The sequence below is a fragment of the Melitaea cinxia genome, chromosome 8 (genome assembly GCF_905220565.1).
Source record: "Melitaea cinxia chromosome 8, ilMelCinx1.1, whole genome shotgun sequence".
NCBI classification, from domain to species: domain Eukaryota; kingdom Metazoa; phylum Arthropoda; class Insecta; order Lepidoptera; family Nymphalidae; genus Melitaea; species Melitaea cinxia.
This window is the reverse complement of record NC_059401.1, coordinates 17,009,918-17,082,006: the sequence shown is the minus strand read 5'-3', so window position 1 is coordinate 17,082,006 and position 72,089 is coordinate 17,009,918. Positions and strand designations below refer to the sequence as shown.

Genomic DNA, 72,089 nt, shown 5'->3' with positions numbered 1-72,089 from the left:
CGCCATCTATCGGAATCCAATACGATTACCATAGACGACGACGATTTCACCATCGATCACGGATGGATCACGGGAGGACTGCTGGTTGCCGTAAACTATCCGAGTGGCATCTAAAAAACTTAACAAACCGCGATAAAATCCAGTAAAAAAAAAAGTTGTTTTATTGTAATGAGTGAAATTCGCGTAAACATTAGAAGACAATATCATAAGTGTTACTTTATTAGTTGAAGTGAAATAGCTCCTAATAATTAATGGAGTAAGACATGAATCACTTTTCTACTAGAATAATTTATAACTCCCGCCAGTGAAGAGCAAGAACACGATCTAATAATATTACATTCTTTGATCAATTTCATTTTAAATGTTTTAAAATAGAAAGTAATTATCACGTCTCATTCGAATTACCAAAAGTTTAATTATTATACATATTGAAGAATACTAAAATATCTATTTACAGTTATATATAAATAAATAAAGAAATAAATTAAATAAATAAATTTATACAAAGATTACTACACAGAATTTTTGGAAAATAATATTTTACCGAAATTTCCAAATGTTTCTACATTCAAGTTACAATTTTAACATATAGATAGATAAAACGCAACAAATTAACTTCCAGTACCGCAAATATAACACAAAGGAAAAGATAAATATATTTTATAGGAATCGAGTCCCACTTTCAATGTCTTCCGATAGTCCATTATTTTCGGCTGCGGGGAAATTGGCGCGCTAATGTATCCATTGTCTGCTACTAGACTGTTCCATCGAGGATAAGCGCGCGTTTCGCTTGGAAGATAAAACGGGGTTTCGACGATTGAAACTTTCGGCTGTGAAATTATTTTTAAATTTTTTATTGTCTTAGTTATAACGGTAGGTATAAGGTACACATCGACACGCCGACGATATTGTCATCTTTGCGGAGACGCTGGATGAGTTAGGCCAAATGCTGGCCGGCCTAAACGAGTCCTCCCGACGTGTCGGTCTCTGTATGAACTTGGATAAGACGAAAGTTATGTTTAACAACCAAGTCATACCGATACCGGTATCGGTCGATGGTACCCTTCTCGAAGTTGTTCAGGATTATATTTACCTAGGCCATACTATCCAACTAGGCCGCAACAACTTCGAGAAGGAGGCCGATAGGAGGATTCGGTTGGGCTGGGCGGCGTTTGGCAGACTCCGTCGAGTCTTCACTTCGAAGATTCCGCAATGCTTGAAGACAAAAGTTTTCGAGCAATGCGTCCTGCCTGTGTTAACATACGGAGCCGAGACGTGGACACTGACCAAGGGACTGGTCCACAAGTTTAAAGTCGCTCAACGTGCAATGGAACGGGCTATGCTTGGGGTCTCTCTCAAAGACAGGATTAGAAATGAGACTATCCGCGAGAGAACGAAGGTAACCGACATAGCCCACAGAATTAGCAAGTTGAAGTGGCAGTGGGCTGGTCATCTGTGTCGCAGGACCGATGGCCGTTGGAGTAGACGGGTCCTAGAGTGGAGACCGCGTCTTGGCAAACGCAGTGTGGGACGTCCTCCGGCCCGTTGGACCGACGATCTACGTAAGATTGCCGGTGTAGGCTGGATGAGGATTGCGGAAGACCGGGATGTGTGGCGCGAACTTGGGGAGGCCTATGTCCAGCAGTGGACTGCGGAAGGCTGAAGTGAAGGTACACATCAATTTTGTCCATTTTGTTTTGTTGATGTGATATCATTTAAACTAAAATAGAAAACAAAAATGTCTTTATTTCATAAAGCTATCAAGGAATTTGGAATGTCATATTAATAATTATAAAACGGATTAGTCTTAAAAAAATAATCGTATATGAACCTACCGCTAATTTACACATTTTATTCTGTAGAGAAGAATCTACTAGAAATTGAAGCGCTTCAGCCTGTAATATCCCTCTGCTGGGCATAGGCCTCTTTCCCCATCTACGAGAGAGGTTAGTGCTTAATTCACCACGCCAAATCCAATGCGAGTTGGCGGATATATATATATATATTCCCTATTAAGAGTAACGATCGCTATCAGGTGTACATGATAGCAACCGGGACCGACGGCTTAACGTTCTCACCGAGGCGCGTTCGGAAGACCCACAAGGACTAATAACCAGACCCGAAATAAATATTTTTATGAACACAAATATCCACTCCGAGCGGTAATCGAACCCGCGACCGTCAGTGATTAGGCGCTGCCGACATGGCACACGCACCATTACACCAGAGCGGTCCCCTTTAATAAAACTATCAATTATTATAAATTTAATCAGGTCTTGCATAAAACGCAATGCCACAAAATTCAGACATCTTCATCAAACTAATCCCACTATTATAAATGCAAAAATTCGTGAGGATGGATGGATGGATGCTAGCTACTCTTTCACGCAAAAAATACTGAACTGATTGTAAATAAATTTGGTACGAAGATACCTGGCAGCCTAGAATAATACTTAGGCTATCTTTTGGAGTGTACTCGATTTTCATTTAAGGTCCCCGGTATGAAAAAAAAAATGAGTAGTAAAATCTTCTGAACGAATTACCTGGTTACTTTTTTGTGCATTACGAAGTTTTCTAATAACGCCATTTTAGATAGATAGACGGTGCTATTTGATTCGTATGTTTACCATTTGATATGTTATCAATCTTTTTTTAGACTAATAAGCCTTTTTTATGCCTATTTGGACAGTTGATCTGAAGGAGTAAACTCCAGTCGTGCCTCGGATCTGACACACATACGCACACACTTTTTTTAAGCACAATATCGAAAATTACGTGGACGGAACCACGTGTGTAGCTAACCATTAATAAAATTGTGTACAGAATAATTCATAGTAAAGTTATATGTACATATATACATTATACTCATTACAAAGACCCAGGGCTGTTTCGTTATGTTACACCCGAAGTACGCAGCTACATTTGTATCGACGCCAGGTAATTTTAAATCAAATTAGTGATTCATTTACGCTCTGGGCTCTGGAACACTCGTAGCGAGCGTACACTCTTTGAATAATTAAGAACAAACTTCGTTATTAGAAAGTGGGATTTTGCGTGATCGCTAACTTTTTGATTGACGTTGATTTATTGTGGAAAAGTATGAATTTCTCGAACGTATTATTTAGAAGGGGTGGGTATTTGAAAAAAAAAAATCTTTGGCTAAATTAAACATTTTTTCTCGACCTGTGGTTGAAAACGATAAAATACATCTAATTAATAAAAAAAAAAAAAAATTAGTACCAAAACTTTAAGGCAACAATACTTTCCATCCGTTCATATTATTTAGATCATTGTATATATTTTGATAGCGTACATTATAACACATTTATTTTCACAAGGTTTTCCCTGTTATAAACATAATCCACAATACTCCAACAAAATAATAAATGAATTAGAAGATTTTTAAGATTCTAATTCAGTTCACAAGTTAAATATTTTATTTAATAATTGTTTAATTAAGAATTCTATATAAAAACTACATTTAAAATTAAACTTAATTACTTTTATAACCCTGTCAATCAAATCATCGTTTAGTAATCAATATTTTAACATAAAAAATTCATATCAGCAAGATATTTCACATAATATGCAACTCAGCTTAAAAGGCTCGATAGCTTCAAATTAGCCCTGAGCTCGCAAGAGTTATGAGGCGTCCATAAATTCCAACTTTTCCTTAAAAGAATGGCAACTTTTCCCCACCCTTATCAAGCTCAGGGAACCATTTAATTCGGCCGTCAGTTTTATGAAAAATTTATTTTCTACGTAGACTCAACGTCAACCGCGCTCGCGTAACTCGAGTTTAACAGTTATAAACGAGGGCTATATCCGAATGAGTTATACATAAATATGTAAACGTTTACGTCCCTACTATGACTATCAGTCTGCGTTGGTTAGAGTTCTTACTCGTAGAAGGTATTTTGTATATCGATACACATATTTATCTTGGTTTATGTGGTTGTGCGTAATTGTCTGTGTGTGAGTGTATGAGTAAGTAAGTGTGTGTGTATGTGTTTGCGGACTCTAAGTTTACTTATTTTTAACAGACTTCAAAAAAGGAGGAGGTTACTCAATTCGACCGTATGTATATATATATATATATTACATATGTTCGGAGATAACTTCGTCGTTTATGAACCTTTTTATAATTCTTTTTTTGTTAGAAAGGAAATATCCCTGGTGTAGTACCATGATAAGGAAACCAGGATCTGATGATGGGATCCCAGAGAAATCGAGGGAAAACCCTCGAAAATCCGCATAACATTTTTACTGGGTGTACCGATTTTGATAATTTTTAATTTAATCGAAAACCGATGTTTATCATGTAGTCACATTTAAATTTCATCGAGATCTGATTACAACTTTTGGAGTAATCTTTGATGATGCGTATTTACTTGACTAATTTTTCGTCTACCTACGTTGTATTACTTGTCGATCTAATTGAAGTCGGTTTTTTTTTTCGTTTGCCTGCAAACACAATTTTGACCCTACACATGTTATGTTTCAGAGAGTTGGAAGGAGGATCGTTATAGACATTTAATTATTAACTATTTAAAGATTACAAAACAAGACGTTTTTATAAACTTAATGGTTATATTGTATTCTAATAAATAACACTGTAATATTTTACTGCCTATGATCAAAATATATGCTTTCGATCACGAAACGTTCATTACTTAATAGATCGCGTTTCAATATATTATTCTAGACTTAAAACTTTCAATTAAATTATCAGATGTATATTCAGAGCATTAATAATAATTAATACAGAAATAATATAGAATAGGGTGTGTGTTTACAATATCTTACATAATATAATGATAATAATAAATATAATAATAATACACACACGGTCATCTGTTCCTAAAGTAAGCAACTTAATGCTTGTGTTATAGGTAAAAACCGACTGGTATAGCAACATATATATTTTTTCGATAAACACACTTATAAATGATAGATATATAAATAAATATATATATTACACCCAGACTCGACGTGAGAATCGAACCCACAACCCCCTGATAGTCAGCAGGGTCACTACAAACTACGCAAACGGGTTAGTCAAATAAAATAAAACAATGACCAGCAAAATTTAATACTTCGAATGGAGCGATATATAATTGAGTCTATATATATATATATAAAGGCTCACCCGCGTCAAAATGAAACATCCCACTTTATCCTCTTTCAAAGATAGGTACATACATTTCTACAAGTTCACACGCTTTGTTATTTAGTTGTAAGTAAAGACCTCTGCTCGACTGGTTAAACAACTATTTACGAGTAAGTAGATTAGGACGATAACATACTATGTATGTATATAAATGTCATAATTATTTATGTCAAGTTAGGTCTTCAATAAAAGGTTTTTTTTTTAAATCTAATGAGGTCACCGAACAAGCGTACGGCTCACCTGATGGTAAGCGATTACCGTAGCTTATAGACGTCTGTAACACCAGAAGCATAGAAAACGCGTTGCCGACCCAATCCCCAATCCCCCCCAGGAGCTCTGGTCACCTTACTCACCAATATGAACACAACACTGCCTGAAAACAGTATTATTTAGCTGTGGTCTTCTGTAAGGTCGAGGTCCCTACTACCCAGTCGGACTGCTCCATATTTTGAGCAGGAAATTCCTGCTGTGCTCTACCACAGTTCAAAGTTTTTGTTTTAGAAATACGTTGTATTAAAACGCATAACTTTTTACTGGGTTTGCTGATTTCAATGGCTCTTATTTTAATTGAAAGGTGATGATTGTCATGATTGAATGAGACCACTCATTTAAAATGCATTGAGATGACACAAGTACTTTTTAGGTAATCTCTAATAAGGCGGTACTACTAGTCCATGTAATGGATGTCGGTTTTTTTTTTTCGTTTGCAATCGAAAAAAAATTTTTTTTGCTTTAATCAAACACACTGATTTTTTGCTTTAATTATTGCTTTAATTGTGTTCCACTATATTAATATGACTTATAAATAAATAAAAATAAAATAAAAATAAAAAAGCCTTTTATTGCTTCCAGAAAATACTAGTTTGCAAGTTAAATTAGTTTGTTAGTATCGAGTTTTTTTTATTTATTTATTTAATAGTTAGTAATTACAGCTTAATATAAAAATATTAATATACGTCTACGTCGCGTATATATAATTAATTACGTCACCAAGGCTGTTCAACCTTTTTATTAACCAGCTGATAGAGGGGCTTAGCGGAGCCGGTGTCGGATGTTCGGTTGATGGTGTTTCTATGAACAACATCAGCTATGCGGATGACATGGTTCTGCTTAGTCCTTCGGTCAGTGGCCTCCGGAAGCTACTCAAAATCTGTGAGGAGTATGCAGAGAAAAATGGGCTCAAATACAACGCCAAAAATGCGAGTTCCTTGTATTCAGGGGAAAAAACAAACCCACGAACTTTCAGCCCGTTATAAGATTGTGTGGATCTCCCCTGAAACAGGTGGCTGAGTTCAAGTATCTCGGCCACATAGTTAACGAGCGCCTCGTGGACGACGGCGATTTAGAGAGGGAGCGAAGGGCGCTGTCGGTCCGGGGCAATATGTTGGCCCGCAGATTTGCTCGTTGTAACGAAGGGGTAAAGTTAACGCTGTTTAGAGCATACTGCCAAACCTTTTACACGTGCAGTCTGTGGGCGGACTATACGCAGAGGGCCTTCAGAGCTCTTCGCGTGCAGTGCAACAATGTGCTGAGAGTGGTACTGGGGAGGCCACGTCACTGCAGTGCATCTGCTATGTTTGCGGAGGCTCGTGTGGACGACTTCTACGCGATCCTCCGGAAACGTGTATCGTCTACGATGAGTCGACTGGTGAATAGCACTAATACCCTTCTCAGCACATTGGCGTACAAACTCGACAGCCCACTCTGGAGGAGCTGGAATGGTGCACACACACATACAAACAAGCGTGTGTGTACTTAGCCTCTTTTTAAGTTATTATTATTATTATTTAATTTTCATTTTGATTTAAGCTTTGATTGTAGTTGTGATTTTAGTTTTGATATTTGATTATGATTTTAATTTTGAATTTATATTGAATACGGTGATAATTTAAGACAATTTATTATATTGACATATTTTTATTTTTATTTAAATTAAATTGAGTAATTCATTATTTTAAGCTTTTAATTGATTGAATTTTACTTTTTAATTTAGTTGAAATTGTTATTTAAATTTGGTATTGATTGAATTTCGATTTTAGTTTTAATTTACATTGAATTTTAATATTAATTTTTGTTTGGTTTTTGATTTTAATTGCAGTTTAGATAGAATTTTAGTATTGATTCTGTTTTTAATGTTAAATATTGTAATTTTGGTTGAATTTTAGCAGTTGTTTTAGTTTTTAATTTTAAATATTGTATAATATTGATTGAATTTTGGTATTGAATTCGGTGATAATTTAAATTTCGGTATTAATTGAATTTTAGTTAATTGATGATGATTTTAATTTTAGTGTTGTTTAATTGAATTTTTGTTTTAGTATAATTTGTTTTGTCACAATTATTGAAACTAACATAGTTAAGGAAAAAAAAATGTAACTAACAAAAATATGGACTACGTCTGAAATAAATTATTATTATTATTATTATTATTATTATTATTAATATGACTTACAGCAATAAAATAATGACTATCAACCCACAATAGACTGTCATTTAACACGGGAAAAGCCGCGGGTCATAAATATAGTAGTCTATAACTTCATATTAATTTCCGTTTGACATAATTACTTTTGAATATCATAATATTATACTACAGTTTCACCTGGACGTCAGATACGTCACAGCGCCTCGTGAAAACGTTCTGTGAACAAGAGATAACCGGCTATCAGAATTTAAATGACGTAGGTATTTATTTCGAAAGTTTGACGTGATTCGTTTTGAGTTTATGACACATGCGAATGTGTCGCGTGTCTCAATATATCTATTATTATGGTAACATTATTGGCATACTCGTTACTGGCGAAATTAGTCCAAAAATTCACTAATATTTCCATAATAATTGGCCATAATGATTGCTAATTATACTTACATACCCTGTTCCCGCTGTCAAAACAGCCATTCCTAGGAGCACTGGCTACCGTACTTTCCACTAACAGTTAAGTGTCTTAACTTTAATTTCAATGAAATTTAGATACATATACTGTAAGATAAGTCTCGAGAGATGTTTTGATAATGCGTAAAAAAATCGTAGTAAAAGCCAATCCTTAGAGCAGAAGCCGTCCATCTCAATCAATCTCCAACTCCATTATTGGTTTGTAGGGGCGTCTCTCTTTGACCTTAGGATTTTTCCACGTTAACATAGTATATATCTAAATATGTATATATCTATGAAATAGTTATAAGATATACAAATTCTTATTTCTTAATAATGTCTGGAGGAGATTGCTATTTTGTGTATATTATACCCATCAGTAAAAGCATATGGTACAGTCCAAAGATAAAAAAGAACTCCATGTACAGAAACTTCCCTACAATGCACATTGTCTAAAGAAACAATTCCTCCTGTGTCCAAACCTCGATTTGACAGCCTACATGACATTACTGTTATTAGCGTAAATACTGCGAATTCTTTTGTATGGGCCTTACTTAAATAATAGTTTCTTAAGTCTTTCTGGCGTAATGATATAATTCCCGGAAAATGTGAGAATTACAAGGGAATTTATTATAACTTCATTATGCTACAACACATAATTACTTACATGTTATATTTAACGTACTAGCAAAAAAAGCGGAGTGGCTATCTAGGCAAATACTAATATAATAAGCAGATATTCTTTCTCGAAGGAAATATTTATTAGCAACACGAAAATAAGCTTTACATTTGTGTGAACAATAGTACAACTAGTACACCGAAAGATATAAGAGGATACATAGGTATAATAACTTTGTAACGTTAGGACGTCAGTCCTCCCGTGACCACTGTTGCTGTAAAGCAGGGGTTCCCAAACTTATTTTGTCTACTGCCCACTAAGAGAATAAATTATTTTATAATGCCCCCTTTGAGCAATATTTTAATGAATATTTGTTGATGGTCACAAGTTGTAGTCGAGAGTCCTTATATATCAAATGACAAATCGCCCCCCAAGTCTCTACACAACGCCACCATTTTTTTCTAGGTCTCTTACCCCCTTTACTAATGCAGTACAAGGGGTCATTATTGCCCACTTTGGGAAACACTGCTGTAAAGTATCCGAAACGTCGGACATTTAAAAAACTTAATAAACCGCGATAAAAACTGAAAAAGTGTTTTCATTATAAAGATATAAAAACCATTGAGATTTATTAACTTAGGAAAACGAAAAAGAATATACAAAAGATTTCTTTTCGTAAGTCAAGAAAGCCGAGTTGGAAATGTCTACATACAAGTGATCAAAAGCATTATATTGCAACCATATAGACATAGTGAATGTTAGCTTAAGTGGCAAAAACAAGGGAATGTTGACTCAAGTGGTTCGAGTAATGGAGTTTTTGGGTCCCTTGCGAATTCTATTCTTATGGTATTTTTTAGTGAGTAACATAAATCAGTCGATGTCGTGGAAAACATAATTTGTGTCTTTCTGTTGGGCAGAGCATGCTTTCTGCTTGGTCGATCCATTAGTTTTAAATTAAATAATTTAAATGTTTAAAAAAAAAACGAAATCACACAGGAATTGTTCAAGATTTTCCTAATATTTAACCGACGAAAAAACGGAGGAAGCTCTCAGGTCGACGCGTATGTTTCTTTTATGAATAACGCATAACTTTTTACAGAGTAGTCTTATTTAGTATTTTTTTTTTCTTCTTTGTATTGGATAGGATATATCTTGTACTTGGTTCCATATAAATTTGAAAAAAATATTCCTACCCTAGGCGTGAGAAAATAGGGATAATTTTTTGTTTACTCACAGATTTTAATGCTGAGTTGTGTAGTTTTTCTCTCATTATTAGATTCTCCTAAATATCTTTTCTCATTTGAGCAGCATTTTTTGAGGCCTGCACATGGTGTTATGTTAAGATTGTTTTTTTAAATATTTACAGGTATTACTATTATATTATTCGAACGAAGTTCCTTACGGCAGGCTTGACATTTAGCTGGGCGACCGAACTAAAAAAAATGTGATACTAAAACCGTAAGAAAAGTATATAACGGAAGTGACGTAATATCAGTCACACGACTGTATAATATGACGTTTGTAAAACTAAAATATTACTAGAAATTTTATTTTTAAATTATTAGTGTAATTTTATACTGTCGACAAAAATAAATAGACACAATATGTTTATTTTTATTTCACTTAATAGTTTGAATAATTATTATTTTCTTTGATTTATTTTATATACTGTATTTGTTATTTTCTAAAATACTAAATTTCCTAAATACTTTTATGTACTTAATTAAAAACCAATCCACAAAATTAAAAAAAAATCAAGAACTAGAAAATATATATAGTAATAATTCAATTTTTTTTTTTTCAAATTGTGTTGCTTCTATACTATCCGAAGGAACTTCTTTCCTACCTGTCCCATGACACCACATAATTTTATTATTAATATTTATATACAATTTGATTTGGTTATTTCTTTAAATTTAATGTAAATTAATGATCTTTGTTCATTGATTGTTTGGCACCGACTCAAACTTACTTGGTATATTATAATTACATTCGTTTAAGAACTTAGTTTTTAAGGTTAAAAAAAAGGTTTAATATTTTATGCTTTTCTGTTTTTTCGGAAGTTTAATTTTTTTATTGAATAGTAGTTTATATAATAGTAGTTTTTTATTGAGTAGTCAAGGTGAAATCTTATACTTTATCTTGAAAAAAATACTGTTTGAGCCAAGTAAAGAATCGTAGTCAATCGCTCTTCGTTAGGTATAAGATATTAGTAAGTAACATTAAAAAAAATCTACCAAAAGTACTTTAAAAATTGACCAGTTTTTTGACCCTCTAACGCTTGGAGATCTTTTATATTACAAAGAGAAAATACCATCTCAGACCACTAAGAATTGATGTTATTTTTTTGGAACGCTAAATTAGTCTTATTGTTCCTAAGATTCAGAGCGCCTAATTCGCGCTGAGATGTCATTTAGCCGACACGCTCCGTCACGTCGTAACTTGTAAAGAAGATCGTGTACCACAGACTAATGTCGGGACTTGAGGCTAAGCGATTCGCATTTGATTTTAAGCACAGACGTTTACTTAAACAAAGCAATTTTATTATAACGGACAGGTGAATTTTAATGTGACATTCTTTAAATGGGAAAAGATTCTGAATTCTTGTGTTAAAAAGAAATTTGAAATAAACTAAAAATAATTGTGAAAAATACCTTAAGTTTCCATTTTCTAATAAAAATGTAACTTTAATTATGAAATTATATTTATTTATTTGTTTTTTTTTTTTTTTGATGAGGTTTTTTAATTTCTACCTGCTTAAAGTTGCAATTTTCAAAATTTCCTTTTGCCTTCCAAGTTAATTCAACAACTAGTAAAAGGTCAACTTGGAGATTTAAAAATCGAACTTTATTCAAATAGAAAAAGGACCTTCGAATCTTTATTATAAATAAAATTATTAATTATGGTTAAAAGTAAAGCTTCCAAGTTATGTAGATTCAGCAGAGAAGAATCGGCAAGAAACTCCGCAGTTATTCTTTAAAAGAAACAAACGGAGTTTCAATATAAAATCGGTAATATCTTGCAAGAAATACAGCGTCACTAAATCGACACTTCAGTTCCAAACTCTAGACTTTCTCCTTCAAAGAAACGTATATCTAACAAGGATATTAACATGCAATTTTAATACAGTAATAACACAGGTATAAGCAGGTATGAAACTCCATAGTTGAGTTATAAAAGGTTATTTTGTTTCACAACATTATTGTGTGCCCCGAGCCTAACATCACAGTGATGTGAGCGTCAAACTTCTGTAGATAAACTCGTATAATTCACGAAATATCTTGGCAGGTAATTATGCAAATTGATCAAATTACAGACCATTTTTTGTCTACGGGAAGATTTGATGTTCTATTAGAAGTATAGAAAAGAATGAAGTACACAATACTCAGTACGTATTGTAAATTATATTATTAAGGACTAGACATTATGATGAAAATAGACAATATGTACGATTTTATTTTTGTGTTACCCACACATTAGGAATTCTAAACATTTTTGAATATCATATCAAAATTGACTTAATTGGCTAGAGCGCCGACACGGTCAGTCGGAGACGCGGGTTCGATCCGCGCTGGAGCGGTCAATTTTTGATATGATATTCGAAAATAGACAAATTTTATTTAAGAAGAAAGTGCTCCTTCGTCTTCGTTAGTGTCTACACATTTTCGTTTTCATCACTTCTCCCAAAGAACGCGTATTGGGTTTTGGAACAAAAAGGTTTCCAGAGCCTTAGCACAAAGTACGGACTTCAACGGTACCCAGCCTTATCCGAATGTTTTGAAGAGATATCTATTTACTTGTCAGTAGTGACCCTTATACCTGGCTATTTTCTTGTCAGTAGTGACCCTTAATTATTGTAAACTGTATTGTGAATAGCACCATTAATAAAAGCAGCAAGTATTGCCTCTTAGCTAAGAAACATAGTAATATTTCGCCAAAGCACCTAATAAACGATACAGGCACACAAACACACACACACACTTGCACGCACACGCGCACGCACACACATACACACGCACACACACGCGCACGTAAACACGCTCGCACACTAATAGCACAGGTGTTCTTACAAAACGGTTAGGTACTTTTAAATAAGGTTCTAAAAACATAGGCAAAACAACTGCATTTGTTTACTTGAAAAATGTTACAAAGTAGTTTCTTTTACGAGATTTGTTACGTAATTACGGAGGCTTCTATTCGCGGATGCAAACACACGGCTTACAATTTGAAGAGCACTTAAGACTCAAAGCGTGTCAAAGCTGCATTGGTCTGTATCATTATATACACATAATACGTGTGTGTGTAAGTAGCACATCCCAAGTGCCTTTATTTTGATAGATATTTAAAACTTTAGTAGTGGAGTACTTTGTGAGCTATTTTATTAATAACTAGTTGTGCCCGCGACTTCGCCCGCGTGGAATTTAAAAAAATATATCGTTCAGTTTGCAGAGTTACAAAATAAAACCAAAAATCTAAAATAAAAGCCTAACTTACACCTTATTTCATCAGCTATCTGCCAGTGAAATTCCCGTCAAAATCGGTCCAGCCGTTTCAGAGATTAGCCGGAACCAAAAAACAAACAGACAGAAAGACGGATAGACCAATAGACAGATATAAGTTATAAAAAAAAATTTGGTATATGTACCGTGTATACATAGGTACATATGAATTTAGTAAAAAGCGCTTATTTTAATATTACAAATAGACACTCTCAATTATAAATTCTTTATTTAGACCAAATACTTTACAATATCTTAACCCGCAAAACTGCGCGACAGTTTATCGGCGGAAAAAAAATTACATCGTGTTAAAAAGTTACATCGCCTATTTTAATGTGTTCGCGTTTGCTTAACATAATAAATTAATATGAATATAATTTATATAATATATTATTTTCTCTAATAATTAAAATTTAAAAAATAAACTATTTAAAAGATATACAGCTCAAAGGGTAATTTTATTCATTCAATATACTTACATATATACACACGTAAAAAATACCTCGTACACAATTCAATTGTACAAAACATTACTAAACATAGCGTACCTATAGGAACACAGCGCGTTTTCACCGTGCCCTCAATTCCGAGCCTAGTGCAGGTTTTTGTTTTTAGGCTGGAGAGCTGTTGTCTGAAACCTGAATTCCGTCGTTCTCACAATAGCCGATGACAAATGAGGACGGTACAGGATAGGGGCACTATCGAGGTTTCGGGGATTTTCGACGATATTGTACTGTGAAATGTAGATTTATTTTTTGGTTTTATATGAATAATTTTGATAGTTTTTATTTATAAGTCTATTAACCTTTCAAACTGTAAATATGATAATCACGTAATAAAATAATAGAATGTGTGCTTAAGACCGCACGGCAGAAGTGAAAACTTATAAAAAATAACTATTAAATTAATAACGACAATTATTACGTATTAATTGAATATACTAAACCCAGCGACACAACTATCTTCTTGCTCTTGTACACTCGGCGGTCCCGATTTCACCCGAGCGAGCCTTTCACCTCAGAACGTGACGGATCAGCCTAACTTACTACCTACGAAAAATGTGTGTGCGGAGCACCAAAAAAAGTTTTCATTTTAAAAATTGTTTGCAACTACAATCATTTTTATTTTTTTATTTAATATCCTTATTTCTTTAAAAATAAGTAGTTTCTATCAGTTATAATAAGTCTCCGATGTCAGGTGGTTATAACAACAATCGGAACTAAAAACTACGTTTTCGCAACAAGGTCAAGGAGAGATCTACAAGTGTAAGCACCAGGAAACGAAACTTAACCGCTACCAAACAAACTCACGACCGTCAACGCTAATGAAATTTTCATCTCTTCTACACGAGGACTTGCAAAATTATTCCAATTCACTAGCCGGTAGTCTTCTTACGGCTATTTTCAATATTCATTCATCACTGATTCTGTCTGCTAGCGATAGATTTATGATACAACTAGCTGTACCCTGCGCGCGTTGCAACGCTTTTTTTTATCGTACCAACTCAGAAACCTTAGTGGGTTCATGCACAACACTTTACTGAAGACCATGACATGATGAAATGCATATTTTACTATTCTACAAAGGTTTCTGAGTTGGTACGACCAAAAAAATAAATAAAGCGTAGCAACGCGCGCAGGGTACAGCTATAGTAGCTATATAAAATCGCTACGAAGTCGATTCGTAGACTTAAATAATATTTCAAAATTATATGTCTTACATGTTATATAGACTGCTTTCTGCTCCATGGGCTGTGAGTTCGATTACCACCCCGAGTCTGGGTTATATATATATATATATATATATATATATATATATATATATATATATATATATATATATATATATATATATGTTATACTTATTTATATGCGTATTATTTTTATGTATGTTTACCGAAAAAAAAGTAGCTATACCAGTCGGCTGTTACCTATAACACAAGCATTAAGTTGCTTACTTTCGGAACTGATGACCGTTTCTGTGTATGTTGTAAATGTTTATTTATTTATATATAAAAGTGGGTACTCAAAACATTATTTTTGTAGAATTTTCGTAGGTATTGATTATCTGTTTGATGAACGCGAATCTCAAAAACAACTGAAATTGATCATAACTTAGTCTATGATTGTTTTATACGCTAAACCTTATACGATTATAAACACAGCAATAACTGTTTATGTCAAGTAAAAAAAGACCAGTTATATATAAAATACGCCCTTGAGAAATAAAAAAAAACACAAAAATCATGGAGCAAAAACAATTAACAATTTAAAAAAATTCTAAGTTATAAAATTAAGTGCATTACAAAATTGTAGGTATATATCTATACTAAGAATTCAAAAAAGTCACTTCAAAATCCTCTCAGCTGAAGAATACTAGACTAATTAAACAATCATTCAGTTTCATTCACCTCATTCATTCATTATTTGTAATTAGCTCCGCCTCGCAGACACGGGGACATTAATCATCTCGATGGAGCCCTCGATGAATTGAAAATAAAATAACACTCGACTAAGTGAAGCTGATGGAATTATGAAAAATTACAATCTTGTTGCAAGTTTTATTATATTACGATAAGTGTATTGGCAAATTATTTATTTACTCTGTCTAGAACTCTAAACAGAACACGCACAAAGAAGTGCGCGCGCTTACGTGTATACTCACACATCTAACATTCAGCTACCTGGTGACCCTCAAGGCTCTCAGAGCGTCATCGGCTATTAGCCAACAGGCTTGTTCAGGGACGGGTACCGTCTTCCATCCTCACTTCTAAGGATAAGCTTCCCCGAAATGGCAGAAACTGCTAAGGAATGTTTAACTTCTCAAAACCTTATTAAAATATGATTTTTTTTTTTATTCCTCCGACGTATAACTTTATATTAAGATAAGTTTTACGATGACCTTCTTGTGGTATCCATATAGCCCTTTATATTGAAATTTAAACAGTGTGAATATAAACATTAAAATCACAGAAAACGCACTACACACTTGCAATAAAAAATAACAAGTCTAATTCTCAAGATAATCTGAGTACGTTGAAAAAAAAATTAAGCCCCACACTCGATACTGAAGTCAAACAATTTTTTTTTCAGCTACAGCTACAAACGTCTATGCGTTTGTAGCTGTTATAGATAGATAGATACTCTTTATTGTACACAACAACGATCAACACAATAACATATTACAAATAAAAAAAAACAGTGTACAAAGGCGGTCTTATCGCTAGAGTAGCGATCTCTTCCAGACAACCTTTGGGTATATAGGACACAGCGTAGTGAAAAAGCGATAGGGAAGTGTACACAGAGAAGTGACAATTAGTGTCACCTAGAACAATATCAACTATCGAGTACAAATACACATACATATACAGCACAATACATACATAGATACATACATACAAACATATATATATACACATATATATACACACATATATATTGTATACACATACATACATACACATACATACATACACATATACATACGCATAAAAATACTATACCTACATATAAACGAAATACATATAATATGGATAAAAGCATAGAATACAAAATACAAGTGAAGCAATACTCCTACATTTTGTTATGCAGAGATAAAAAAAACAATTATGACGTACAAGTGACAAATAGTGCGCCTTGAGGTTTTTAAAGCAAGACAGGGATTGGGCTTGTTTTATAGGGAGAGGTAGAGCGTTCCAAAGTTGAACAGCTTTAACTGAAAAAGAATTGGAGTAAAAAGAAGTAGTGTGAGCTGGAGTTTCGAGCATCAAAGTAGACTCAGATCTAAGGGTGCGTTCGTGCGTATTACAAAGATACTTGAAACGCTCCTTAAGGTACAGAGGTGTATCAGAATGAAAAAGTATACAATATAGTAGCGAGAGTATGTGAGTATTCCTGCGAAAGCGAATCGGAAGCCACTTGAGACAATTGCGAAATTCGGAAACGTGGTCATATTTGCGAAGACCAAATATGAACCGTATGCAAAGATTTTGAAGGCGCTCAAGCTTATTTAATTGCTCCTCTTTAAGATCGAGATAGCAAGTGTCAGCGTAGTCAAGAATTGGTAGAAGGAGTGACTGTGCTAACGTAATTTTGGTAGGCAGAAGAAGGAAATATTGCAGTCGTCGCAGTGATCCGATAGCTGCAAATAGTTTACGGCTCATCTCACTCAGCTGAGGTGCCCAAGAAAGATGTCTATCGAAAAACAAAAGCGAACGCAGGATTCTCGTCCTACTGGAATTCGTTGTGAGTTTATATTATGATTGATGGTAACCTGATGGTAAACGATTACCGTAACTTATAGGCCTGCAACACCAAAAGCACCGCAGGCACGTTGCCAACCTTACCTATAAACTCTCCCAGGTGCATTGGTCGCCTTACTTAATACATGAACTTCGGGAACACAAGACTGCTTTCAAGCAGTCTCATTGTACGCTTACGCGCATCTATCTCTCTGCCACTCGATTATCCTATGCGTCCGAGGAGATGTTTTGTTATGACGTTGTCGCGACTATCGTCCGTAAACCAACTTTGCAGACAACCAATTTTTAGCTGTCACCTACTGTAAGGTTAAGAAGCTTCTGTCGTGCTGTGCATTTATATTTATTGTAATTAAAATAAATGAAACAAATATTTATGATACATTTGCAACAAATATTGTCATAAGCTCCCCAACGGATTCTCTATTCGGGTTAGTTCGTTATCGTTTGTAATGTATAATAAATTTTATTTGCTTACGTACTAAGGCACTTATAATTCTGTTTGACTTCCTTGTTAAAGTTATTTTTATTTCTTAATATATATGTTTCGTAAATTTATATTAATATTTACGTTACCCTCGGTTAGAGATCCTGAAACAACAGACACGGTCGAATTAATAACGAAATGTTTGTTTTCGATATTTAAATACAATACGAAAGACCCATCTTTGATTAATATTTTTCAATCTAGGGTCAGCGGTTTACCGTCATATCATTGTCGCTAAGCCTATTTCACTAATGATTGGTAATGTTTATGCGGTTAAACCATTGATAGGGTTCATAACCAAGTAATTATTAATAAGCTACATGTTTTGGATTTACTCGCTGCGAATATAATTATCTGACGCATACGTTGGATATTTTCTATGTATGATAGTGATTGTATTGTTTTAGTACCATTTACGATAGTAGTTTATTTTTGGGCACAATTATAACGACCCCCCACTTTACTTCTGTGTGTAGAATTTAATTCTGGTCCGGGAACACACAATACACAAGCACAAGCGCCCAGACCACGTAAAACATCTGTATGGCCAATACAAATAAAATATGCCATGCGCGGGATCGAACCCGATACCGCCAGCGATCGTTGCTGTAACTGAGGTAGGGCACAGCAGGAATTTCCTGCTGAAAATATGGAGCAGCCCGACTGGGGTAGTACCTCGACCTTACAGAAGATCACAGCAAAATAATACTGTTTTCAAGCAGTATTGTGTTCCTGTTGGTGAGTAAGGTGACCAGAGCTCCTGGGATTGGGGATTGGGTCGGCAACGCGCTTGCGATGCTTCTGATGTTGCAGGCGTCTATAAGCTACGGTAATCGCTTACCATCAGGTGAGCCGTACGCTTGTTTGCAGACCTAATGACAATGAGTCAATTGAGTCGTATCGTAACGATTTATGTCCTACAAGGGACACGATTCCGAATGAATTTCGATTATATTGCAACTTTAAAACTAGTTATCGATTAGTAACGTTACAATGGTTTTTGAATAGGTTTGGAATATATTCAGTCATGTCATGTTTGCATTATAATTTTCTCACGCTGTCAACATAAAGCTCCAGTGGATATGCTTGTTGACAGCTATGTTGACAGCGGGGATGGGGTTAGCAACGCGCTTGTGATGACCGTTTATCATGAGACAAAACATACGCTTGTTCGCCTACTGTAATGGTATAAAAAATATATTTTCTTAATATTTTTCCGTTTGAACACTACGTGCAATTGATCGATCAGTGTAAACACGGTTGAAGTAAAACCGTTGGCGTAAAAAAATAATTAAAAATAAGCAACCGAGTGAAGAAAACAATTAGGTACGCAATTACAAAAATATCGCAAGTTTAAAAAAATTTATCATGATGGTAGACCGATTTTACTCCAACGTAAACCTGGTACTTTTTATGGTTCTCACCTTTAAATTCGGATGATATTTTAACATTTTTTTTAAAATATGATATAATAATAAGATGTGTCTGTCCGTTTGTTACGGCTAATCTCTGAAACGACGGGAGCGATTTTGACGGGACTTTCACTGGCAGATAGCTAATGTAATAAGAAATAACTTAGGCTACTTTTATTTTACATTTTTTTTTTAATTTAATACTCTGCGAACTTTAGAATAACTATTGCGTTAAATTCCACGCGGACGAAGTCGCGTGCACAGCTAGTATACAAATATTAATAATTATAATTAATAAAATAATACATCCATATTACAAAAATAATTAAACCTACATACAACCATCAGGAAAAGGCCATAAATCTATTTCACTTTTATTTAATTTTATATTATACTAATTAATTTGCAATCAAAAGCTTAAAATTTAATTTATTCAATAATACCTGGATACAAATTTGGGTCCGAATTCGACACTTTACGAGTGAAATTTATAAATGAAAATGTGTTTTTGATAAGCTGAATGCTAATAAATAAGAATGCTAATAATAACGTACACAAACCATTGTCAAAACAGATAATCTCATTGATTGTCTTTGTAAAAGATGCAATATTAGGAAACTTTTAAGAATAGTAAACGTGTCGTCCCGTAATTAATTATCACTAGTTAGCTAATAATTAACTAACTTAGTACAAAAACATGAACAATAGATGGCGCTGAAGTCTTGCATTTAGTTTCCATCAAAATGTATTCCATTGCGGTTCAATGTTTTATCGATAGATGGCGATGTTTCAGGATTTTTCAAAAAACCCTAAAATCAATATACAACTAAGAACTGATATAAAAACAGATATAATAATTCATTCATCAATAGCCAACGCTCTTTTCTATTCATGGCTATGGTTTCGGTTTCCACTCTGATTTAAAGCACGAACATAATATTGCCTACTTTAGGAAGAGTCGGACGCGTATATGTGAAATTATAATTATATCAAAACATAGTTATTTATTTACTAGCTGACCCGCAAACGATGTTTTGCCATATATTTTATTAACATTCTCAATCCCCCCGCCCCCCTTATAATTTAGGGGAATGAAAAATAGATGTTGGTCGATCCTAAGACCTATCCGATATGCACACAATTGGTCAAGCTGTTTTAGAGGAGTTTAACTACAAACACCGCGACACGAGAATTTTATAGGTATATTAGATACCTATTACAGTTTTAAGATCACAAAAATTGTGTTTGCTTTTTCTGGACCTACTTGATATTAACAACTACTTTTTGTTTGTGGCATTTTTAGTAATAAAAGTATATTGCAGAAAAAACATCAATAGAACGTTAAATAGTAGATAGGTAATAATTAAAAGTTCTAACTTGCATGTTAGTATTTTACTTACATTGCTGTAGTATTATATTTTAATTAGTAGCTCTAGTATTAAATATTATTAATAAAATAATTCATATCTGTGGCGGATTTACCAGTAAGCTAAGTAGGCCGGAGCCTTGGGCAGCACATATTTGTAGACGGCAAGTTTGGTCTTAATATTATTTTTGAAACATTAATATAATTATTGTACCAGAATATGAATGAGCATGCCAAGAACCTTTGTTTGGATAACTTAAAAAGAGGTCAGGCGTAATATATTTTCCCTCGATTGGATTATTTTATGGCATTATGTAATTGTCGGCACAATAAAAGCTAGCGCTTGGCCATTTTTCGGGTGCCTGTGACCACAACGTATTATCGCTGAGGTCACTAGAGGGCGGCAAAAATTTAATATCCTACAGGCGGATTTGTAAATTCATCACTGATGTATGAATCAGTGATGAATTATTAATATATTTATGATGCCTAAATACAATTTTTATCTGATTTTATTTATGCTATCTGGATTCCAGATAGATCTATCATGTATGATAGATTTTTGGAATCCCTGTTTCAAACATACAATAGTTTAAATAACTTCCCATACAAATCATCGTTTTATAATTGAAATTTTCAGCAGGGACGTGAAGCAAAAACTTTGTACTCCTTTTTACGAAAATTGCGCGGACAGAGGAGTATGAAATTTCGCATTTATACTTAATATAGAGGAGTGCAAAATGCTGATTTTTTTTATAATGCATACAAAAACATTGAATCAATTTAAAAAAAGATTACACACACTCCCATGTATTTGACACACACCCTCTTGTCTTATTATTATAGAAGTATATAGTCTTTTACCACAAAACCTTAATAATGTTCAAACTTATAATTTATTTTAATTATGGTCGAATTTCGACCACTGAACGACAACTAGTATTAATAAATATTTCTGTGTTTATAAAATTCTATAATTTAAAATTAAAATTTCTATAATTAATAATTAAAAATCCATGATATATCGTACGCAAAGTAAAAAAAAAAAAGAATAAAATAAAACAATATTTATATAAAAATCACAGTCGTTTATTATTAATAAATACTGGTAATTAAGTTAGACATAGAGAATTACCAAAAAATGTTTTTTTTAGCGTAATGAAAGGTACTTTTAAATATCTAATTAAAAACTAGAATGTAAATTGAGTAGATATGTACGCCCGCCGACACTGTGCTCTCTGTCAAAATTACATTTGAACAATAAAATCATAGACACATTAATTATTCTAAAGACCCATTGATCACTCCACCGCCATATGAGATCATCATTACCATATTATGCTTATAGTAATAGCAACCATCCTAGTAAATCCTTCTAAACCTAAGACCTAGCTTCAGGTCTCTACTTGAAATTTAGAACATAGAAGCGATTCTACATTATACTAAAATTAGGCATTATTACACCACAATCCCTTCATTTATTTTAAAATAAAATATCAATCTTTTTTATACATATTTTTATATTACTAATAATTAAAAAAATATCGCAATTATTTTTTTTTTTTAGTTTTTTTTTTTTCATTTAAATACACGTCAACTGGACATTGTCGATATCACCGAATAATATAAAAAATTCGTTATTTTTTAATACATATAATTAACTAATACATAAATAGACAACACTACACAAAACGGAACGAAATTTTGACAGAAATCAAGTGACCAAACGCAGAATAATCACAAGCGTACGGTTACGAGTAAAAAAGCCTACATTGTGATGTCATAAATACAAATTAAAAATAATGTAATATCATTAACTTAAAATTAAGTCATGGGCCCGATCTAGAAAAATCTTAAACCTAAATTTACGTACAAACACTAAAAATCGACTGAGTCGAACCGCGTCCTATAAAGCTATATAATTCGAAAACTATTTTAAGTCTACATTTAACAACTAGACATTTGCGCCGGTGCGTAGTTTATCAGCGACCGAAGCTGACAGAATCTTTCGAAGGTTCGAGAACAATCTCGAAGCGTGTACGGACCGCGAGTGCCGCTGCAACCAATAGCTTGTATACCGCTTACATGTAGCTTGTACGCCGCTTGCATACCGATTGCATGCCTCTTGCATACCGATTGCATGCCTCTTGCATACCGCTTGCATGCAGATTACTAGCCGTTTGCAACGCGCATCTAACACTCGTATATTAATAATACATACTAAGTATGGAAATTTCACGTGTACCAAAATTGTGTACAAATTGTACGCATAACCGAATGTCATCTACAACTCGCAGTCCGTAAACGTCTTCACAACTCCGACAAACAGAACACGTCGGGCCGTCGCTAACTGTGGGTAAATGTAATGATATATAAAGATATAACGGATATATGTTTAACTAGTAACCGTATATCCGACAAGTTTTACGACCGAAAAACCGGATATTCGGATCCAGATTTTTTTAAGCTGTTTCCAAAACGATAAGTTACTGAAATTTAATTTACCGAAATTTATTAATTGACATTAATGATAATGATAAATTTAACACATTACAACTAATAATGCCCATCATGTGTATTTTTGACGATCCATAAATCCGGTACAAAAAACGATGAGCGTTATTCTTTATAACACCCGGATATCCGTTACACCTCTAAAATATCACCACCGATAAAATACGAAGCGCGTTTTGTGCAACTACTGCATCATTTTCAATTTAAACCTTAAAACTAAATAGGAGATTACTCTGATAAAAACGAAGAAAGCGCTCAAGGCACCGACATCCACCCAAAAATTGGCCTGATCCATTGTCATTTCCTTCAAAAAGAGACTAGGCGTCCTAAAATGGCAATACGCTTCTGAACAATGTAGCTTCTCTCTTCCATATCCATAAACTGACAGCATCGCACCTTCGAACCCATATCTCACATAGCTGAGGTATGTTAACCATTGCAAATAGTTTGGTATTGCGTTGAAGTTTACGAAGAAACCAGAGAACAGTACCACTGGGATGGTGGTCACCGGTCCAAGGTAGACCCCTGTCTCTATCTTCATGGCGGCTCCGATTAGTAGACCAAGGGATTGGGCGACAAGGGCCGTGAGGATATTGATGGTTGTAAACATCAGTACCCTGTCAGTCTGCATTGGTTGACCGGTCATGAAATACACTATTATCACGTACACACCGCTGAAGACGATCTGTGGACATTTAAAATACATTTAGTTAAATCTTATATGCGACAAAAAATTTCTAATCTACAATTTTTATGTAAGGTCGGCAAACAAGCATACGGCTCACCTGATGATAAGCGATTACCGTAGCCTATAGACGTCTGTAAAACCAGAAACATCGCAAGCGCGTTGCGAACCCTATCCTCAACCCCCCCCCCCCCCCCCCCCCCAAGAGCTCTGGTCACCTTACTCACCAACAGGAATATAACACTGCTTAAAAACAGTACTATTTAGCTGTGATCTTCTATAAGGTCAGGTTACTACCCCAGTCGGGCTGCTCCATATTTTGAGCAGCTATATAATAATTAGTCACATAGACTGCGTAAATCGCATAACTAAAAACTTGTTTTGTACCAAAATTACTGATTTTTGAATAATTTTGGTATGTTATAAAATTTTAGTAATGTTTTCTTCACCCTTTTATTACACCCTTAGTTTTGTTTTGTTTTTCTTTATACTAAAGATTATGTCAGTCAAACAATATTATTGATTGATCGATTGATTGGTTTAATGGCAAACAATATTATTATAATTACCTGAAACGGTAAATCTGCCATAGTCTTCGCAAAATAGAATGCTTTCAATGAGTACCAATAATTTAAATGCTCTCTCACAAACACACTCATCTCGGTTGGGACTGTAACAAAACATTGTAAAATTTAAAACAAACAGAAAAAAATAAGAATATTTATGTTACAATTTTTTTGGCTTTTTTTTTATTTTCTTTTGCTAGATTGATAAAAATAAGTGTTTTAATGAATTGATTACTAATGAAAATTATGCGGGTATTTCAAGAAAATTCAAGGACACTTTAGAGTTTGGTACAACCATGAAATAATAATAATGTTGTGTTATCCATCTTTAACCTTGTTAGTGATATATAAATATAATGCCTATTATTTAAAAAAAAATATCTGTCTTTTGATAATATAAAAGTATTAAGGAAATCTATACAAATTTTAAGCTAAATAAAACACTCACATGTTAGAATAGTAGGCATCATAGCCGTGAACATAGTAAACATCACAGTGAAGAATATACATCCAGCATTGCTCATAACCTTAGCTGCATCAGAACCTATATCATAATACAGGAACCCGATCAAGAGACCCACTACAGTATGAGAACATAGCCTCAAATGAGTCAACATCTGATCTCTCAAGATACTTCTAAACGTCCTTTTCAGCAATATCCAGAACTGTTTCCATCCAGATGTAGGGAAACCAGCGTTCTGTGGTTTCTTTGAGAAACTCTCGCTTGAGTCGAGGAGAGATGTGGTGCAAGTGACAGGAGCTAAGTTTGTGGAGTTCGGTAAAGGCTGTTTCTCGCTGTTGAGGGTCGGTTCAGACATGTCTATCACCGTGCATGTTGGTTTATCTGTAATGTAATTGGTTTTCATGAATAAACGTACCACACTACACAAGCGCAAACGCTCAACGCTCTTTGGCAAACACATGTATCATTACATCATTACAGCCTATACAGTCACTAATGACATAGGCCTCCACAAGTTTACGTCAAAAATAACGTGAACTTATGTGTTTTGCCCATAGTCACCACGCTGGGCAGACGGGTTGGTGACCGCAGGGCTGACTTTGTCGCACCGAAGACACTGCTGCCCGTCTTCGGCCTGTGTATTTTAAAGCCAGCAGTTGGATGGTTATCCCGCCATCGGTCGGCTTTTTAAGTTCCAAGGTGGTAGCGGAACTGTGTTATCCCTTAGTCACCTCTTACGACACCCACGGGAAGAGAGGGGGTGGCTATATTCTTTAGTACCGTAGCCACACAGTACAAACACATGTATAGCCTACACAAATGATTAGAATGATCAAAAATCGAATACCACCAGCGTAACAGCCAGAACTGTAAACGTCGCTATAACGAGTCGTCATACTCTCACTTCAGCCTATCGCAGTCCACTGCTGGACATGACCATGATTTTTATTTAAACATCAAATACTTTTTGTCGTTGATAATTTGACCTGACAACACCGACGGTCCGCGGGTTCGATTCCCGCTCGGGACGGATATTTGTATTTGTACAAATATCCGTCCGTTGTTTGTCTGTCCTTTTGTGTCTCCCCACAGTGCCTCGGAGAGCACGTTAGGTCGTCGGTTCCGGTTGTTATCATAAATACCTGATAGCGATCACTACTAGCGTTACTCATATTAGGGAATGTATCCACCAACCCACATTGGAGCAGCGTGGTGGATTAACCTCCAATCCTTCTCCCACATGAAGCCTAGCAGTTGGATGTTACTGGCTGAATCAACAATCGTCGACTCTTTTAATGCCGAGTCATTTAATTATAAATTCCATGTTATTATCGATTTGGAATACTGAATTGAAAAATTCAAGTAAAAAATACAATAGAAAAATACAATTACTAAATTAAAACACTAAACCTCTCATACTTACCAATAACAATCTCAAGCGCTTCTTTCTTGATATTATTCTTGTTCTGGTTATTGTAATTGCAGTTCTGAGGCACAGATGACGATGATGACGACGTCGATGACTGACCTCTGCCGCAGTTGCCTTTGTTAACTGCTATCACTAACTTGTGTACCCAGTCACCGTGTTCCCCAGTCGCCACTTCCATCACTGAAATATCAGAGAAACCAAAATAGTACACACTATTTTGACTAATGTTTTGAAGGTAAGAGATGGAAAAAAGAGTTGACTATGAAATTCTATAAATTCCCGAAAAGCTTTTTTTTATAACAAATTGATAAAACGAGTATATATATCATGACTGTCGCACAGACATATGTTTCATTATAGGAATTGCAAGTACGTCGTCGGCCTTTAGGGAAATATTGATATACACTGGAAATAAATTTCAATTAAACCTGATGGAAAGTTATCAAAATTCAAAGGTGATTTTTTTTTTTAATTTACTCTCTAAAACAAAAGTTTCAGACTATTAATAATAATTTCCTATAATACCGACCCGAAATCGAATATTTATCAGTTGCGAAATGAAGTCCACACTGAGGTTTTCCCGCGAGATTATAGTATGGGGTTCATTTTAATAATTGTCAACCTTTTTTGTTTTTTTCCAAATTTTGTATTTATAATCCTTGTTTTATTATTGTGTTGTCATCTTTGTATACAGACTAGTATTATTTATGTATTCGCTATCTGAATGCAAATTCTGATTATGTAACAATAAACTAATTTCTACGCTAGCACGGGCTTCTTGATAATGTAAACTACATAATTTGAGCAAATAAAAACTACTTATTATTATTATTTATTATTATTTAGCGGTATTTATAGGCTTTCAAAAGGCCAACAACACGCTTCTGACATTGAAACGTTCATAAACTACGGTATATTGTAAGGTACATAGATCATCATCGTTTTTGATACCTAATTGAATAAAGATAATTTTCATTTTTTTTATTTAGACGAGCATCAGCCAGACCAAACGCTTGTTTCAACATGTGTCACATCCAATTTTCTACAATTTCAATTTTAAGTTCATAAGTCTTACGCAGAAAACCAAAATCTAAGAGACAATTACGCTCCTTATGCAACCTGTTTACGTTGTAGTATCCAAATAGTATGACTAAAATATTAACATCAATAAAAGAAAGATAGTCATAAAGCATAATCATAAAATAAAGTAAATTCTTGGTTTAAATCTGAAGACTTAGTTTTTGAAAAAACTTTTAAAGATATCGAGTTTAGTCGCACTTAACTTATCGTACGAATAAAATTTAATCCGTCTAATCGTTTTGAATATCAAGTTGCGTAATCTGCTTAGTATTCAGGAAACCTTCTCTGCCTAAGATCGAGTGTCGATACTCTTTTTATGCACCAATAAAATTAGGCTTTCAATATGGCCATAAATTTTGTCTCCTTACATATACTAGTTACCATACGAAAGATATTCGTGAAAATTTATATCGCTTTGAACTATTATTACTAAATTTCCAAGTACATTTAAATTTTATAATGCAGTTATTTTAATACTTGACCGACAAAGGTCCAATTTAAATGAAAACACTTTTGGCAAAGATAAAACTACTCACCATAATCAGCGGGGTTGTGGTAACTCGGACAGTGTAAACCCATTGATGATAGAAACGGCACCAAACCGCTAACAGATCCTTGGTATATACATTGACCCTCAGCCAATGTGTACAAGAAGTCGAACATTTCGAAGAGCCTCGCGGACGGTTGATGGATGGTGCATATGATCGTTCTACCACCTCTCGCCAGAAATTTCAACAAAGATATGCATTGGAAACACGATGAACTGTCCAAACCAGATGTAGGCTCATCGAAGAACATCACAGGCGGATTGTTAACTAACTCTAAAGCGATTGACAGACGTTTCTTCTGACCACCAGATAGATTTATCGCCCTAGTATCAGCGGCTTCAACTAGACCCAACATTTCTAATATTTCATCGATGACTATTTTCTTTGCGGTGACTGTCATGTCTTTGCCGAGTTTCAGATTTGCTGAGACGTACATGGCTTCTCTGACAGTGAGGTGGGGTAGGAGGCAGTCGTCTTGCATGATATAACAGGACAGCTTCCGAAATCGTCTGAGGTTTCTCTCCTTACCGTTTATGAGTATTGATCCACTGACGTTCGATGTTCTGAAAAAAAGTAAGAATGTGGTTTTTAATTTTATTTACTTATATTGTAATACATATATTGTTAAAATAACATTTTTAAAAAGTATAATGTAACAGATTATCAACTCGTGTCTTATTTAATTTTTAAATTCAAATTAATGGGAGAAGAATATATTTGTGAATGGACAAACGAAAGTATATTTTATGGAAAAAAATCTTCGAAAAGTAAAACTTCTTTAGCTTCATCTAACTTATATCTCCCTCTCAACTTCCGTTCGCCTCACCCGATCACCTCTCGTCACGCACCCGCCAGCTTACTCCCATTTTTTTTTGGTATCGCAGGGGAACCCATTTACGGGTGATATTCAGGACGCCCGGGTATATATATATATACAATCCTAGACAGTATGTCGACTTCAGCACTTGGGGTGTAATACCGACCCACTGCGGGGAGCCTTCAGCCTTTAATTGGAGGGTCCCGGATCTACAGGCAACGGGACCCCTCCAGCGACGGGCTGGCCTCGACGAAAAGGCCAGGCTTTTCCTCCATGGCCAGCTTAATCCCTAAGTCAAGCGCGCGTAAAGAAGTTTTACCTCAATTTTTTTTTTTTTTTTACATTTCATATTTAGACAATATTTTATATTACATACTTAAAATATTCAATAAGGTTTAGCCTTCAAATAAATCACCAACTAAAAATAGACTGTTTCGTGCTGAAGGGCCATGAAAGAAGTACAGCTAAACAATTTTTATCGACTAACGATGGCGTAACAGTTAACCAAATAAATGTTTCGTGTTTTACGTATCGCAGTAGTTACAATACTCATTAAATATATTTTAGACTGGCAACTGGCCAATACGTTATAGATTCCGACATAGTTTATATAATGGAATCGATAGCTGGGACATCTCACTTTCATTGATGATTTTAATGAATTGTGACAATTTTATATTATGGGTTATTTTAGAGTTTACTGACTCGTATGGCATTGTTAGATATTCTTGTACCATTTGTAACTATGGTGTTTAGTTTTCCAGATTTTTTTGGCATTAATTAATCTTAAGTAAATTTTGACGTATATCTGTTTATATGAAACTACTAGTTGCTACTGCGTGCTGTGTGGCTACGGCACTAAAGAATTTAGCCACCCCCTCTCTTCCCGTGGGTGTCGTAAGAGGCGACTAAGGGATAACAAGGTTCCACAACCATCTTGGAACTTAAGAAGCCGACCGATGGCGGTATAACCATCCAACTGCTGGCTTTGAAATGCACAGGCCGAAGACGGACAGCAGCGTCTTTGGTGCGACAAAGCCAGTACTGCGGTCACCAACCCGCCTGCCCAGCGTGGTGACTATGGGCAAAACACATGAGTTCACGTTATTTTTGACGTAAACTTGTGGAGGCCTATGTCCAGCAGTGGACTGTATAGGCTGTAATGATGACTAGTTGCTAAATGTTATTGTTCTTAACCGACTTCAAAAAAGGAGGAGGTAACTCAATTAGACCGTATATTTTTTTGTGTATGCTCGGGGATAACTTCGTCGTTTATGAACCGATTTTGATAATTATTTTTTTGTTGGAAAGGAGACATCCCAAGGGTGGTACTGTGATAAGGTAACCAAGATCTGATGAAGGGATCCCAGAGAAATTGAAGGAAACCCTCGAAAATAGTAGTGACACCTAGTGCGTTGGTTAATTTTTTTCGTTTGCTAGCAAAAACAATTATTTACGCAATACACAAAGCATATTAATATTAAATATTACTATAATATTAGAAATAATAGTATTATAGTAATATTTAATGTATTTCTTAAATGAAAGAAGTACTATATTACATTCGTAAATCAATCTAAATAAATTATATTCAAATCAGATTTCTCCTGGCTTTGAAAGATCATAGAAAAGTGGAATTGAAACAATAGTTCTAGAAGTATCGTCACAAGAGGCCTTAGAAAAAACGGTAAAAAATAACAAGATGTGTTTCGTGAGAAATGTCGAGCCTTTGTAGCTACCAACCCTTTGTGGCATGACGTCACAATAACTATGGAGACTTCTTGATGTGTTAAAGTTTGAACTTTACAACTTGTACAATAGAAATTTTTAACTTGTATAAATTTTAGAGGCTTCATGACTTCCTTCTTTCAAGCGCATATAGAACTTCGAAAAGGGCTTAAGATCAAAATTAATTTTTAAGCCCGTCAACAAATTACTGTAACGCCAAATTTTAATACTTAAATTTGTAACACGAAGTATCTAGAAATAGAAAATAAAATTTAAAAGGCGCAGTTTTATATATTGGAGATATCTTGAAAAATGTTCAGAAGGGTATATAATATAATATCGATAATGCCTATACAACGACCTATAGCCAAAACCCGACTTCTCATGCCTTTGCGTATCTTGACTACGCATCATGCCAGAAATTTTAAGTAAATTGATTTTTATTTTTATTTTCCTATTTTAATATATATACATTTTTACACGAAAATACAAACAAAGACAGTAGCAATGTACCTACAAAGGCGATCTTACCTTAAAGTAGGCACTATTACAAGTCATACAACAAGCCTGGATTATTTTCATTTAATATTCAGTACAGTTCCTTTAAAAGAAGGGATTATGTAAAAAAAATTAACCGCAAACGAAGTATCGGATAAAGCTTGTATAAAATTTAAAATAAAATAATACGAGTATATACTCGTATTTAATAACTGTATTTTACATAAAGAACTACATTTTTTTATTTATTCAAGATTGTTAATAAGCACGAAATCCAGAACAATAAAAACAAGAGATTAATTGAAATAACCTAAATTATTAGATATTTTTCTTGCGTGCTTTGTGAGTTAATTAAAATAGTTTCTTTGGTTCGAATAAGCGCCGAAAATTTATTATATGTTTGACATGTTAGGATTACTTTCGCAATGTTGGGAATTCCAACAAAGTATTGTTTTATATTTTTTTGTTAGGGTTAGGTTTGTAAAAGTGACATTTTAACTTTCAAAACGTTATCTATACAAATAAATAAAATTGGTGTGTATGTTTGTAATATTAAAATAACCGCTTTTTATTAAATGCATTTGGATGTATACACGGTACATATACCAAAATAACATATTTTAAATTATTGTCTGTCTGTCTGTCTGTCTGTCTGTCTGTCTGTATGTCTATATCTCTGTTTGTTCCGGTTAATCTCTGAAACGGCTAGACCAATTTTGACGAGACTTTCACTGGCAGATAGCTATTAAGAAGTAATCTAGGCTACTTTTGTTTTAAAAAAATATTTTATATCTCTGCGAACTGAACAATAACCTTGTCGTTAAATTCCACGCGGACGAAGTCGCGGGCATAGCTAGTCTATATTAATAGTGTAAAGAAAAAAAGTTGATAATTTATTAGTCTATTATAGATAAAATCAAAATAACTGAACCTATAACCTGCATTCTAAAAGATTCCAACAGAGAGACAAAACAACTACTTAAATCGTGTAATTAGCGACGACGAAGCCGCGTCGGAAAGCTAGTATTTTTTCTATAAAAGATTATATAGTTTTTTTTTACATTAATTCATTAATTACAGTCTAGACTTGTAATATAAACCATTGGATTATATTTAAAATAATAATTGAACCAAAATGTAAAGTAGAAAAAAATCCATATTGAACAAATGAGTTCTGATCAAGTGACTTACTTGTATCCGGCTAATATATTCATAAGAGTACTCTTCCCTGCACCAGATGGCCCCATGATAGCCGTCAGCTCGCTCGAACGAAAAGTACCATTGATGCCTTTGAGTAAGGCTTTGTATCCTCTCTTTCTGCCTTCGCTAACTGAGTAGGATAAGTCTGAAAACTCGATGTCTACTGGTGGACGTTTCGGTAGGTGAGTGAGAGATGCCAGTGGCTTCTTCTGATCTCCATAACCGTTGGGTACCTTCGGTACTAAACCGGTCATCGCGGTACCAGCTCCGCCGTTGCATAAGTTAATTTGAGAGCCCCTGTAAAGAGAAACGTTTGAAATTAGTTTCATGCAATTAAATTATAATTTTTTAAAACTACACGGTCCAGTCAGGTCCAAATAGGTCTGATAAAGAATGGACTTAGTAAAAAGTATTTACTGTTAATTGCTGTAGAAGATTATCTGTATTGTATCAAAATTTATTAAAATTAGAGATTGTTTATCGGTTGTGCTTAAATTTTATCCAGTACATAAGTGACGAATAGACTTTAACAGCAGTAGGTAGAATAAGCTATCTGGATCTGTTTTCTCTCGTAAAGAACTACAATTTCATATTCACAATTTCGATTAGAATTATGCCATAAATATAGTGAAATTCGATGATGGATAAGATATATCGTAAGCTTCAAATAGCGGGAACAGCAGTCAAAAAAGCCCTTAGTGTTATTATTTTAAATTTAATAGATTATGATGTTAACTGAAAAAAAATTACATTTGCGTTTAATGACACCCTATATGTGCATTATTGTTACGTATAAAATGCGTCATTCAATTTAAATGGTTCAGGTTATGTGGTTGTGAGCAATTCTAATGAATTTTATCACGTTGAATTAATAACGAAACGTGACCCATGGGACGTGCGTAACATTAAATACAAGGACATACAACACCTTGAATGGGTTTAAACAAATATTAAATAATTTTTCTAATCGAATAAAACATCGACTTCAATTACACCGACCAGTAATACAACGTAGGTAGACGAAACGTTGCTTTCATACATGTGTCGTGATATTTTAAAGCCTATGACTTTTTAAATTTATACCCTTTTGGCGTATTAGAGAAATTTGTGACAGTAAATTTTTACGATGCGCGCGTACTTCGTTATGAAAAAACCCGACATCCTGAAGATAGCTAGTCAACGAAGAAGTTAGCAACGTGAAGTTCACTAGCCAATGAAGTATAACTTCTTGCGTGCGTTTAAATTAGTATTTACACAACCCTGCCTACTTCACCGATTGTGGATAATTATCCTGCAAGTAAGTTACGATTAAACCTTAACAGCGGGAGGTAGAATAGGCCATCAGGACCTGTTTCACCTCAGTTAACTACAAGTTTAAGACGTCGTTATCATGTACACTTGATAGCGATCGTTACTCATAGTAGGGAATATATCTGCCAACCCGCATTAGAGCAGCGTGGTGGATCTGATCCTTCTCCTACATGGGGAAAGAGGCTTATGTCCAGTAGTGGAAAAATTACAAAGGCTGAAGCGAAGTTTTAAGACGCATTTTTGCGAAAAGAAATTTCTTATTACTGTGGAACTTTTATCTGTTGGATATCGTCATCCGTCAAATAGCGTTATCCACAACTGGGGAAACAGGCCCTTACATATTATATATATTTTTATTAGATTAGATTGATTCTTAATAGTTTCATATTATCTTCCCTAAATATGAAATAATCGAAAATATTTTTACTGTACAAGATTTAACACTAAAATCTACAACTAATTCGAACCCGCTATCACCAGCGCAACAATATTTTTTTTAAACTAGGTCGGCAAACAAGCGTACGGTTCACCTGATGGTAAGCAATTGCCGTAGCTTATAGACGCCTGCAACACCAGAAGCGTCGCAAGCCCGTTGCCGAACCTACCCTTAATCCCCCAGGAGCTCTGGTCACCTTACTCACCACCGGAACACAACACTGCTTAAAAACAGTATTATTTAACTGTGATCTTCTGTAAGGTCGAGATATTTTCCCAGTCGGGCTGCTCCAGATTGTGAACAGGATATTACTTGCTGTGCCCTACCTCAATCAAAGTCAGAACAAATGCCGTGACCGTTGCGCTAACGCGTCGAAAAATGTAAATAATATTCTGTGATGTTTTTAAATAAAATAATCCTCCGAAATAAATAAAATAATAAATAAAAAATCTACAGTACCCACTAGAGCCGGGTCGTGTCTCTGCTTATATATAAGGCTATTTGCATTGTTACATAAAGGCATAGGAGTTCAAGGGCAAGTGGCGGAACGTGATATCAGAATTGTTTTCATTTTGTTGACTCCGGGTAGCGGCGGAAATTCTTATTAAATATCAGCACGTGTGGCCGTTCTGAATTAACATATTAATGAAAATTTCATTTTATTAATATACTAGCTGAAACCGTGTAACTCTGTCTGCATTGCTTATTGAAGTAAAACTTTTTGGTGAATGTGTGACGGAGCGTTGCGAAAAATTCGGGTAAGACGAACGGAAGTTAAGAGGGAGATATAAGTTAGTGAAAATAAAAAGAGAGTTTCGTTTTGTAAGTTTTATTTCAGTCGTGTGGTCTAAAACACACTCGTTTTTTTGTATTGTGTTTTTTTGTATTTTAATTATATTTTACTATATAGATATATGTGCAAAAGTTAAGTTACTACAGTGTAAGTTGACTCTCTCCACACTCTTTCACACTAATTTGAAAACAAAGTGCCACAATGAACTCCTCAATCGAACATCTTCAGAAGAATATGGAGGAACTGTCTTCAATGGTTACCTGCAGAATGGAAGATTTTGAAAAGAATCTTTCACTATCCACTACAGCAACCCCAACTGTTAAATCACTGGCGGCAGACTACTATACCTTCAAAACCCTGGTATGGAAAACTCTGTCCTTGCTTAAGTCCCAAATTGAACTGTTGGCTCAAGGCATGGATCGAATTGAGACACAATCCCGCAAGAAACTTCTTCTCTTTCATGGTATAAAAGAAGACAAGGATGAAGATGTGCAGAAAAGAGTCCTCGCAGTGTTATCTAACCAAATGAAGATACCTGACATAAAAGTAGAACATCTTAGTTCTTGCCACAGACTTGGCACTAAAAAGGACTCTGCACGGCCCATACTTGTTCGTTTTTCAAACATGCAGCTTCGCTCTAAAGCGTGGAAAGCTAAAACCAGTTTAAAAGGTACTAAGGTCACAATTACCGAGTTTTTAACTAAGACCCGGCAAGACATATTTGTGGCAGCTCGCAATTATTTTGGCATGAAAAAATGCTGGACGGCTGATGGAGCTATTGTGATTTTATTCCCAGACAAGTCCCGAAAGAAAGTTACTACGATGTCAGAGCTGCAACAAATAAAATCGCAACATCAAAAAAATGAGCAATCTTCTGACAATTAGTGATTACCTTGTTTGTGTATTTCATTCAGTTCATTACTAACAGTTCAACCTTTATTAATTTGAATGCTGGGTAATCATAACTTTTGTTTTTTCTGATTATCTTTCTTTGTTGTTTTATTATGTTTCATTAATATTTAGATTCACCGTATACATTTGGCAAACTTTATATTGTTTACTGTCGTGTCGTGTGTCATCTGTCAGTTGTCACTACAGATTAGTTAACGTCTTTCAAATTGCGTTTTGTTACTACTTAAACTTAAGTTATTTTTGTTCATTTATTTATTTCTTTTTAAGTTTTTCGTTTAGTGTGAAAATTGGACATATTTTATATTTAAGTGGTTAGTCAGCTTATGCATGAGAAAAAGTGTTGCTTTTTAGTTGTTATTATTATTTTATTTATATTTTTTGTTTTTAATTTTTTTTGACACTTTTTTTATTATTATTATTTAATTTACAATACTTTTTTTTTATTTTTTTATTTTTTTATTTTGTGCATTAGTTTTTTTATTTGTATATAGTATATTTATACATATTTAATTTAGTGTTTATGTTTAATATATATTATGTTTTGTGATGATGATGATTACATTACCTGCTCCTCAGACGATTACGCAAGCGCCGAAAACAGTTTTGATTCTTCTAGTTCTGTTTCGGACTTACTAGAAGAGAAATTATCAAAAGCATTTCCTGATAACCTTAACTCCCTCTACTTTGTGCATATAAACGCGCAGAGCATTATGTCTCATTACTCAGACCTTCTCACATCCTTTAGCACTGGCAAAATCGACGGTATCCTCGTATCTGAAACCTGGCTTAAGCCCTCAATCCCATCCACTTTCTGCTCTCTACCCGGCTTCCAGTTGTATCGGAATGATCGCGCTGATCGGGGTGGTGGAGGTGTTGGCATTTACCTACGCAGCCACATTCCCGCCAGTGTTGTTTGCCACTCTAGCCCTCAGAGTCCTCTTGAATATCTGTTCTTGCAACTGGTAGTCCGTCACAAAAAAATATTGCTTGGTGTCCTATACTGCCCAAATGACAAAATAAATTATTTTGACGAGCTCGAAGATGTTTTAGAGAGACTTGTACCCACTTTCGACCACGTGGTTTGCATGGGTGATCTTAACACATGCCTACTTAAACATGATTCGAGGGCTCATACTTTAGATTCCATCTTATCATCATTCAACCTGCATACCCTTCCTTTCTCCGCAAGAACGCACTACTTTCCCAACTGTAGACCTTCACTTATTGACCTAATATTTGTCTCTAACCCTAACCTTGCTGTATCTCATGGGCAAATGACAGCTCCATTTTCGCATCATGACCTTATTTTTCTTGCCTACAAAGTTCGACCACCTAGAGTTAGGGCTAAAGTTCTCTTTCAGCGTGACTTTAAGCATATGGACGTGGAACGCTTGAGAGAGGATATTAGGAACACAGACTGGTCAAGTGTTCTCGCGGCAGACAACGTCGATGATATGGTCGTCTCATTTACTGCTGAATTGATTAAAATTTATGATATACACGCGCCTGTAAAACCTGTGCGAATCAAACATGCCCCTGCTCCCTGGCTAACACCCCTAATCAAAAGAACGATGGCAAAACGCGACGCAGCTAAAACGAAAAACAAACTAAACCCAACTCAAGAACACTTGAACAGATATAAAAAGCTACGTAACATCTGCAACAGAATGTGTAGGGACGCTAAGCGCCATTACATTCACTCATCAATTCAGGGTCTCTGCCAATCCCAAGTTTGGAGATTCCTTAGGTCGTTAGGGGTGGGCAAATCCACGGTAACCTGTCAAAGTTCCGTAGATCTAAATTATTTAAACACACATTTCATTACTTCACCTGTAGCTGTGGATTTCAATACTAAGGCTGCAACGCTTTCATTTTTATCTACTCATGTCTCACCAGACCTACCCAGCTTTTCATTTGAAACAGTCTCGCAGGAGGATATTAAGAAGCATGTCCGGTCTATATCAACTAAAGCAATTGGTAGTGACAACCTCAGCCTCGACATGATTCTTCCGGTGCTGGAGGACATTGCACCTGTAATAACTCACATAATTAATTTCTCACTTACATGCAATGTCTTTCCATCACTATGGAAGAAAGCCCTTGTCATACCCTTACCTAAAACCTCTAATCCTACAATCCCTTCTCAATTTCGGCCTAAATCCATTCTTCCCTTACTGTCCAAAGTTCTAGAATCCGTTGTTCATAGTCAAATTTACACTCATCTCTCTTCTTACAACCTTTTATGTCCTTATCAATCCGGTTTCCGTCCTTCTCACAGCACAGTTGGAGCGCTGCTGAATGTGACGGAGGATGTGCGGTGTGCAATGGATCAAACCAAGCTCACTGCCATGATCTTGCTTGATTTTAGCAGCGCTTTTAACTCAGTTGATTACGACATTCTTCTTAGTACCCTGCGCGCGGTTAACATTTCAACCGCTGTCCTTGACTGGTTTCACTCCTATCTTTCTGGACGTCAGCAGTGCGTTACTTTCAACGGCACCACATCAGATTGGATGGAACTTACTGCTGGTGTTCCACAAGGTGGCGTCTTGTCTCCTTTGCTATTTTCTGTATTCATCAATAATGTTTCTCGTGTTATCACTTCTCCCTTCCATTTGTATGCAGATGACTTACAAATATACAGACACTTCAAGTTGACTGAGCTGCATGAGGCTGTTGAAACTTTAAATAGCGACCTAGCTGCAGTTCAGGTCTGGGCTAAATCTTTTGGGTTGTTGGTCAATCCTGCTAAATCACAAGCTATTATTATTGGAAGTAGTCGATTGAGAAGCGGGCTTGACTGGGGATTGGTTCCTAAAATCTCATACTCTGGGGTTCCGATTCCTTACTGTGATAAAGTTAGGAATTTAGGGCTCATTATGGACTGCAATTTATCTTGGGCAGCTCATGTCAGCGAAGTCAGCAGAAGAATACACTTCACATTCCACTCTCTCAAGCGTCTCCAATATTTTCTTCCATTTCACACCAAAATTATGCTTGCACAAACCCTTCTACTACCTATCCTTGATTATGCTGATGTATGCTATCTGGATGTGACTGAGGAGCTACTTAGAAAGTTAGAGCGTCTCCAAAATCTTGCCATAAGATTCATTTTTGGCCTGCGAAAATTTGATCGCATCTCTCACTTTCGTGCTCAGTTAAAATGGCTCCCCATTCGTCTTCGGCGTGATATGCACATCCTGTCCACCCTCTTCAATATCCTTCATGATCCTAATGCTCCGTTGTATCTTCAATCCCGATTTCACCTCCTGCCCTCTCCTACTCGTTCCAGGCGCCCTGGCAGAGAGGCTATGTTAGATATACCGAAATGTAACACAAAATTTAAGTTAAATTCATTTACGGTACGCGCCTCCGTACTATGGAACAATCTCCCAAGTGACATCAGAACTAGTCCTTCCCTTGTTTCCTTTAAATATAAATTAAAGAAACACTTGCTTTCACTAGCAAATGTGTAATCATCTATAGAATATGTATGTATTTACGTATGTATTGTAGTGAGTTTGTATATGTTTATGTATGTGTACAAGTGTATTTTTGTATTTTGGTATGTATCTATACATGTATTTGTTAGTATGTAGTATATTATATATATATATATTTGATTATATATGTATAGATTTATCAAATTTATTATCTTTTCTTTTTTTTTACGTTTTTTTTTTTTTTTTCTTGTTCTTAGTAAATCTTCTTGCACTGTTTGCCTCGCTATATTAAACACTTACTCATGACCATGGGTTGACTGGAAGAAATCTCTTTCAGAGATAAGTCCACCTTTGCCATAAATATTATTCCTATGTTGTTTTTACATGTATTTTTTTTGAGTGCAATAAAGTATATAATATATTAATCGCTGAGCCAACAGACTGACCTTTTCTGAGGGTCAAACGCAAAAATGACAGAAAAAATTAACGGGTTAATTTACCCTTACTGAAACTTTTTATTACCTTAAAAAGTTTTCATATTAAATGTATAGTTTTAATGAAAAAACACGCTTATTATTATTATTTTATTTTATGCAAAAAAAATTTGGATCCGTCTTTTATTTGTATTTTTACATGATCTTATAACTCTCTATGCGAATTCTATATTTATTACTAATAATAAATCAAATATTATAAATTGAACTGGACTTCATATTAACTGTCTTAACATTACAGACACAACCATATGCATGCTAACGCTCGTACAGTAATTAACAATGATTCTTGATGAGTGAAACTTTGGCATATATACAACATTTTGGACAACAGCCAAAATGTTTCGGAATGAACAACTATACATTAATACTAGTATTGTTATAAATTATGTAACTGAATTTCAGTTAAATTTTGGTTTCATAGCATTTCGTGACAGGAGAATAATAATAATAATTTTGAATATCAAATCAACGCAAAGTATTCAACGTTTGTGGTGGCACCGTTCTAAGGAGGAAAAACGAATCACTAAATATACGTAAACCATTTTTTTATTATCTTTGTATATAATGTAATGTATGTAATAGCTACTCACGATAAAGAGGGAAACACATAAATGTATAGGAGAAAATGAGATAGACTAGACGAGACCGTGACTTTTCACAAGTTTCACTTTTGCCGTGTACGAATTGCACACACGTTTGGCGAGTTTGGCGAGGACAATCAAGCTGTAAGACCATTGTAATTATTTTTGAAATAAAATAAATTAAAAAAAGTACTTTTTTTATAATAGCAATTTATAAACAAAAAAAAAGTGTTATTAAAATAAATATTTTTTCAACTATTTCTCATTAGCAAATAGTTATTACTTTAACGAGTTAGGAATGTACCTGGCACTGTTAGGAATTATAACCGGCATTTTATTAAGTATGAAATTATGTTTGTGGTAGTCTTATTCAATTTTATATTTTTATATTAAAGTTAGTTATGACTAAATTCATCATCATCATCATCATCATTACAGCTTATACAGTCCACTGCTGGACATAGGCATCCACAAGTTTACGCCAAAAATAACGTAAACTCATGTGCTTTGCCCATAGTCACCACGCTGGGCAGGCGGGTAGGTGACCGCAGGGCTGCCTTTATTATTATGACTTTATTTTATGATTATTTATTATTTATTGATTATTATTTTATTATTATTTTTTGATTTTATATTATATATTAATGACTAAATTGTGATCAAATAAAATGAAACATAAATTGACACTTAGTGAGAGGTGAATTTGATATCTATAAGTTTATACCAATCTCGTAACAACGAAAGAAATTTATTTTACCGTTACATTATCTTAAGTTCTATTAGGTTCCACTTGCTGTACCTACGGGTTTTATCGATTACTAAAACAGTTGAGTTACTAGGTAAACTTAGAATCGAAGAATTCTTCAGCCTTCGTATTCAATAGGCTTCAAGTTAATTATTTACTGACATAATAAAAAGCGGCTTATTTCGTTAAATGATTCCATGTTATTTTTGTAATCATCCGTGCATCCAAAACATTGACGTCCAACATAATATTTGTTTAATCGATTCTTTTTATTATAATAGTGTTCAAAAAAGACTTCAGATGATATTTAAATTATAGTTTGACGTGTATTCTGTATAAAAGTTTGTACTTTATAGCGTATTAATGCACTGTTATAAAAAAATATAGAGGCTTAAGGGTAGGCGTTTCCCGTATTATTCATTTTGTGAGAATAAAATACAGACTCCTTGGAGGCGTGCAATGAAACTACGATAGTTGTATAGTGAAGTAAAAATCTTAAACCAATTAAACAGACAGACGTATTTCAATAAATAATATGATTCCTTGTTGCAACAATTCTAGCCAATTGTATTAAATATTATCTGATCCCTGAAATCGTTTTCTCGAATTGGATTCTCAACTAGGTTGCGACCGGGGCATAATGAAACTCACCTAGCCGTGATATCTGGGGCACACTGTGGAAGAGAATTTTTTAAAACGCGAATCCAACAGTTATTAGATCAGTAGGTCATCGGTTTGTTTAAATTTTTCGATTAAAATATTTTATCATTGTTGTATTTACGTAATATTTAAGCTATATAGGACGTGGGTGTAGTGGTAACAACAGCTGGCTAATGAAGTTGCAATTTCGATCGAAACTGACGAATATGTGTATTTCTATTTCTATACATCTTTGTAGTGATTATGCGTGTGCTTTTTTTAGGATTTACATCCAAGCGAGTAAAATTAGATAAAAATAAAATAAAATAAAAATAAAAATAGCCTTTATTTCTACTACTAATAAATTTCAATTATTGTTAGTACAAACATATGTATGTATGAATATATATTAACCTAACCTAACCTATATATTGAAGCTATACAATTTATTCCTATACATATTTATAATATAACTTAATTAATATTAGTAATAGTCGCCTCTGCGGCGTAGGCCTCTCCCAAACCTTTCCATGTATCCCTTTCCCGTGCTTTCCGTATCCATAGCGGTCCACATCTCTGGTTAAAGATATCTCTCCACCTTTTACTTGGTAGCGAGTAAAATTAGTTAAAGTTATTTTATTTCGCGCTACTGGGTTGCTATTTCTATGTGAAGTACGCAGTAATACTTAATTTATTAAAACCAATTTTATTACAATATTTATTGAGGTACGTTTGCAGAGAAAATATTACTAAAATTAACAAACTAGTAGTAAATAAATAAATAAATAAATAAAAATTAATTTGACATGTCATCAAAATAATATTTATTGAAGAAAGTCTGTTTTTGTTTTAGTAAAGTTTTTTTAATATTTTTAAGTATAAAGTCAAGAAACTTTTTCAGCTCTTTCTAACAAATTAATCTAGAATATAAGTTACTTGTAGTGTTTATCAGCAGGAGTGGAAACAGGCCCTAAAATACCCACGCAAAAATTATCTTTTAGATTCACAGGTTATGACTAAAATTACCTGACTGATAAATTGGAGCTTTCGAATAAAAAAAGAATCATCAAAATCGATACAAGTAAAAAAATCTGCGGTAGCACACATAACCATGCATAGCTCTGTCCATCGCTCGCTGAGGGACCTTGTCTATAGAAAAGCCTAACGGTATAAGACCACGCTCTAGGCATAGCTCTCAAAATCTGTAAGCCATATGGCAGGGTAGGCCATATGGCAAGATGAACCGATGACTGATGGAGAAGGAAGGTTCTCGAATGGCGATCACGTCTCGCCAAAAAGAGCACAGGCCGCCCTCGAACCAGATGGACTGACGATCTTAATATAATAATACAGCCGAAAGCCGCTGGATTCAGAGGACGCAGGACCGGACGGAGTTGCGAACTATAGGGGAAGCCTATGCCCAGCAGTGGACTGTTAAGGGCTGATGGATAGACACATAAAAAAACGATGTAATCGAATTAAGAACCTCCTCTGTTTTTGAAGTCGGTTAAAAATATATCGTTAAAAGCAGAAAAATGGCCTTAAGTACCAAAGAATGTGATCTGTTACGAAAGAGCACGTGCTTCTAATAATAGACGCGTCTTTGGTCTTTGGTAAATGTTGGCATTTTGTTTTTGTTTAAAAATAAGCTTTGTCTATAAAACATTATGAAGTCTGTATATCGAGTTGCAACACACATAATTGAGAGGATGTTGAAATTAACCTACATATTACGTGCGTGTTTTATCACAGAGTATGCTAGTCTTTATTTTCTCACAATTTTATCACAAACAGTTGTATTGGCCAAACATTTGAATTGGCCATACAGATGTTTGTCGATGTCTGGGCGTTTGCGCTGGAGTATTTTGTTTCCAGATCTCCGAATCAGGAGAAAATCTTTTCGATCATGGGAATCGTCGAGGGTGAGGTGTTTATTTATTTTCAAAATGGTTTCATCCTATATTTTCCCTACATCCGGCGAGATTGTGGTCAAGTCCAATACTTTTGTCGACACCTAATACGTTATTATGCTCATCTTACAGACGATTAATTAGATAAATGACTTTAGACGGTATTCATATTTTGTTGAGATTTCTTACATATTTTTTATTATTATTGGCGTTTAATATTTACAATTTACGGTAACAACTTAAAAGGATTCCTTGTAACATTCCTTTTGCGGTAAGATTGTGCTTATGTGTGCGTTCGCCTTGTTTACATATTATTTTCAATTATCGTAGAAATCTTAACTTTACAATACATATTTATTACCTGATAGGTACATAACCCAAAAGTCGAGGCCGTGTTAAAAACCGCATTAATAATATGTGTCACATTAAATATTAAATATGTACGTGAAGCAAAAAAAAAATTGTACGCTTTTTTACGAAAAGCGCGCGGACACGGGATATAATTTCGCATACTTAGAGTCAATGTAGAGGAGAGCAGAATGCTAATATATATTTTTTTATTATTATAAAAGTATAGTCTTTGAAAACAGAACCTTCATAATGTTCAAACGTATAATTTAAATTAATCATGGTCGAATTTCGACCACTGGGTGAGCACTAGTTGTATATACATTAGTAGATCGCCTGCACTGTTATAACGTTCATTGTTTTTGAGACACTCAGGTCCTTGCATAATATTCTTTTTTTTATAAATAAAATAGTGACTATTCATGTTTTTCTTTAAAGATATAAACGTCTATTAAAATAAAAAGTATATATAATATTTTAAAGCAATTTGCTTAGCAAATGCAATTTTATGCTATCGCATTTACGGCTCATTACAGGTTGTATAACATCACGCCATAGCGTGTTCTTTAATTCTTATTTAAACAAACAATTCCTTTAGATATATTCATAAGCAATAAACATATATCTGCTGTATAACTATTCACGACATTCTTATTTCATACAAAAGCGCTAATGGAAAAGAATGTAATTAGATTAGTCACAAATTGTATTCAAACACAGCAATATAACCTCTATCACAAGGACATTAAAAGTAAATATTGTTTGAGCGTTATCATCATATACGCCCTTTGAATTGTTTCAAGGACACAGTTTTTTTTTTAGAAATGCGTAAGCATGAAAGGTTTAAGTTCAAATAGATATGTATAGAACTAATGACGGTTACTTTTAAATGAAATGATTTCGTAGACATTAGTCGCAGCTAATTGTTATATAATTTTACTAAATATTTAGTTGAATCCATACTTATAATTAATTGTAATAGACAGGTACGTATATTTTCTACCCTCTACGTGCATAAACCTGTAAAAATATACGACATACGTATATGATAGGTAGGTTTTATTAAAATCTATTTTTATTTAATTTTCTTTCTAAACAGTAACGTTGTCGAGTACCTAATTTCTAGCAGTAATAATATTGTACAACCTTTACTGAAGGTAACGTTTAACATTTAAAAAAAATCTATGAAATACCTTCAAATGTTCTATACACATTTTCAAATAAAGAATACCCAATTCGGCACAGTATCGATAAATAAATCAATGTCGACAACAAAACCGCGACATGTTTGTTGAGCGGAATTTCCTCAATTCACCTGATTTCCTTTATGATTTCCTGATTAGGCAAATCAAAAACCTCTTGAATAAATACATTCAAACAAAATTGACGTGTTTCAAAATCAGTTATCAAATGGCGAAGAATATCGATTAACATTCAAAAAACACAAACAGCTAAACTATCTGCTATAAAACGACGTTCTTTAAAGTCGGTTAAAAGTAGTTAGTAACTTTACCTAGTAGTTAGTAACTTTACCTACCTATATGAATTAAATCGTTTTTTTTTTATTGCTAAGTAGTCGTAAATGCGAAAACATAAAATAGCAATTGCGATGCAAATTGCATTAAATAATAAAAATGACTTTTTTTTTAATTTTTTGCTTATTTCATATTCATTATACAACATTCATGGTGCCTTTTTAAAGTTTATGACTCTCCATATTATTTTGTATGAATTATAACACAAATTTAATTGCTTTTAAAAATAATATATTGTCACACAATATGTAATTAATGATTACATATTAATAACATAAATAGTATTGTGTACACACCTCCAAAGAAATAAATAATTTAATTTAGAAATATTTAGGGGTGGGTCATCCTTTTCATTTAGGGGTATAAAAAAATAGATGGGCAATTCTCAGACCTACCCGACATCAAAGAATCTTTGCCCGACATGCACACAAAATTTCATAAAAATCGGTCCAGCTATTTCGGAGGAGTTTGGTAACAAACACCCGCGACACGAGAATTTTGTACATATATTAGAAAATAAAGACTAGATAAAATTAAGAGGCATTGAACTAAATCACATATACTACATGCAATCTTAAGTGGTATACAAAAATCTAGACACGCTTGAAATCAAGAGTAACCCAAATTTAATTGGGAAGATGATTTTAAGTTGTCCGTATTTTGGAATCCAGTGATAGAGTTACGTAAAAAGGCATATACCTTCCGGTAAATTGTTACCTTAATAAAAAATTAAAAAAGACGAAGGTAGATCGTTACAGCCTACCCGCAATATAAAACATCTCTCAGTTCTAAACATTTTTTAATATCATATCAAAAATCGACCGTTCCAGCTCTCAGTTTCTTAGTCACCCGCGAACATGGGGAATTTCAAAATAACACTCGCGGTAAGATCTGTAGAATAAAAATTGTGTGTGTCAGCTCCGACGCACGACTGGAGTTTACTCCTTCAGATCGACTGTCTAAATAGGCACAAAAAGGCTTACTAGTGTAAGAAAAAGATTAATACCATATCAAATGGTAAATAAACGAATCAAATAACGCCATCTACTTGTATCGAAGAGCCTTTAGACTTTACGCGATAGATGGCGTTACGAGAAACGTAACGAGGTCATTCGTTCAGTAGATTTTACTCCTCGTATTTTTTTCATACCGGGATAATTATATGAAAATGGATTCTTAAGGATTAAATTGCAATAATCTCCAAAAGTACATAAAAAATCTGCGAAATACAGGTAGTAATTTAGGCAGATTAGATTTTTGAATTTACCTAAATAAAACACCTGATTGATAGTTATATAAATATTAATAAATATAAATATAAATATCTTATAACATACACACACAGCCGTTTGTTCCAATATTAAGCAACTTAATGCTTGTGTTACAGGTAGTAGCCGACTGTCATAGCTATTTTTTTTTAATGAATATACATAGAAATAATACATATACGCCAACTGGCTAGTCAAAATATCAAACCAAATAGCAGTCAATTTCTATAAAATAAAAATAGAAAACTTAGATAATGTCTTTTCACTAAAGGTCGACAAAACACCTCCTTTAATAAACATTTGCTTAATCAATTCAACAGAGGAGCAACTTTTATTATAAAAAATAAAAAAATGCGTAAGCTGTTATCCGTCATTTTACAAATGTGTAGAGCTAATCATAAAACTGTATCCGGTCCAAAGTGCAAACCCAACAAAGAGAAGGTTATAAAAAACACTAGTCTAAGAGTTTTATTAAATTTATACTCATTACGTCTAGACCACTATCATAGAACTTATTTGCAGTTCACACGAACGAGTACAACCTTTGCTCACTCAGGCGTTGCGTTCTGGACCACACACACACACATACATACATATGTAATCGCATAAAATCTCTTTTTAAAAGTAGATTTTTTTTTTCTTTTTTTTTTGATAATTGTTAATGAAATTAAACAATGCGTTCATAATTTAAAATAAAAGATAAATTTTAAAAAAATCGTGTCAAAACTTATATGAGTAATAAATTTGGGATAATAAAGTTACAATATGATTTTAAACGAGTCGCGTCACGTTCGAATTTCAAATGGATTACAGTTTTGAAACGGTTTAGTATAAATTTATATGTGACCGGCAAATATGTACAACTAGCTCTTATCGGGGTGAATTAAGGTTTATTTTTGACTGGACTTGTATTTTAGTGATTTTGACTGCAAGTGATTTTCACCTGAAACTAATGGGCCAGTTTTTACGATCACTGACAATAAAACCTTCTCAGTCCGTTTGAGAACTTTAGTTAATTTATATATTTAGAGAATAAATAGACTTAAATACTCGTAGTAATGTTGTTAATCCTCACTAGTTGGTATAATCCTTACTTTATACATAATTTATCAACTGTATGTACACTAACAAAAAATGTCACAGTTCACAATTCTTTCTCCATGTAGGAGAAGAAGAAAAAATTACTCTTATTCACCAACCCGCAGTGGAGCAGCGTCCTTCACTACACTGTGTGACACAATTTGTTGATTTAAAAGTAAAAAATATATTTATAGTATATAGTAGGTAGTTTAAATTATAAACGAATTTTTCCGCGTTTAAAAGCCTATTTATCGAGGAAGGGAAGAGTCTATAAATCTCACTTTACCTCAGATAGAAACAAAACAGGTAATAATAAAATTAATAACAACTTACCCTAACAACTGTCCATTATTAAGCTGCTCCGGGGGGGACTTGACCTGTGAGAACACGACCTTCTCGTTAAGCTCGCCTCGACTGCCTCTCCCCATCAGCGGCAGGTGGATCTGTGTGCTCTTCGACTCCATCTTCTTGCCGGGCGTCATCGCTGCGTGACCATCCTAGTGAAATCCCTGGAGACAAAACCTGGTATTAATATGACGATTAGCTGGTCGATGTTGCTATATAGTTAATACTCATTTTCACTTTATTATGATGGGCCACATCAAGATATATCCTGCTTAAAATTTGTAGCAGTCCGTCTGGGGAAGTACGTCAACGTTACATAAATTACAGCTAAATATCCCTGCTCTCAAGTTATGTTGTGTTCCTGTTGTGACTAATTTCGACTAGCCCGTTGGCGCATTTTGGAGCTTTTTAGAGCTGTCAAGGGTAGGGACGGCATCGCGCTTGCGATGCTTCTGGTTTTACAGGAGTCTATAGGCTACAGTAACCGGATACTATCAAGGGGCAGTCGTATAAAAAAATTCTCATTTACATGTCATATTGGATAAAGATTTTTTAATATTATATTAATCTAGTAAAACTAGTACATTTAGGTTTCTGATAATATAAAAGTTTGAAAAAATTAGAAATAAAAATAAACTCATATTATAAATGTTCTAAACAAATTTGTTCGTCATCTTAAAACGTAAAAAGAACTATTTATAGTAAATTCCTAGAAAGTTGACAAATTTAAAAAGTTATGTATTTTCCACGTGTATCTCATTGTAAATGTTCAAGTTTTGTTGAAAAGAGAAATGCTTGGTTCTCTAAAGTTTTAAGACAACCTTGACGCTCTTCAGCAATGATTCTCAATCTTTATTATTGCTGGGAACTATTTCTTTACATACGAGTCGTTTTTATGCTATTTTAGATAGAAAAGTAAATAGGTACAGATAAATACTTGAAAATGAGGTTGACGACCTGTTCTACAGATCTTTTTTGATGAAGCAGACACAAACGGTAAACTTTTGATTTCGTAAATTGAAACAATAAAATATAAACTATCTCCTAAAGCCTTTATTTATTAAACACTTAATGACATTTTTTGTGGTTTTGAGCATACATTTTCATGTTTTTAAATTGTTTCAGATAGGCATGTGATCATAAGCTCTGGCTGTGTGCTAACGGAGCCGCTTGAGGTATTGTACTCGTATAAATTATACAGTTGTTAGTCATGGTAGGCGTTTATATTTTTGGCTTCTTGTCACCCAATACAGAATTTTTATTCTGCGAGCTGATTACTACAATATTACTGCTTATTTGTCGAGCCAAAGGTTGAAAGCCACTGGCATTTAGGAGTGAGCTTAGTGTAGGCGTCTCACGTCAGAGAGAATAAATGTCATCTCTTACATTTTGTTCAAACAATACGATTGTTATACGTTCTTTTGAATTCTGTGATTAAAAGAATGGTTAATTGTTTATGACATCTTTTAGTTAATGAAGATTATTTATTTCGACGGTAAAAGTATATCGACTACACTTGAATCAAGTTCTTTTATTCATCACGGGGATCAGTCTACGAACTTTGTATCGTAATTTTATTTGCATAAAAATCTTGTCTTTACAATAACGAGCCAAAAAAGTGCGTGCGTACAAAGTACACTTGTCAGAAGTGAAACTTCTTTGGCAAACTAATTTTTAAGTCTCGTTTATATTTATACAAATCTAAAGCTCTAGATTTCCGTTCCAGCGCCATCAACAAAAACGTTGCCGTTTCATCAGAACGTTGCCGTTTCATCCGTAAAAAATTTACCCTGACGCGCCTAAAGAAGTTACACTTCAAAAATAACCAGTTTTATGCAGTCGTTTGAAAGTTATTTCGCGTACATACGTTTCGGTCATTTATTTTTATTTAAAAAGATAATATACAGATACGGTAATATAATGTTACTAAAATTTTTATGGATGAAAATTTGAAATAAATTGTTATTATTTAATTAAGTGTCCTTATGCGTATTGGAATTTATTATCGTATGTATTATATTATGTATCGTATATGTGTATGCGTGTATAAGTATCGTATTATTTGTATCCACTTGTGTATAAATTATTATGTATGTGTGCATTTATATATTGTAAAATTATGTATTTATATTATATTTTTATTATCTATATGTTTAGATTGTACACGCTAATTTTGCGACTGTTTTATAAGTTTCCTGTAGCAGGACTACTGGAAGAGATTCCATCATGGGATAAGTAGTGCCTTTGTACCAGCATTGTTTATAAGAGCTATTTCCTTTTGCTATCCTAGTGTACATAAATTGTTAAATAAAATAAATAAATAAATTATAAGGCCTTAGGGCCTTGAAGTAGTTTCATTGATTTTAAATTAAAATTTATTTCCGCATCGGTTTTTTTTTATAAATTCGGTAATGGTGAGTTTGTATATGAATTTTGTTATTATGTTATTTTAATCTGTCTTGAATTAATAAATTTTATTCAATTTTTCTGCTTACATTTTTTTAAAATAAATTACGCTATTATAATATTATTTTTCAAGTATCAAGCTGTTTACTTTTTTGAATTTTTTTTATATATTTTTTGACGTTCGTTAAGTTTGAATCACCGAACTATATTGACGAAATATATTATTTAATTTTATTTGTTACGGACTATATATATGATACTTCATAGTACTAAGCGAATATTTTTTTCAGATTCAAAAGGTATGACAATATTAATTAATGATCAATTCAACTATTTTTCACTATCCAAATGAACACAGATTATCTTTCGAGTTTCATACGTGATGTTTGACTTCCAATTAACAGGCTAACAGCTTATACTACTCTCTACGATTTGATCTCGTTTACGTATCTATAGACTTTTGCATTAATATCATATAAAGAAATTTAAATAATTTAAATTTCACAAAGGTTATATATAATGTGAAAGTCACGCACTCAACGGCGGCTAGTAGGATTTACTCTTGTCAGAGAGGACCGAAAACACACAATATAATGACAAACATCCAGATATCTGTATGGCCTATAGAAATGTTTCTATTGGACAGTCTAGAAGAGATCACTATTTAGTAATAAAACCGCCCATTGCACTCTATGTATTTGTTGGTTAAAAAATAAAAATATATATTTAAGCACAAATTGTAACTATGCACTTATATAATTTACGGAAATTACACCACTTTTAAGATAAGTTACCTTCAACTCACAAAGTAGTTATTCAAAACACCAAACCGTATTTTTCCCTTTTAAAAAAAATTTCAAATTAACTCACTCTTTAAAATAACAGCTACCGTGTAAAACTTTACTTAAATTGTTATAAAATGTTCAACTATCAGGACTGTATTATTATTTATCAAACAAAGGGTACAAGAAATATTTATAAGTAAAGATGGTGAAATACGGATACGAATGAAGACGGCATTCATTACACAATCGTCATGATAGCTAATAATGAGAGTTGCAAAATGAACTATTCATACAGAATGAGGTCATTGAACGTTTGCCGAGCATATTATTTTTATTCCTTACGACAATCAGGGCCGGATCAGTTCCGGAGCTCCGCCCCGGGGGGCACGAATAAGACACAGGGCATAATGTTATAGCCATTAAAAATAGCATGTTAGTGAATTTCTTAGAGATTTTTAAAAGCGACATGAATTTAAGTAAAAGTAAATATTGATATATTTTTTTCTTCTCCATAATTACCGAAATTAATTCTCCAAAATTTATGATAATCAATTATTAATGATTGTTCAGAAATATATTTTTTATAGTTAAGTCGGCATACATGGGTAGCACTCACCAGATGGTAAGCGATTATCGTAGCTTAGAGACGCCTGCAATAAATACTAGAAGCATTGTACCCTCAATCTCCACTAGGAGCTCTGATCACTTTAATTCTGATCACCTTACACAGGAGCACAAAGCAGTACTATTTAACTGCACATTATAAGGTGTATGTTTTCGTTGAAATATAAACCTTTCTTTTCCTATAACTGACATGATGTTTGGGCACGTTCAACCCGAAAACCGCGAGCACATCCCGATTGTTTACTTGTCTATTACATACCAAAATTTAAATTTTTGTATAGAAGAAAAAAGTTAGGCAAAGATAAGTGAGGAAGATGGGTGTTTGTTCACCCATAAGTCCATATATATGAATCTTGATAATTCCCACGTTCATAATATTTCCCCTATCGTTAAAAAAAACTATTTTTGAAGTAAAACTTCTTTACAAACGCTTGACTTTAGGAGTAAGCTGATGAAAGAGAAACGTGAGTGTTACGAAAAGTATGATCGGGCCAGGCGAACGGAGCAAGAGAGAGAGGTCTGGCACACGTTTCGTATATATAAGACACAGTGTAGGTCTATTATGCAGGCCTATTGGTAAAGAAGTTTTACTTCGATCGTGTGGTCTAAAGCACACTCGTTTTTTTTTAATGTCTTATACATACAGTTTACGACAAAACCTTAGTGTTAACAGAAATGAAACCTCATGTGTGCGAATACTGAAGCCAAATACATCCGATATAAAGTCGGAACTATATATTTGCGTAAACATGTAAAGGTTTTGATGACGCGAATATTTTACATAGCGAAGACCTATATATGTATAGGTATATAGAAGGCGCTCTGCATGCATGATGACATCTACTTTGGCGTTAAAAAATGCAAAGTAGTATACTCTCGATATATTTTACAGCGTTTTTTTTTTATATCACTAGGTCGACAAACAAGCGTACGGCTCACCTGATGGTAAGAGATTACCGTAGCTTATAGACGCCTGCAACACCAGAAGCATCGCAGGCGCGTTGCCGACCCAATCCCCAATCCCCCCCCCCCAGGAGCTCTGGTCACCTTACTCACAACAGAAACACAATACTGCTTGAAAACAGTATTATTTAGCTGGGGTCTTCTGTAAGGTCGAGGTACTACCCCAGTCGGGCTGCTCCATATTTTGAGCAAGAAATTCCTGCTGTGCCCTACCTCAGTCAACGTTTATAACGTTTCGTAAAAAATACCCATAGCAACATATGTTGATTGGAACATATGTGGTAGACAAACCTTCCGCAAACTAACTGGCTAATGAGACAACCTTATACAGTTATCACACATAAGATATCAGGCTTGTCCTTTAGAGGAAATTGTTCATCTAGTTTGCCTATAAACGCTTGAGGAAGTCAGCTCACAATCAATATAAAATCTAAGTTAATCTGATCTAGATTAGAATAAGGATATGAGTAATTAAATACACAATGTCTTAATATTGACTCGCCCTGATATCCGCATTAATGTTATATTGGTTAAGACAAAGCCACAAATAACTTTATGCTTTTATTTTAACTAGCCCGTTGGCGCAGTTTGTAGTGACCCTGCTGTCTGCTCCGGGGCTTGTGGGTTCGATTTATCAAAAAAATATATATTTGTAGCTATACCAGTCGGCTGTTACCTATAACACAAACATTAAGTTGCTTACTTTAGGAACAGACGACCGTGTGTGTATTGTGTAGAAATTTATTTATTTTATTTATTTATTTATTTTAAAAAAGTTGTCTCAATAATACCCAAAACGAAATTATTTCGTCAATAAATTTTTTAATCGCTTTTACATGCCATGGAATAATTAAATAAATCGTTTTAAAAACAAGTTAAGAAAAAGGCATTAAAAAGGTCATTTAAAAGTTGTGACCTTAAGTATAATATATAAATAAGCTATAACTATGACAACGTGGTCTGGGTGTTTGTGCAGTCTTTGTGGGCTTCCCCACCGTGCCTCGGAGAGCACGTTAAGCCGTCGGTCCCGGTTGTTATCATGTACAACAGATAGCGATCGTTACTCATAATAGGGAATATGCATTGGAGGAGCGTGGTGGATTAAGCTCTGACCCTTCTCATACATGGGGAAAGAGGCCTATGCCCAGTAGTAGGATATTACAGGCTGAAGCAAGCGATGGCAACGTAACTATTTTACATAATACAAGACTTCAAATAATAAACGAACTAAAAAATAAACACATGTTTAATAACAGCACGTAACGTAATGTAACGTATGTATTTTTTTAAATGAATGTTCGGGGATAACTTCGTCGTTTATGAACCGATTTTGGTAATTCTTTTTTTGTTAGACAGGAGATATCCTAAGTATGGTACCATGATAAAGAATTCAGGATCTGATGATGGGATCCCAGAGAAATCGAGGGAAACTCTCGAAAATCCGCATAACTTTTTTTAGTGGGTGTACAGATATTGATGATTTTTAATTTAATCGAAAGCCGATGTTTATCATGACGTAACATTTAAATTTCATCGAGATCTGATTACAACTTTTGGAGTAATCTTTGATAATGCGTATTTACTTGATTATTTTTTCGTCTACCTACGTTGTATTACTTTTCGATGTAATTGAAGTCGGTTTTTTTTTTCGTTTGCCAGTAAAGACAATTATCTTTAATAAATACAGTGATTTCAGAGGAAAGTTTATATGTATGATACATGCATAATATAGTAGAGGAACACTGATAGTTTTTGCAACCGTGCGAAGCCGGAGCGCTAGTTTTTAATAAGGCCATTTTCATAGATAGCAAAATTATAGCAATCAACGCCAAAAGAGAAGTATTCAGGCTTATTTTACGAATCCTAATTCTACTTATTTACGTTATTCCACTAACGTTACATAAGAATAATATGTTGGAGATAATGCAGTCATCACGATAAAATCGAAAGAGCTCAATCTATAAATCCGTAACAATTAATTTCAAACAATTCCGTACCTGAACGTTTGAAAGGTATTTATAAATTAAACAACTCTAAAGAAGATGGTTAAAATAAAAATTGCATTTTTGATACAAGAAATAACAGTACGTAAACAGACGTAAATCATTATAATGTAGTGAAGATGTAATGTAAATATTTTATTTAAATTTTTTCATACAACTTTGCGTTTCTTTTTTATAGAACTAAATTTGTAAATAATAAGCTAATTGGGACTCGATTGCTTTTTATTATTGTTATTCTTAGTAGGGAACATATCCATCAACCGACAATGGAGAAGTATGGTGGATTAAGATCCGATCTCCTAGATGGAGAAAGAGGCCTATGCTCAACAAACCGTCCACCGTATGGTGACTAGAGTGCACTATAGACGCCTATAACACAAGCAACGTATCCCCGGTACAAGTGCATCCCCGGCTCTGGCTATCTTTATTTACAACAGGAACACATCGCTACTTTAGATCAACATTATTTGACTTTGATCCTCTGCAAGGTTGACGAATTTCTCCATTAAGGTTTTTTTAGATTTTAAACATATTTCTCGCTGTGCTGATATTTCGATGTCGATATGCGAGAATATGAAAATACTCACGTGCGTTCACACACTTCAAGGCGAATACGAGGCGAGAGTTTAAATGAGTCATTATGAAAGTTTTTACTGCAGAGCTCGTATACTCCCATACCGTATACTTGTCGCATAGTATCGATCCTTTATAACCGTGGAATACATGTACGCACTCGTAAAGAATGAGTATTCTTTACAAAAAACAATAGAACGGGAAACGATGCACATGATTTTAAATGTTTCGCATTGTTCGTGTAATTTTCATTCTACCCTCGGAGCGTCGGTATTTAAATAAATTGGAGCATGTGTAAATAATCATCCATGAAATAATTTTTACTAGAATTACTGCAGTTTTTATTATTGTCACATTTATTTGTAGTTCTTCATCGTTAACGCACAGTTCTGGGATTATCACGATACGATAGAAACGGCAATCGTTTTGATGGCGCAGTCACAGTAATTGACTGACTAAAGTTTGTTTGAGCCATACAGATGTTTGTTGTGGGTCTTGTTGTCGTGTGCGTGACTGTGTTGTTTGTTTCCGTACAGGTTTTCATCCTAGTGTGTGTGGAACGTTTACTCTTTAAGAATCGATTATCATATAAAGCCCCCGGTATGAAAAAAAAATATGAGGAAAATATAATAATATTATAATACTTATCTACTGAACGAATGCCTTCGTTACGTTTTTGTTAACGCCATCTATTGCAACCCTATTGGACTTGTAACATATATTTCATATTCTAACATATATTTCGTTTATCGATGTAATTGCTATTATAATTTTGCTAGGCGTTGTCGCTATTAGCGCGTGTCCTCGCGTATTTTCGCGTATTTCTTGTGACGTAGGGTTGTGCGTAAACAACCATAGGTGGAGATCCGCTGATTAGGGTCGGTTCAACGGTATTTAAGCACTGGTGGGGTGTGGCTCCTTTTATTTCCTTTGTCTTCAGTCACGGTCAGGTTCCGCGTGCGATTTTGTTGGGGTCCTTGGCGTGGCGATCACGGGCGGTACTGTTGGTGCCTGTTAATACCACGTGGCAAGACAATTGTGGGTTACCCGCTGGGATCCCAACAATACAGATTTACGTTGTAATCCGTACTATCACTAGAGTACGAGAACCTAACCTACCCATCTGGCATGAAGATAATATTTTTAACCCCAACGTGATAATTCTCCTGCCCCCGGTTGTCATCGCGGGGGTGGACGGTCTGTGGAATTGTGTGGTCGACGAAACTCGAGAGTCGGCGAGATCATCCGGTGGTGATACGGCGTAGCCACGTGTTCACGGAACCCAGTTGACGATAAGTGACCTTAGTTAACCTCCACCCATGTGCCGGAAATATTACGAGACTTAATTTTGTTTTAAAATAATATTGTATTGTTTCAGAAACGTACGTTTAATTCTCAGAAGTAAATTAAAGTTCTTGGTTCATACAAATATGTGTAAACCCTAATTTTTTTCGGTTAAATCCAGGCTATTGAATAACTTTGTATTAAATTACTTTCTAATTATTGTCTTATTTAATTTTGACCTCCTGAGCTATCTATTATTATTTTTTTACCTCTCTCTAGTTTATTCCGTCGCGTTATAAAAAACTATTTTCTCCTTCTCTCTTAATCTTATTCTTTTTTTTTTTACGCGCGACACGATATATGGCGTTATTTGATTCGTTTACTTACCATTTGATATGATATTATACTTTTTATTAGACTAGACTAGAAGACTTTTTTGTGCTTATTTAAACAGTCTGTTATAGCTAGCACATGCACCCCTTTGCGCTGTGGTGCAAGCCTTAGATGCTGCATCAGCATTTTGTCTCCAAAGAAGCAGTAGGGACGGGACCTCGCAGTCAGTCTGCTCGGATCCCTCATATCGGTCACACATCTTTTTCCATACCAGTTCTAGTGTACTTTATTTTATTATTTTAAAGGAAATATTATTCAAACTAAATAAATAAATACTGTAATTTCTAAAAATCTTTTTTTTTAAACTGTTTATTCGGAACCCGTGTAACAAGTCGATCTGAAGGAGCACGACTGGAGTAGTCGTGCGTCGGACCTGATACACACTTTTTTCCTTACATGAAATTAATTGTTTTATAATTTCAGTCGCTTGGTATTTAGATCCGTGAGTACTGTCATGATTGTATTGTAATGCACCTTATTTGATTTTGTATATATTTTACTGTTATTTAAGAGCATTGCGTAAACATTAATTGAAATGAAATTTAAAATTTATATCATAGTTATTTATAGAACACGCATGATTTATTAATGTTTTCCAAATGTACACTTTAAACTGATAATATGGAACATGTAAATATGTTCGCGCAATTTCATTTCGTATTCAATATTCCGCCGTGGATACATTGTGACGCAACGCAAGTTTTCATGTTTTATTAAAAGTATTACTCGGAGAGCACGTAGGTTTTCTATAATATTATTTTTAATTATAATAATTTTCATTTATATAAATAGAAATGAATACCCAAAATGTATTTAAGCGCGAAACTTTAAACAACTGCATTATTATTATTATTTGTTTACGTTATGCCAAGACAAAGTTTGTACCACAACAGAACAGACTTAAAGGATATATAAAAAATGGACTACTTATTACTACCTATAGTTTATTTTGAAGACTCGTAATATTAAAAGCTCTTGCTTAACTGATCAAAGGTCAGTCAGTATTGTTTGACACGGCATGTATTATGAAAACGTCCTACTGCCCTTACTACCGACATCACGAGATTCAAACACCGGAAAACTATTTTTCAATTATTATTTCTTGAATGTATTTAAAAATTTTTCTATGAATGTATTTTAAATTTTTTTTTTTATTTAAAATATATTACATATTGTGACAAATAAAATGTTTAATGTGAATTAAATTTAACATCATTTTATTTTTTTTTCTATTCGTTTTTTTTTTTTAATTTCATTACTTTACTTTTTTTACAGTATATAATACTTAATTGTATTAAACAATACAATTACTATTCTGTAAAATATAATATCATAACGAATATAATTATAATTTTAATGATTACCGTTGAGAGAAATAACAGTTCAATTTAAAAAAAAAATAATCTCGTGTAATTTTAAATGTAGTTCCAAATTAAAAGTTCCTTTATATTTTATACCGTAGCTGTAAATTCGGTTTATTATCTGTTTGTCAGTGAGTCAACGGCTTTATGTTTACCGTTCTACTTTCGAGGCATTGGCCGGAATAAGGAAGCGAAACGGACATACGTATGTACAAAATTAACAACACAATGACAAATTGTTAGTATTAATTTACACAAATATTATATGGAAACCATTTAATTTTTTTTTTAATTTATTTGTAATGGAAATCATTATTAATTTGTAAAATGTAAAAAATATTTAGCTAGCTGCTAGCTTTATTTAGTCAGCTGTTACCTATAAACAAGCATTATATGTATAAATTGCATGCCGTAGGAAGCGACCGCGAAACAGTGAGAGTAGACGAACTTGTGTGTATGTTACAAGATATTTATTTATTTTCTTCATCAACAATAAATTATAATATCATTACAGCTTACTGTAATGTTATTAGTAACAATATTATTTAAATTTAAATTAATCACTGAGTGACATAGGATGTATCAATCCAGAAAATGGTGCAGCTAAAATCTTGTAATCTACTCGAATAAAGCCGCAGAGGAATAACTAGTGTTTAATTTAAGGAAAATATTTATTTAAAAGTCTAAATAAATATTGTTTTGAAGTCGGTCAATGTCGTAAATTGTTTAAAGTAATAACATCATAAACTGTACTGCGTCAGATGTCAATGAACTTATCTCTGATGTACTCGTGATAACAATCTCATTAGCGTGATATCATCACAGTTGATAAATAATTCAATAAACATTTTGGAAAGATTTTAGAGAAAGGATATTTTACATTAGTTTTTATTAAGAAAAATCTGATTTATTTGAGTAACACATGGCCAATAATACAGACCAGCTTTGGTTCCAACAATAAGGTGCAACATTGGCTCAAAAATCAGCTTAATCATATACTGAAATAAACTAATGTTATTTTTTTGTTTGTTGTTTTGTTGTCAATCGATTGTATGTTACGATAAATTCTTTCGCAACAGTTACACCAACGTAACAAGTTCCATAGCTATTTATGAATATTTATTTTAATTTATCAAGTCTAACAATAAATGTTACCTAAATAAACTTTGAACGTGAAAGAGAAATAACATCTCAAATCTCTGACATTTTAAACTCACTGCGACATTGAACTTGTGACACAACAAATGTCGCAATCAGGCTTATAGCACGTGTTTTATACGGTTGTGTTTTATTTTGAAAATACTATATTGAAGTTATACTTCTTTAAGCGCGACAGGGAAAAATTATGAGAGTACATTTTTACAATGCGCGCGCACGACGACACGAAAAAAAAAACCGACACCCTGAAGTTAGCTAGCCAAAGAAGAAGTTAGCAAGCATGAAGCAGCATGAAGTTAGTTAACTAATGAAGTATAACTTCTTAAGTACACACACTTTTTAATTATTATTTTTTGTTCGACTGTCGAAAAGTTTAACAATAATCTAATTTGTTTCACATTAATATCCATAAATCATCGCTTTACAATTAATTTACAGTTTTGAGAAATCTAACTATTTTAATATATTATTTATATTTACAAATAATATCTCTTAAAGTCATGAACGTAATGAAATGCTTCATCTTCCTGTAAATAGATACTATATCTAATAAGTGCATAAAAGGTTTTAAATGTTGTCCTTAATAGTGCACACTTCTAACCGCTGCTACTATATCGTGTCCAGTACCCAAAGGTTATCTGGAAGAAATCGCTCTTTAGCGATAAGATCGCCTTTGTACATCTTGTATTGTATCTTTCTTTATATGTGTCTGTATTTCGGTGTACATTAAGAATAAATAAATAAATTATTTAATGTTTATAGAGTTACATATAACGTTACGTTGTTATATAACTTTGGAAGTTTTTACAAAAATTGTTCATGTAGCAGAATCAATATTCCCTTCCTCAATTGAATTAAATAACTTCACTGTAAGTTGCGTTCTCTAACCAGTTGATGTGTGGTTACGGCATTAAGAATATCGCCACCCCCTCTCTTCCTGTGGGTGTCGTAAGAGGCGACTAAGGAATAACACAGTTCCACTACCGCCTTAAAACTTAAAAAGCCGACCGATGGCGGGATGACCATCAAACTGCTGGCTTTGAAATACACAGGCCGAAGATGGGCAGCAGCGTCTTCGGTGCGACAAAGTCAGCCCTACTGTCACCAACCTGCCTGCCTAGCATGGTGACTATGGGCAAAACACATGAGTTCACTCCATCTTTGGCGCGAACTTGTGGAGGCCTATGTGCAACAGTGAACATATTAGGCTAAAGTGAGAATGAGTGATGATGATTTTGACTCTAAGTTCATGGAAGATTCCATCAACGTACCAACAGTGGGGCAAGATGGGGCGTTTGTCTTTAAAGCTTGCCTCTTAAGGTTTGGACATACTTAAAAAAAAACACGCTTTGATAAGCAAAGGCTTCTTTTCCAATCGATGCAGAATAGACACGAACTCCGCTGCTCGGCCTCGGCTTGTGCTTAGCCGAAAGTTTCCCTATCACGAGTAACAATCGCCGTTTTAAGGCCTTATTAAAAGACTAGGTAGAGAAAACACAAATAAGTATTTATGTAAATACAAATATATACAATACATAATATATATAACATATCCTTATCAGAGATCGTTCCCGCGACCATTGTCAATAGAACTTTCGTGACCATTACACCGGAAAAGTTATCAAACAAACATATATAGTCTATCTAGTCAATAATAACAACACATTATACAATATTCAACTGAGGTAGAGCAGAGCGGCAAATTTCCTGCTCAAAATATGGAGCAGCCCGACTGGGGTAGTACCTCGACATTACAGACGACCACAGCTAAATAATATTACTTTCGAACAGTATTGTGTTCCTGTGAGAGTTTGTGAGTAATGTGACCAGAGCTCCTAAGGGGAATCTTTTGCGATGCTTTTGGTGTTGCAGACCTCTATAGGCTGCGGTAATCGCTTATTTGCCGACCTAGATGAATAAAAAAATCATTTTCTATTTCTATTACGTTCTTATTGAGTTTTTATACGTTTATTTACTTTGTCGCACCCTTACAGAACTCTGGATACGCCCACCTTCCTTTCACACTTCGAATAGATGTCACACAATCATGCCTACACTAAGTTAATACACCATATATTCCTATATTACTGTTTATAGTAGGCACACACTAAAAATAATTCTGGTATATATATATAGACTTGATTTTATCTCACCTTGGCCCTGATTTAGTGTGACGTAAGCAATCACAATACGATATGTAATACGTCATTCTAGCCGGTCACTATCTATTTATTATAATTGTGGTAGAATTTTTTATTTAACAAGTATAAATTTTTGATCAAAATTCTATTTGTAGTAGGGAATAACCCATGTATAAATAAAGACTTATTATTTAGCGGCCGTGCATAAAAATCACGGGGAATTTTACCGTTTTGGACCCCTTTCTTCCCTTTTCATGCTGTCACACTTTCGAATTAAGAGAATACGGCTTTCTTTATTAAAAAATATTGTAATTTAAATAACAACTTTTGCACGTGTTACAAATTGTAACTTAATGTAATCCTGAACAAATTATATTGCATGCACATTTGCATATGAATATATGCAAATTTCACAATTAAAGATTTTATTAATATGATATATTTATATAATAATTTTAAGCTAAAATTTTTAAAATAATGTATGTATGTGGGTATATCCAATATATATGTATTGACAAAGCTTTGAATAAATAATTCTTAAAATAAAGTTAAACAAATACGTTGTTAAATAACTGAACATTATTTAAAGTTCCTAATGAACGAAACTTTATCAGAAGAGAAAGTTTCAACTTCATAAATGAGTAACATGATGTAATCCAAAACGGACTATCGATTAAACAAAATGGAGGGAAAAAATATAATATTGAAAAATACCTCGAGATCACAACACTTTGGTTCCAACTTTGAACATAATTAGTATAGCACATAAAACTTATTGAAGCATCCTAAAAGATGTACAACAATGTACAGCAATGTACACCAACCAAAATTTACCAAATTTTAGTTGGAGATTTGGTCCATATTATTAGTCATGTATAAGTTGAATGTAACCTTACTGTTCTTTACTACAAGTCATGACACGTTTTTAAAATTTTTAGAATAACGTTCGGAAATGTTTATTTAATTATGAATATTATTATGAGAATTTGATTGTTACCTCTACCGTTAATACATTCTTACGGAAATTTCGAAAGAAATTTGAACACTATAATTACAGTAAGTACAGTACACATAAAACTTATTAAAGCCTCCGAAGCTAAGACCAAGATGGACAGCGCAAGCAACGTAATTCATCCACTAGGTCATCGGTTAACACAATCGCCTAACTCAAAACGATAATACGCGAAATATACAGTTGTAAGTTTCACTAAACCCATTCTAAACTAAACACTAACCATTTTAATAAATCGTGCAATAATTAAATGTTCATACCTGAACTAAAGTTCCGCTCAAATTCGCCAACATCGCGGCGTCCACCGAAAGCCTGAATAATATTAACACTGGCGATCATTAACATCGAAATGAAATTTTTAGATTTTTATGTTATCGATGATAACGTAACAGTGGCTTAGCAACTAATCGTCGAACGATAAAACTGATTTTCAATAAACTTTACACATTGAGACACATCGATTACATATATAATAATTAATATAGATGTATCTGTCTGTGAACCAATTTTGTGATAATAAAACTCTTTGAGATTAACATTACATGTCCTTTTGGGACGACCGGTAAATTACAGTCGAGATTCGATTATCCGAAACTCATTTTATCCGAGTATTCGAATCCACAAGAATTTGAAATAAATGTTCTATTTTTAAAGTTACAATATCAGTCATTTCAAATGAAATTAGAATACAACAAAAACCTCACCTAGATTCATAGATATCCTCATAGATACATAGGTAATATAAATTCATATTTTCATACGGTATATTTGAAAATATACTTTTTAAATATTTTATTTCGTCCGTATTAGTTCGGATAGTCAATTCTCTACTGTACTTGAAGCTATTTCAATTAATAACTACATATGAAATCAGTTATAAAAACGTATGAAAGATAAATAACATAATAAGAGCTACTAAGATAAAAGACATAAAAAATTACAAACCCATTATAACCCGTAATGAGAATAAACAAACAAGCAAAAAAGCGACGAATGACAATGATTTTTTTCCATTATATCACAAGAAACATTCCGTCTAATTGAAATAATTTGATATATATTTTACGTACAATGTAACATATCTTTAAAGCGATAAAAGATTAACAAAATTTGCATGGAAATGGATAAAGATTTAATTACACGTAACAGACGTGCAACCTTTTATAAATATACAATACTTATGTTGTTCGGATTTGTATTTTAATGTTAAGTGAGTGTTATGTGAATTTTAATTAGGTATTGTAATGTGTTACAATTAATGAGTAAGTTATCGAGTGAAATTGGGAATAGGAACTCTTGTCTATATTTATGTAAATTAACTAATTTTTGATCTCCACGAAATATTACTAATTATTTATTTTAAAAGTATAAATTATTTCGCGAATCATATTTTAACAATATTCCATATAAAAATACAGTTTAACCATTTCACCGCCAACGTTCTCTGAAAGTGATGTGTCATGTCATAACGACAGTTGAGATTTTTGTACCTGGACTATTTTATCATCAAACCCACGATATAAAAAGTGTATGGATTATTTTCATACTTGTTTAGTTCCGTAATATTTTAGTTAAAAATCGGTATAAAGATATTCTATTAGGTAAACAAGGATAAAGAAAATAGTTGTATACCGAAATATCCCAAATAACTATATCCGTACTTATTACGTCACAAGTCGTAAACTACACAAATTCGTAGGCGTATCGGGCACTGACACCTTTTTTGGCACCTTTTCGATACAATCTAAAAACCTTTTTCTCTATATGTAATATTTATATTATTAAAAAAATATTTTCATTATTATATCATACCAACTACTAGCACCTAAAATTCAAAAATAATTAAAGTAATTTTTTAATCGACTCCAAAAAAGGTTACTTAAATCGACCTGAACCTGGACACCTAGAGAATAAACATGTTCAAAGCCTTTTTAACCGACTTCAAAAAAAGAAGAAGTTACTCAATTCGACCGTATATATATATTTTATGTATGTTCGGGGATAACTTCGTCTTTTATGAACCGATTTTGATAATTCTATTTTTGTTGGGAAGGAGATATCCCAAGTGTGATACCATGATAAGGAAACCAGGATCTGATGGAATCCCAGAGAAATCTAGGGGAACCCTCGAAAATTGTAGTGACGACTAGTGCGTTTGTTAATTTATTACTTAATTAATATATTTTAATTTATTACGCTTGTTAGCCGACCTAGTTGTATAAAAATAAAATAAAAAAATCTTTTTCATAGCTTAATGTGTAGTATATGAGCCGATCTCAATCATTATAATAGCATACCCATCCCGTTAGTATTCTAGGGTTGAAGAGTCTCGCAAGTTTGAATTATACACTCAAAGTGTCAAGCATAAGTATTATCGTCTTCATTGCCATTGAAGTAGACCTTTATCGGCCTTGTCCAAATTATGTTCTATGCTATCAGTAGATTAAAAGTAAATTCCGTCGAACTTATCACGATTACATAATTTCAATCACAGACACGTAACACTTGTCTTTGTTTTCATGATCTCTGTGTGTAGTATTAACGCTGGTTTTAACTTACACGAATTATTTTTTAGTTATTTTTTTTTATTCGAAAAGCGTTATATGATTAGTAAGCTTTCTCGTACACGAAGAATTTTATATTTTTAACCAGAGGCGAAATCAACCATTCAAGAGGTGTGTAGTTTTTTTTATTTTTTTATTTAATAATTACAATTATCAGAGATATAAAATTGACTCGATTAATAACCAAGTAGTGGCGCAGTTGTCATAGCAACTGACTGTTAGTTGATATGGGTATTTGTGTCGTGACTCTCATCCTGCGGAGATCAATAAGTTTAAAAATAAATATTTCAATTGAATTACATTCAGAAGCGTAACTCAAATCTATCGAAAACGACCTTTTCCCTAACTAACGACTTATTCAAATAAATAGAAACTGTTTCAGACATTTGGCGACTTAATTTCGTCCTAGATTCGTTTGAGACCCTAATTCGTACCGTAACTGGGTTGGATCGATTTTAAAGCTACGCTATTACGTTTATTTAGCAATGTACAGCAGAAACTAAGCTTGTAACTCGATTTTAACTAAATAAAGTGAATATAGACGTTTGTACGACATTTTTATGTTTTTTCTTTGTAATATTTTCTATCATGATGTACAATACTTATTACTTGTTTTTGAAGTAAAACTACGCACGCGTGACTCGGGGAGTAAGCTGGTGAATGCGTGACGAGAGCGTTACGAAAAGTGTGATCGGGCAAAGCGAACGGAGCAAGTGAGAAGGGTGCGAGCGCATTTTTTTTCTATCTGTCTCTCATAGCAGTTACGTTTCGTATATCCTAGACACAGTGCTGGTCTATTGTGCAGAAGTTTTACTTCAGTCGTTTGGTCTAAAGCACACTCGTTATTTTTTTTTTATTTGACATACATATTACACATACATACATCGTTACATACAGTGTACAAATCGTCTTTCTATATGTAGGTAGAGCAGGCTATTTCTATTGTATATGTCCAATATTGGGATTTTAGCGTACAGTTCAAATGTATAGAATAATTTGTTAGTATTAGTGATATACTTTTTTAATAATTTTGAATCGTACTTGAAGGTATTTAACATTTACAGAAAGGCCTTTAATATCAACGATTTGGTATTCGTTTATTTATGTTCTTTGTTCCATTATTTATAAAAACAAATGAATCAAAAGAAAACCTTAAAAATGCAGCGCATTCAAGCAACGAACAACAAAATTTAAATAAATAAAAATACGTAACTTAAACAAGTACCAAGCAATAATGAAACACGAAGACTTACAATGCTGTCAGTACAGCAGCACCTAAATTTAGATTATTCGAACAAACGTTTTCAACATTATTATGAAGCGACCTCAGATTATAAAAAAATTTAAGGATACATAATCGTTCGATAATTGTTAAATTGGATTAAATCACGTCATTCTAACTATCATAACTTTTTTAATGATAAAGATTAAACAATGTTGCAATCGGTAAATTATCGGAGTTTTTATATTTGTATCCGTCAAACTCGTTACTCTTAAATCATTTCTTTTTAATAATAGACGCGTTCTTGTGCGTTAGTTTTTCTTTTACTTTAAGATTGTTATTAAAAAAAACTCATTCTCATCTTTTTTTGATACAGATTTTTTTTTTTGATGACCTTCTTCGACAACAATTTACGTATTGTCGAGCCTACCCCCAACTTTTCTCAGGAGCTCTGGCTTCCTTACTAACTACAGAAAAACAAAACTAACTATCATTATTTCAGCCAATCACAGTCCACTGCTGGACATAGGCCTTCACAAGTTTGCACCAAAAATGACGTGAACTCATGTGTTTTGCCCATAGTCACCGCGCTGGACAGGCGGGTTGGCCGGCCGGCCCGGTCGGCTTTTTGAATTCCAAGGTGGTAGTAGAACAATGTTTTCCCTTAGTCGCCTCTTACAACCTACGGAAAAGGGGTGACTATATCCTTTACTTAGCAGTGCTATTGGGATCTACCTCAATGAAAACTTATAAATTCCAATTAAATACAGTACCAAACAAAAACAACGACAAAAGTATTTCAATATCAAGTAAAAATTAACTGCAGAGTTCAAAGTCGTAATCGATCAACACCGGGCGACTTTTCCGAGAACACTCTTTACAAAGAATACATTAGGTTTTTTATTTACACCCCACAGACTACAGTAAAAAAGTCTGTGTTACACCCGTATATGCGGGTTATAAGTGGCGTGTGCCACACGCGTAATGCTTACACGCACACAAGCTTTATCCGTTTCAATTTCGGTTTTCAACAAGTTTGTGTTATAATGATGTAAAATGCAAGGGTTGGGGAATACAATGTTGTCTAATGTGTGTTGTGTTATTTTCTTTTTAGGGGGCTTATATAGATCTGTCAACTCCCAATAAGGATTAGGATATAAAATAATTGTACTAGTGTATGTCGCATGTGTTGCGGTCGTTGTAATTAGAAATGGCGCCAGCTCCGTCTTGTACAGTATATATGTAATTATGTATCACAGTAACACATAATCCGTATACCAATGGATTCTGAGTGTAAATATGCTATTCTATTGTATTCTTTTGTTTGTTGTGCGTTGTTTTATTTTCCTCACGCGACGTCTGCGCTGTTTCAAACGAGTTTTATTAGGTAAACGAAACTCTAAACTGTGTTAATGGTTACGTCTATATATCGTGTCTACGAAATTAAAAATTAATGTTCTTATTTATTGAATTCAATCAATAAAATGAATCGCTGAAATCTAAAATAGCTGGCCACTTTGGCAATGTTTTTTTTTTTAGTTTTATTAATAAGTTTTGTAATATTTTGTAGAAGATTCTTAATGAAAAAAGGTTAAGGATACTTATTGTTCGAAAATTAAAAAAAAAAAACGTGGGTAACGTTTGTTTAATATTCGCGCGTTTGACAGTTAACAAGACATTTAAATTGCGTTCGTAATACGTCAAACAATATGACAGACGTATTAATACGCAAGCTATATGTCTCGCGGTTTAACACGTGTAATTTCCGATACCGTAGAAGTGTCGGGATAACGAACCTATGTATTATTCTGAAACTAGAGTAGCTATCTACCAAATTTCGTTACAATCTGAGTATATTTTGCGTGAAAGAATAAATAAACATCCATCCTCACTGACTTTCGCATTTATAATATTAGGTAGTAATAAATAGATGTCAAAAAACCGTGTGGTTTCGTGGTTCCTTATACATATTAATTTCAAGTTATATTCGAGGTATACAGAAAATAGTTATTCGGTTATACATTATTTATTATGGTTTTTTTATCGATAAAAATAAAAAACTATTTTACAAAATTACCTTAACACCTTTATTGTATTTATAATGATTTACAAAAATATATAATAATTATCGGATGATATAATAATAATAGCAATCTGCATATTCATAAAAGTCATCACGTAGACTATACTAGATACTATAGCCAATAAGATGAGACTAGATAAAAAAATACCTCTATGAGGATAAAACATGGTATATGGTGTATTAATTACGGTATTTTGCCTACAAATGAAAAATCGATAAAAATGCGCGTAGTGCTAGCCAGTAGACGGGGTTAATTTATGACTGAATTAATAACATTTTCTCTCGACGACCGTTCTTGTGTAGTGAAGTAACTTTTGTAACACAGATAATCTATATAATTATGTTTATATACAGATATCTGTTTTTTAATGACGGTCGAACCTTTCTCTTGTATGGAGTAAGAAAACTTTGCCAAGTACAATAACTTTTGAACTATGTCTCCAAATAGTATTAAAAAAAAAAACAAAAAAAGTAAACACAAAATTTCAAAAAAATCTAAACAACAATAAACGTATATATAGCCTATACATTAATATATAGCCTATACAATAACATATAGCCTATAGAATAATTTGCCATGAGCAGATATCAAATCCGTGACAGTTACGCAACAGTCAGTTGCTATGACTACGCTAAGTCATCAAAAACTTAAAACTAAAATCGTGAAATTAAAATCCTGAAAAGCCTAACGGTACTTGTAGGTACATACTAAATTATTCCGTGTATCGGAAACATGAAAACCGAACAGACCTATAATAGCTCTCGTATTTATAAATTTAGTACAGCGAGCAATATAAGTTTCCATGCTAAAGATGTTACAAACAAATGTTCATTTTCAGTTTTCATAATGAAACAGGCTTAATACATCGCTGAAGGAATTTAGACTTTAATATACTACAATAAGGTTTATAATGGAAAAATTATGGTATGGATCGATACTCAGCCGTGTGGATTCCGATTCGAAAGTCCACTGTTAGAACTACAGCCTTTGGTTCTCTTTGTTAGATCGTAATATTGTTTTGAATTTAATTAACTTTTGGTGTCCATAATTAATCGTTTCGTTTAGAAGTTAATTATGTAATTATTCAAGACTTTATGATTTAAATTCAGACGTTAATAAACAAAATTGTATTATTATAAAAAAATATTTGATTCAATTTACTTTATAAGTACTTTAAATCGTAATTAATTTATAACAGTCACGTAAGGAATGTACCAATCACGTTAGTACAATATAATGCTGTGGTAAAACGTCAATAATCTAAGCAGTGAATGTATTGAATTATAATTGAAAAATTTCAGATACTAATTGGTGCGTTATAATGTTCTTAGTATATTTTAAATTATTTATAAGCAAGTTGTGTTATCGGTGCATGTTCTGAATACATTTTAAATTATAAGTAAGTTGTGTTGTGTTCTCTTATTGTAACAAAAAATATTTTTGTGAAATAAAGTTAAACATGCTCTTTTTCTGCTCACAGAGCAGAACAGTTTTATCTAAAAAAGATAGATAAATAGAATATACTTTATTGTACACTACTCAAAAAAAAAATACATAAAACAGTTATTTGTACATTGAGTTAGTAATGCAAAAAGGCGGCCTTATCGCTTAGTAGCGATCTCTTCCAGACAACCTTTACAAAGTGGAAAATAATGTATAAATAACGGGACATATTGGTTAAATTTTTGTATTTAAAATCCTGTGTTCTACAACAAAAATTGCAGGCGACCTCTACATTCACACATTGAAATATTCTGATTGTAACCAGCTTTAGCAAGCGACTGTTGCCGATGTGTGTGTTAACCTCCAATCAAAAGAATTATTTGTCTTTTGTGCGTTACAATTACAGTAACATGTATTTAAAAATTTAATAAACTTACAATTACAGAAACATTAATTAGGAAACATTAAAATAGTTAAATATTAAAAAAAAAAAACATTTACTACATGAGGATTCCGAAAAACTGGGTTGTTTGGCGCGAACGTGGAGAGGCTGAAGTGAACATTGAAAGTACATTTGTTAGTAAATTTTACTATCACACAAATATTAAATAAAATTTTATTAAAGCCGAACTTTAGTTTATTAAATTAGTTCGTTATAAAAATTATATTTATTTAAATATACATATAGATACGCCGGAAATCTATAGAAAAAAATGTCTAAAAACTCGCAAAATTATATCAAAGAAAGTAACGTACGAAATCCAATAGACCAAATTTTATCGAATGACGAGCAATTTATTACCGATAACGGAGCACTTGTACCTCGTTACCGCCATTTTGAAACTCATAAAAAAGTAAAGCAACATACGAGAACAAAAACTGTACAGAAACTAACAAGTCATTGACACAGCGCTACGTGGTTAACCTTTAATCGATAGAGGCGTTCAATCATTGCCACTGTATGAGGAAGACAGTAAGTTTGCGGAAACAAAGAAAAGCGTATGCATGTGTATAAGTCTGACTTCGACCATATAGAAGATCGTGGTTCCTGTTATTGATTCCAACGAATATGATTCCTGTGCCATATAATTTGCTTCACCGTAGCTTTATAATATCGCCTTTCACTTTTTCAATAAGCGAGCAATCAAATACAAAAACATTTCGTTAAATCTATATCGAATTTCCTATATTATACTGAGATATTGGGCACGTGTAAAACAAGTGCCTGGTTTCCATGGCAACCAAGTCAACCATCTTGTTATGGGAAAGAGTTATCTATACAAATAAATAAAATTGGAGTGCCTGTTTGTACCATTAAAATAACCGCTTTTTACTAAATTCATATGTATGTATACACGGCACATATACCAAAATAACACTTTTTTAAATTTTTGTCTGTCTGTTTGTTTGTCCCGGCTAATCTCTGAAATGGCTAGACCGATTTTGACGAGACTTTCACTGGCTGATAGCTGAGTTAATACGGAGTAACTTAGGCTACTTTTATATAAGATTTTATTATTATTTTATAACTCTCGAAGCTTAACAATAACTATTTTGTTAAATTCCACGCGGACGAAGTCACGAGCACAGCTAGTATCAATATAAGGACGTAACAGGTATCATCTGATCCATAATCGAGGATTGCAACCTAAATGGAACTGAGGTAGGGCTCAAAATATGGAGCAGCCCGACTGGGGTAGTACCTCGACCTTACAGAAGATCACAGCAAAATAATACTGTTTTCAAGCAGTATTGTGTTCCTGTTGGTGAGTAAGGTGACCAGAGCTCCTGGGGGGATTGGGGATTGGGTCGGCAACGCGCTTGCGATGCTTCTGGTGTTGCAGATGTCTATAAGCTACGGTACTCGCTTACCATCAGGTGAGCCGTACGCTTGTTTGCCGACCTAGTGACATAAAAAAAAAAAAAATAATAATTAATGGTAGTGATATTTTTCTATAAATATAGCATTTTTAACAGTGAATCATTTGCTGGTTCTCGCTTTGATAAAAAATAATTACC

The 72,089-nt window shown here is 33.7% G+C and overlaps 1 protein-coding gene and 1 long non-coding RNA gene across 2 annotated transcripts; both read right to left on the bottom strand.

Annotated features, from left to right (window-relative positions):
- Positions 1-21,750: 21,750 nt before the first annotated feature.
- LOC123655942 (ATP-binding cassette sub-family G member 4) lies at positions 21,751-48,206 on the bottom strand. The gene is made up of 7 exons (XM_045591680.1): positions 48,043-48,206; positions 32,203-32,508; positions 27,957-28,531; positions 26,335-26,520; positions 24,897-25,292; positions 24,452-24,552; positions 21,751-23,882 (listed from the first exon to the last, which is right to left on the bottom strand). The coding sequence occupies exons 1-7, from the start codon at positions 48,189-48,191 to the stop codon at positions 23,382-23,384; spliced, it is 2,214 nt and encodes a 737-aa protein (XP_045447636.1). The 5' UTR covers positions 48,192-48,206; the 3' UTR covers positions 21,751-23,381.
- On the bottom strand, positions 34,845-35,560 carry LOC123655944. Its single transcript, XR_006743474.1, has 2 exons — positions 35,099-35,560; positions 34,845-35,011 (listed from the first exon to the last, which is right to left on the bottom strand). It is a non-coding gene; the product is annotated as an uncharacterized LOC123655944 (long non-coding RNA).
- Positions 48,207-72,089: the final 23,883 nt, after the last annotated feature.

What these genes read in the sequence shown, in the direction of transcription:
- LOC123655942 (XM_045591680.1), bottom strand. Translation starts at nt 48,191, where the DNA reads ATGACGCCCGGCAAGAAGATGGAGTCGAAGAGCACACAGATCCACCTG. An exon ending in AGCGCTTGAGATTGTTATTG is followed by an intron (nt 25,293 to 26,334) that starts GTAAGTATGAGA and finishes ATTACATTACAG; the next exon opens with ATAAACCAACATGCACGGTG. An exon ending in TGGCAGATTTACCGTTTCAG is followed by an intron (nt 23,883 to 24,451) that starts GTAATTATAATA and finishes AAATGTCCACAG; the next exon opens with ATCGTCTTCAGCGGTGTGTA.